At 47.0% G+C, this 72,089-nt stretch overlaps 2 protein-coding genes and 1 long non-coding RNA gene across 3 annotated transcripts in view; all 3 read right to left on the bottom strand.

Annotated features, from left to right (window-relative positions):
• Nucleotides 1–3,427, bottom strand: part of LOC134947498 (alpha/beta hydrolase domain-containing protein 17C-like) — a 5,942-nt gene extending 2,515 nt beyond the window's left edge. The window contains exons 1-2 of the mRNA XM_063935565.1: nt 2,797–3,427; nt 1,112–1,291 (exon numbers count right to left, since the gene is read on the bottom strand). Of these exons, the coding sequence (XP_063791635.1) occupies nt 1,112–1,291; nt 2,797–3,281 (665 nt within the window). The 5' untranslated portion in view covers nt 3,282–3,427. The remainder of the gene's footprint in view (nt 1–1,111; nt 1,292–2,796) is intronic.
• Nucleotides 3,428–30,383: 26,956 nt separating this feature from the next.
• On the bottom strand, nt 30,384–44,221 carry LOC134948572 (alpha/beta hydrolase domain-containing protein 17C-like). Its single transcript, XM_063936633.1, has 2 exons — nt 43,407–44,221; nt 30,384–31,351 (listed from the first exon to the last, which is right to left on the bottom strand). The coding sequence occupies exons 1-2, from the start codon at nt 43,889–43,891 to the stop codon at nt 31,132–31,134; spliced, it is 705 nt and encodes a 234-aa protein (XP_063792703.1). The 5' UTR covers nt 43,892–44,221; the 3' UTR covers nt 30,384–31,131.
• Nucleotides 44,222–45,616: 1,395 nt separating this feature from the next.
• On the bottom strand, nt 45,617–52,497 carry LOC134948573 (uncharacterized). The gene is made up of 2 exons (XR_010182975.1): nt 50,733–52,497; nt 45,617–48,096 (listed from the first exon to the last, which is right to left on the bottom strand). It is a non-coding gene; the product is annotated as an uncharacterized LOC134948573 (long non-coding RNA).
• Nucleotides 52,498–72,089: the final 19,592 nt, after the last annotated feature.

Raw genomic sequence — 72,089 nt, 5'->3', positions numbered from 1 at the left:
TTATCACTCTGGCACCGCAATGTCTGTTCATTCAGCATCCTGGCTGTCGGGATTCCGGCGCTGGGATGGTACACCCATTCTGGATGCAGGTGTCTGCAATCAGAAGAGTGTCGGGATTCCGGTGTCGGGATTCTGACTGCCGGGATCCTGACTGCTTCACCCAGGGATATCAGCCTTCCAGCACTTGCTCCAGTTTCACACGCCTGGTATGCAGTTATATATTTTCGTTGATGGATTGCTATGGCTCCTGAACTCTGACCCCCTAGTTTTTTATCCAATTGAAAGCTAAGAAATCTATTTCCAGGAACTGAAGATATCTGCAGTCAACTAAGCTGGCCCCCCACACCCGAAAATGATGAATATATTAAGCCCACTCCACTATCCACCCATGCCCTGTGTATTAAACACCCCCTACCACCCTGCAAGTAATGTTATGGGCCCCTTCATTCAGCTCAATGCCAATTTCTACAGTTTAGTGTTCTCCCTCCGGCCCCATCACCCACCATCTGAGAAGTAAAGGAGTAATCAGCAGAAATTACTGCTCCAGGTCCTACATACTGAGCGGAAGATAGAACACCCCCTACCACCTGAGGGACATCAAAGCTGCCGCTGATAGCACCCCCCACCCCTACCGATGGGCAGGGGCCCCAGTGCATTGCTTTGCCCAGGGGCCTACACTGCTGTTAAGACGGCCCTGCGCAGATATTGGTGTTTACTTCCTCAGACAGCAGCAGCATTGTGCTCTCAGCCCTCTGACACGGAGTCCTGACAATGTGGCCATAGCTCAGATAAACAGTAATAATTAGTGTAAGCAGAGACCTTCTGTATCTGCAGTCTAGTTGGTGACAAGCGGGAAACACATTATTCCCTGGCCTAGAATGGAAAGCCTGATTTATACTATGTGATGTCACACATGTCCTCAGATAGTGGCCGGAGCCCATTTCAATACATGCAGATTGGACCAATATACTGTAGCTGGTGTTTGCCTGACAAAGTATACTTAGGGGCTGACTGAATTATACATGAGCTGCCCCGGGCCTGCTTACTCCCAGCACATACTAAACTCCACAGGTAACAAACAGCTTAGTATAAAAGCACAGCATTGTCTTACCTGGGAAAGGGGTCACAGCAGCAGGTCCTCCGTATGTTAGGAGAAAAGACCCGTAACCCTGACATGAGTGGTGAGTGCAGGATTACTGCAGCGCATTTGTAGCGGGTGGCAAGGTCCACTGCAGCTGCCGTCCCAATGCTCTGCCCATACAGGATGATCTTCTCAGCCGGTACTCCATATCTGTAGAGATAAAGCAGGAAAATGTAATAAAATCTAATGACATCACTTCTAGTGTAGTTCCTTATGAATGACTTCTATATAAAGGTGTTATACCTGAACTAGATAAACACACTGATTCCTTATATGGGTGATAGACAGTGTACGCGTGGAACAGGACTACATAGGTCATGCACATTTACCTAGTTACAGCCAACTAGGACCACTAAGGTGCTAGGGTAGGGGTGTGTCCAGTCACATCAGGAGGAAACACCCTAAACTTTGGGCGCCAGCAGCACTGTGTTATATACAGGTGGTTTTACCTGGTCCCTGGGATTTGTCCAGCCCAGCTTAGTAACTAACAACATGGAACACAGAAACAAAATGGGGCAGGGTCTATGTGTGATCAGGTGGTAGGAAGCTTTAGTGTTTCCTGTGAGACTGAATGAATAGTAATATAACATGGCAAGTTAGGAGAGGAAAATATGGCAGCAATACAGGTCTCAGCAGAAACAACAACCCACCTACAGCTACTTTTGGACATATTTTTCAGTTATAACCCTTTCAGACCGCCACCTCTGACCACGGGTTATTGGCACATGAACGCACATAACCCGTGTTCTTCATGTGCGGTCTGAAAGGAGCCAGGGTTGAAATACTGGGTCGAGTGATCCGATTTTTCAACCCTGTTCGTGAGAGGGTTGAACACACGTGCAACACAGCTCACTGTGCGGTGTGAACGGGAGCCGGGTCGATGCGACCTGGCACCTGTTCACTGTGAGTGTACAGGCGGTGCTTGGAGATCATGTAATCTCCATGTGCCGCTTCACCCGCCGGGGAGCCTGAGACGGGTCAAATACTGGGAGCTCCCTCGTCAGGCTCCTGGGTACGACACGCCTCAGGCTGTCTGAAAGGGATATTAATGACAAACGTGTGTACACTGAGGAAAACAATATTGTATGTTTGTCTGAGACCCTAAACCGGTGTCAGTTCCTAAGTAACCTACACATCTTATTACAATAGTCTAGCAAAGCACATATTGTGGTATATTTCCAGTGCTTGTACACATTGTCTTACTGCAAATTGTGCTCCTGTTGTGACTGTATTTACCTTATATCAGGGCTGGGCACAACCCACTCACAAACCGGATCCTTGCACCATGGGGATTTCAGCAGTAACCCCTCTATGCTGCTAGATAGAAGCGGGGAGCCCAATGATGCAACAGGATCTTACAGCACAATACACATAGCAGCAATGCATCACATTAGGCAGGAGAGCAGAGGACAATGTCACTCCCTGCTTCTACAGTGGTTACATCCTCTGGCTAATACACTATAGTACCAGCAATAGTATACCCACTGACCTACATAGGCAACCCCCAATACACCAATTACATTTATATACTCAGTACATGTAATGAGTGGAGTATACAGACTATCAGGAGCACAATACACAGCATATACACTTCCCTATGTAGTAAATATACATAAATGTGCCGCAGGACACCCACATACCCCAACCATACATACCGGGTCCTCAGGGCGTGCCAGGCTGCCTCGATGTCAGCGTATAAGTTCTCCTCGCTAGGCTTGCCGCTGCTCGCCCCGTAGCCCGAGTAATCATACGAGAAAATATTGCATCCGATCTTTGAGCCGAGGTCGTAGTAGCTGCTGCACATCTCGCCTAGGTCACAAGCATTGGCATGGGAGTAAAGTATGGTGTACCGGCTCCCAGGGGCGCAGCGGATGTACATGCAGCTCAGTCTGTTGCCATGCTTGGTGGTACAGTAGAAAGTCTCCATCTCATCCAGTATCTGCTGGGAGTATGGCCAGTTAGCACTCTCTGACAGGTGTAGTTTGCATACAGGAGGAAGGTCATGGGCCTGAGAGGCCTCAGTCTCCTGCAGCGTGTACGTTGGCTCTGGAGGGTGAAAGGCCACTTTGGAGGTGATCCAGTTCGCCAACGGTTTGCAGGAAATGGTGGAAAACAGCTTCTTCCATGAAAAACCGGACATCTCCGGTCACAGCACAGGGGCTAGGCCCCTGTCTTAACACTTATATAATACTAATTACTAATATTAAAACTTATTACTAAAATAATGAAAACAACTAAACTATAAACTTTAACAACTAAACGATGAGCTTAACAGCAGTGATGAACCTCCTCCACTGATGTCAGCAAAGCAACTGCTCTGTCTGAGTAACATCCACGTGGATATGAGGTTATGACACAACTGTGACATCATAGACACTAGTCCCTGACCAGGACTGCATTGTGACATCACAGACACTACTTGTCCCTGACCAGGGCTGCATTGTGACATCACAGACACTACTTGTCCCTGACCAGGGCTGCATTGTGACATCACAGACACTACTTGTCCCTGACCAGGGCTGCATTGTGACATCACAGACACTACTTGTCCCTGACCAGGGCTGCAGCCTGCACACAACTATCATTGTCATAGTGGTATTATATTAGATTATATGTGTATTGGGCATCTCTATAACTGTTGTATATAATGTTTATATATAGAATAAATGTAGCATCCATGTAATAAAGGTCGCCCCTGTAATTATGGTCATACATGTAGAGTCTATTGCTCCCTGCGCCTTTCATTTTCCCGGAATAATTATTAAGACTTCGCTTTTTCTTTATTGCTCTATAAAAAATTGTGATTTTTATTTATGTCTTTGTGAAATATTACAGTGCAAAAGACTTAACATACATAAAGTGAAAATGAAAAATAAACATTGTGTAATAAAGTTTAAAAATGGTGTCCTCGTGTTATCATCCAAATGGTGTTTTATTATTCGTTGATTAGTATGCCAATTGAATATGGAATAATTATTAGTCGATCCACTTATGAAATAACTATATGTAGATGTATCATCAGAGCTGGCCCTGACCAATATGATGCCCTAGGCAAGATAACTTATTCACATTATATCATGCAATAGTGTCTTTTATTCACGTTACATCACACAGTAGTACCACGTTATTCCTCACAGTAGTGCCCCTTATTCACATTACACCACACCATATTTCTCTTTATTCACATTAGACCACACAGTAGTGCCCTTTCTATACGTACACCACAAAGCATTACACCTTATACACATAATGCCACACATTAGTAATGCCTTTATACACATAATACACATAATACCACACAGTAATGCCCCTTACACATGACACACATTATTAATGCCCTTCTATGCATAATGTCTCTTACACATATGCCGCACATTAGCAATGCATTTTGTATGCAGATAGAGCCGCAGTCATACACAGAATATAGGCATGCTGCATATCATTTTAATCAGCAGAAGCTGCTTGTGCCCCTATGAATTCCAAATGCCCTAGGCATTTGCCTAGTTTGCCCATGCCTAGGGCTGGCTCTGTGTACCATCAGTAGACTTGTCTTTTAGTTCCTAATTGACATATGTTATAATATATTAGTTGTCTTGTCATGCTCCTATCCAAAAATTGTTGAGATGTACGAAGTCCAAACCCACAATTGCCTCAGGATCCGGTCTGAAGATCGACAGTGCCTTGGTCGACAATGTTTAGGTTGACCACTATAGGTCGACAGGTCAAAAGGTCGACATGAGTTTTTCACTTTTTTTTTCTTTTTTTGAACTTTTTCATACTTAACGATCCACGCTGACTACGATTGGGAATAGTAACCAATTCAAATTATTTATGGTCAATGTAATAGGCAAAACTAGTTCTGGTGGCTGCCAATCATAAACTGTGTGGACAAACAGAAGTGAATCCTGTCCCTCACCACACAATTAAACCTAAGGATGACATATAAGCACAATTAATATTTCTTTCTAAATATCTCAATAAGACACTTTGGCCTAGGGTGGCCGTGATTAAAAATCTGATACTCTAGGGCGCAGTGATTCAAAAAAGTTTGGGAACCAATGGCGTACTCCGACTGGGAATGGCAGATCACAAACATGTATTACTATGAGAGATATTGTTCAGTAAGTGTCAGTTATGATATACTTCATGCTACTTCATTCTAAGATACTAATGTGCGCTCACATATGGCTGCAAGCAGGGCTGGATTAAGGGCTGTGGGGGCCCCTGTGCAACAAACTTGTGGGGGCCCCCTATACATTTTTATGCTACACATGATTGCTGCGCCCCCCTTCCCCCCTTGCTTCCCCCACCTGCTCCATCTCACTTACTGGCTGTTGGAGTACTGAGGTGTTTGTTGGAGAGCTGAGCAGTGCTGGCCGCTTCTCCTGCTATGCGAGATGGAATAAAGCAGCACAACGTGAGGGTGCACACACTGCAGACAACGGAGGAGGTGCGGGCAGTGCGGAGCCTAGCAGCTGCTGAGGGAGGGTGCCGCACATCCGGAGTCCCGCTGGTGGTGCCTGAGTGCGTTTGCGTATAGGTAAGTATACTCCGCTTTGGCAGCCTCACTCTCTGCTCCCGGAAGACATGGTCACTGAGGTTCCGTGTGTTCTGGGGAACTCTGAGAGGAGACGGAGAGGTGGCGCCAGGATCCGGAGGCAGAGAGTGAGACTACAAAGGAGGGGTGTTGTCACGGGCCTGGGACAAGAGAGTTGGGTACTCGGGGAGTCTTCCGATTGTCGGGAAGAGGAACCGTAGCTGGGTCGAAGTAGAGACAGACGGATGTAGGTCTTCCTCATACAACTTTTATGCTTGAGAACAATGCCAAGAACACTGAATGAAAGAATGAATGATGGTTTGAGAGTGATATTGAAGAACTCTGAATGTAGAAAAGTATGATGATTTGTGAACGATGTTGAAGAACTCTGAATGCTGGAAACTGGGAACACACTTGCAATGCTGGAGACTGGGAACACACTTGTAATGCTGGAGACTGGGAACACACTTGCACTGCTGGAGACTCGGGACACACTTGCAATTCTGGAGACTGGGAACACACTTGTAATGCTGGAGACTGGGAGCACACTTGCAATTGGTCTCCGGACGGCTTATCGAACCAACAAAGATCGACAACCAAGAGATCGACAACCTCAAGTCGAATATAACTACTGCGACAACAAGAAAAAATCGACAACCATTAGATCGACACAAACTATAGATAGACAACATCATGACCGACAAGAAAACAACATCGACAAACACAACACAGACACATGATAACATCGACAACATGCTCACAGACAAAGGAAAACATCGACCGCAAACACCATAGACATAAAATTAATCGACAACAAACATATAGATATACCAATACATCGACAATAAACACATCTACATACCAATAGATCGACAATACAGTCATCGACAAACACAAAGGTCGACTACATGAAAACAGACAGCAAACAGATCGACAAAATATACATCGACTCAACAATAATAGACATAAAGTGAATCAGACACACCATAAGATAGACAAACATAAAGGTCGACTACATGAAAACAGACAGCAAACAGATCGACAAACATAAAGGTCGACTACATGCAAACAGACAGCAAACAGATCGACAAACATAAAGGTCGACTACATGCAAACAGACAGCAAACAGATCGACAAACATAAAGGTCGACTACATGCAAACAGACAGCAAACAGATCGACAAAATATACATCGACACATAAATAATCGACATATCGACAAACACAAAGGTCCACAGAATACCAAACAGATTTTATAATCATCACCCCCCTACAACCCTTCCAAATCCCTCCTGAATCAGACGATACTCCCGCTTATAGCTTCAGCCACCCGACTGTCCTCTAATGCGTGGAACTACAAGTCCAAGGCTCACCACCAATCTCCCCCAAGCCTTTACCCACTGCCGTCAATCATTCCCTGCATGGTACACTAGACCCCCCTCCCTGTGCTCCCCTATATTTCTGGACGCACACTTCTAGTCTTCTCATCATCCCCCCCTGCACCCCGTAAAGCGTCTTGGATTAGACGCTACCCCCGCTAATAGCTTCAGCCGCCCGACTCTCCTCTAATGCGTGGAACTACAAGTCCAAGGCTGACCGCCAATCTCCCCCAAGCCTTTACCCACTGCCGTCAATCATTCCCTGCATGGTACACTAGACCCCCCTCCCTGCGCACCCATACTAAACAAACCAAATCATGTTTATGTCTCCCTTACACCCCTATCTCTAGACTCCAAGTCTCGTACATCCAAACACAACACTAATCAGAGTCACATGAAGTTCACCACTTATCTTATTGTCTCCTCCAGACCCTATGTCTCTCCTGTCAAAACGTTTGAATGATCACGCACCCAAGAACATTTCTCTAATTTTTGTTACCAAACTCCAAATAATAAACTCCCCCCCCACACTATTCTAAGCACCCTCATTGAATTCATCACCCCCCCCCCATTTTACATCCCCCCAATCCATCCAGAAACACAAGCTTCCTCCGCTAATTTCCAACTCAAATACCCTCTTCTAAAGCGTGGAACTACAAGTCCAAGGCTGACCGCCAATCTCCCCCAAGCCTTGACCCACTGTCGTCAACCCTTCCCTGCATGGTACACTAGACCCCCCTCCCTGCGCACCCCTATATTTCTGGACGCACACTCCTAGTCTTCTCATCATCCCCCCCTGCACCCCGTAAGGCGTCTTGGATTAGACGATACCCCCGCTAATAGCTTCAGCCGCCCGACTCTCCTCTAATGCGTGGAACTACAAGTCCAAGGCTGACCTCCAATCTCCTCCAAGCCTTTACCCACTGCCGTCAACCATTCCCTGCATGGTACACTAGACTCCCCTCCCTGCGCACCCCTATATTTCTGGACGCACACTCCTAGTCTTCTCATCATCCCCCCCTGCACCCCGTAAGGCGTCTTGGATATATTTTTAACTAAACCCTCCCACTTATTTAAAATTACTGTTTTTTCGTTGGTTATATTTGAATATATTTTAACTCTCCTCCCTCTTAAAAATCCTATAAAGAGGTACTGTTTGCTCAGGTGTACATAATCGACATTCATCCAGCATTCAGATCAAGTACTCATTCGTATTTCTTCAACTATGGCTGATGAACCTTCATGTCGTTTGGTTCCTTCTACAAGAGGAATGCTCTTAAACATTGACGGATATCTTATGGCAAAAAACAAGCAGCGTGGTGATGTCGTCTATTGGCACTGCACAGAGAGGAAGACCGCCACTTGTTCATGTTTTGCTAAGACGACCATCATTGCAGGACAGCACCAACTTAATACTCATGGAGAACATACTCATACTCCGAAGGCTGAAAAAACAGATGTTGCCATTGCCAAGGCATCAATAAAGCAACATGCAAGGGATATCAATGATCCAACAACTGTAATAATTCGCCGTAACAGTGTTTTAAGTGGGATGGTCATAGGTGTGTTCAGCTACGATGGGAAAAGTGTGAGTGGACATCTATGGTCACTAACTGGAATATGGGAGACCATATATGGTTTCAATCATCGATGGCCATCCCAGCTTTCCATGAAAGACCCGCGGACCAATCACAGACCGGGGGTGGGGATTCACGGGTGCTGGGGTCTAAGCTATGCTCGTTATTAAAAAATTTTTGGGAGGTATCAAATACATAAAAATTTGTTTAGGCTGAGCCAGCGATGTAGAGAAACCATTGGTACTCCCCCATCGATGGGAAAAGTATTCTACATCGGTCATAAACCATGAATGAATTTGAATCAGAGATGAACGATGGTCATCCCTACTGTATTTATCTGTGTGGGCTAGCCCAAATCTATGTTGTGACAATAATCCGTCCTCACATCCAAGACACAGTAGCCCAGTAGCCACACCCTGCTGGGCTCTGCAATGTAATAAGTGTTGGGTGACATAGATGTGTATCTGTGCAGTGACGCTAGATGTCTTTAGCATGCTGAACAGGCAGCCAGGCATGGAGTTGAAGGGGCGCCATTTTGTAATTGGGGACGTACTGTCAGGCACTCAGACTGCATAACGGCACTAAAACACAGCTATGTTATCCCAAAACAAGATAAATTTACAAAGCCTATCAGATAAAACTGCACTAGCAACTGTAGTACGATTGGTTGGAATGGATGCAGGGCAGAGGTGTGGTATGGTTAGCCTAGGGTATCTTGAAGATGGATGTAACACATAAATGTAGATTGCTGCATTCTACTGTCAGAAGTAGTTAATCTAAAAAAACAGAGCAGGTCGTGATAGTGAACTAGGTATTATGTAGATCTTGGGGAGGATACATTTTTAAAGAGTGTGTGTGTGTGTGTTTGTGTATGTCTAAAACTAAATATATTTTATTCTAACTTAGAAGGAAAGAATTAGAGGAAAGTTAGGAATTTACCTTAACAGGAAAGACAAATTTCTTATTGTCACAAATCAATAGAATACAGCAAACCAGGTTTAGTGGTCTCTGGCGCAGTGGGTAAAGATAGATTCCTTACGCTGACACTCATGAGCACTGTCAAAATGGCGCCTAAGCAAGGGTGGATCTTGGCTTTTATAATGAATGTAAAACAAACCATCCTACTGCCTATGATTCAAAGTTTTTAATTGGTTAAGCTGTGTGGTAAGATAATGCATCATCTGACATATATCATAGCCAGCCAATGGTAATCGGTATCTGAAGAATGGGTTTGGTTTGAGGGGGTAGAGCGTCGGCCATTTTAATTATTGGCATGATTTATTTTTGGTTGGTTTTTTAAATATAAACTACTGTAACACTGTAGGGGTGCAAGGTGCCTTTTCCTGGGGAATATGGCAGCCCGCAGCAGCTGAGGAACAACACAAGTCCAGTTTCTGGTACAACTGACCCCGGCCAGTTTTATTGAAACAGAAAATAAAACAAACCCCAAAATAAAAATACCTTGCCTGTCCGGCACTAACTAAACATAAGATGTTCCTAACTGTCACTAAACAAAACACAGAGTTCTTCAGTACATACTGTATAGCTTACTTGCATCAGAAAGCGTGTCTCTCACACACAGATCCTGCAGCCTTCCCAGGCAGTCTGCCCATACTAACAGGTTAGAAGCACTATATCACTCTTACACAGCTGAAACCCTGATTAGCCCTCTGTGAGGCCAAAGACCCGAACTGGGCCCAATGTCTAGAACTCGCCTTATCTCTCTCTCAGAGCCTTTACCCAGCTTTTACAGCAAACTGAAAAGGTTCAGACAAAACAAAAAGCATTTTTCCTAGAAGTTAACATTTTCTAAAACATGTAAGACAAGAACCTGGGACAAATATACCTGCCCTCAAACACTATCCCAGTGTTCTTGTCACATATCCCCCTCCCCTGTTTCGACCTAGGGGCCGGAACACTTGTAGCCCCCAAACAGAAGATGCGAGACAATGCATCTGCGTTGGCCAATTGTGTTCCCGGTCTATGTTCGACAGTAAACTTAAAGTCCTGCAACGCTAGAAACCATCTAGTTACACGAGCATTCTTGCCTCTATTTACATACATCCATTTTAAAGGGGCATGGTCTGTCACTAGTCTGAATTGTCTACCCAAGAGGTAATATCTCAAGGTATCTAGTGCCCACTTAATGGCCAAAGCCTCCTTTTCCACAATGGCATACCTTTTTTCATGCTCATTGAGTTTCCTACTCAAATAAATGATAGGGTGTTCGTCCCCATCTCTGGTTTGGGACAGCACAGCACCTATCCCTACCTCTGAGGCATCTGTCTGTACCACAAATTCTTTTGAAAAATCTGGTGTTATCAACACCGGTTGTGAACACAAAGCCACTTTTAATGCTTGGAACGCCTTTTCTGCATCAGGGTTCCATTTCACCACATTTGACTGCTTCCCTTTGGTAAGGTCTGACAACGGCACCGCTGTGGTCGCAAAATTAGGAATAAACCGTCTATAGTACCCAGTAATTCCCAAAAAAGCCCTTACCTGTTTTTTATTCACTGGACGAGGCCAGTTTTGAATAGCATCAATTTTATTCAATTGGGGCCTAATCAGACCTCTGCCTATGGTGAAGCCCAAGTATTTGACCTCCTCCATTGCGAGGCAGCACTTCTTTGGGTTAGCAGTTAACCCTGCCTCTCTGATTGAGTCCAGTACTGCTTGTACTTTAACCAAATGTGACCCCCAGTCTGTACTGTGAATTACCACATCATCCAAATAGGCAGCTGCATATTTTCTATGGGGCCTCAAAATTTTATCCATCGCCCGTTGAAAGGTTGCTGGAGCCCCATGCAACCCAAAGGGTAACATCTTATACTGGTACAGCCCCTCCGGAACCGAAAAGGCTGTTTTTTCTTTGGCGCTATCAGATAAAGGTATTTGCCAGTAACCTTTGGTCAGGTCCAATGTGGTGAGAAACCTGGATGTTCCCAGCCTTTCTACAAGCTCATCCACACGGGGCATGGGGTATGCGTCAAACTTGGACACCTCATTTAACTTACGAAAGTCATTACAGAAGCGTATGCTACCGTCGGGCTTCGGGATGAGCACTATGGGACTGGACCACTCACTGTTAGACTCCTCTATGACTCCAAGTTCTAACATGGTTTTAACTTCCTTAGAAATAGCTTCTCGCTGAGCTTCAGGAATCCTATATGGCTTTAAATGAACCCTGACCCCTGGTTCTGTAACAATGTCATGTTTTATTATGGTCGTTCGGCCAGGCAGCTCTGAAAATACCTCCCTATTTTGGATGAGAAATTCTTTAACCTGATTGTTCTGATCAGCTGATAATGTCTCTGACACCTTCACTGCGGGAAGCAACCGGGGTGAAGACACCGAAGGGCAAGGCTCCGCTGACAGAGACAACCTATCTTTCCAGGGTTTGATTAAGTTAACATGGTAGATCTGTTCGGGTTTTCTCTTTCCCGGCTGGTATACTTTGTAATTAACCTCATTCATTTTTTCCCTAATCTCAAATGGACCCTGCCATTTAGCTAGGAATTTGCTTTCCACAGTGGGTACCAAAACAAGAACTCTATCTCCAGGAGCAAATTCCCGTATCTTGGCACTCCGGTTATAGACCCTCTGTTGAGCACTTTGGGCCTGTTCCATGTGCTCTCTGACAACAGGTACCACGGCTGCAATCCTATCCTGCATTTGTGTTACATGCTCAATAACGCTTCTATAAGGAGTGGGCTGTCCTTCCCATGTCTCTTTGGCAACATCCAACAGCCCTCTGGGGTGTCTACCATACAACAAATCAAATGGAGAAAACCCCGTAGAGGACTGAGGAACTTCTCTGATGGCCATTAACAAGTAGGGCAACAAACAATCCCAGTTTTTCCCATCTCTCTCAACAACCTTTTTTAACATACTTTTTAATGTTTTATTAAACCTTTCCACCAACCCGTCAGTTTGGGGATGGTAGATGGACGTCCTGAGGTGAGTGACCTTAAATAACTTGCACAATTCTTTCATGATCCTTGACATAAATGGAGTACCTTGGTCAGTCAAAATTTCTTTTGGTATTCCCACTCTACTAAATACCTGCACCAGCTCCCTAGCTATCGCCTTGGTTGTGATAGTGCGTAAAGGGACAGCCTCAGGATATCGAGTGGCATAGTCCATAATTACCAGGATATACTGATGGCCCCGAGCAGACTTTAACAAGGGCCCCACGAGATCCATGGCTATTCTGTCAAACGGGACCTCTATAATAGGCATGGGAACTAGTGGGCTCCTGAAATGGGGTCTAGGGGCATGATACTGGCATTCAGGACAGGAAGAACAATATTCAGACACTTCTTTATAAACCCCTGGCCAAAAGAACCTTTGTAAAACTCTTTCAGTGGTTTTTTCTGCCCCTAAATGTCCTGCGGTAACGTGACTATGAGCTAAATCTAGTACCGTTCTCCGATAAGGCTGGGGAACTACCAGCTGTTCCACCACATCCTCACCCCTTTTGACAATGTGGTACAAGAGCTCATTACAGATGGCCATGTGGGGATACGTAACCCTGTCACCTGGTACCACAGGTTCCCCATTAACAATCTTAACATTCTCTCTAGCCTTTATTAAGGTAGGATCCTTTAACTGTTCAGACGCAAACAGATCCTTCTTTACCTCCAGGTCAGGCACGCTTTCAGTTCTAACTACTATGTCTCTGTTCCCGGCAAGAGGGTCCTCACTGGACTCCCCATCTGTCACTTCCCCAGCCAAACTAGCAAAAGGCAAAGGGCCAGAAAGTTCCGAAGACCCACGTACATCCATAAAATCACCGGTATTATCAACTGGCTTTTTACTTCTCACATCTGTTGATAACCGTGATTCCCACAGTTTCCAAAAATGAGGAAAATCCCTCCCTATTATGGCCTCATGCACCAAGGTAGGGACCAGTCCCACTTTAACCATTGCTGACCCACAACAAGTTTCTATATTCACCTCAGCAGTGGCATAATGTTGGGTATCCCCATGTATGCAAGTTACCCCAATAGGTATTTGCTGGACCTTTAAGGGGTTCACTAACCCAGCTTTCACGAGGGTAACTAAACTTCCTGAATCTAGCAAGGCCTCTACCCGGTTACCTTCTAAGAACACATCACACATTTGTTTTTCCAGCTCAGGTGAAGGTACCACAGTACAGGCTAACCTAGCAAAGAAAGACATTCTGCGACATTCAAAGGCAGCATCACATTGCATGGGTTCTTGCGTGACTGGGCAATTGGCAATAACATGACCTGGCATACCACACCTAAAACATTTAACCACACGATTATCAACCCATTTGGGCAGCATAGACCGTTCTAGCCCCATTGGCCTGTTTCCAGGGCCAGTGTTTACAGTCTCTCCAGCCTTGCGTTCTCTTAACCGCCCAGCAACGTTTTCCCACGGAACAGTCTTACCAGTCTTTACTGAAGGGCGCTGTCGAGGATCTATGGGTTGCTGGGTGGTCATCAGTAGTTCCTCTGCTGCCAAATACCTCTCTACCATGTCCACTAATTGGTCAGCAGTACCCGGGTTTCCATGGCTCACCCACTTGCGCAGGACCATGGGCAAAGATCTCAAGTAGCGGTCCATGATGACTCTTTCCACCATCTGGGGACCAGTTAATGTCTCTGGCTGTAGCCATTTTTTTGTTAGCTGAATAAGGTCGTGCATCTGGGAGCGCGGAGGCTTCTCCATGGCGTACAGCCAACGGTGCACCCATTGTGCTCGTACTGACAGCGTGACTCCCAGGCGGGTCAGGATCTCAGTCTTTAGTTTATCATAGTCCCGAGCCTCAGCAGGGCTTAAATCAAAGTAAGCTTTTTGGGGCTCACCTGACAGGAAAGGTGCCAGCAGACTGGCCCACTGTGCTTTCGGCCAGTTCTCACGCTCGGCAGTCCTTTCAAACGTGGTCAGATAGGCCTCCACATCATCAGCCTCTGTCATTTTCTGCAGGAAGTGACTGGCTCGTATAGAACTAGAGCTGGTTGGAGCACTGACGGCCACATCTCCAACCCGAGCTGCAAGTCTCTGCACCACTTCTGCTAAGGCCTCTCTATCCTGACGCTGTTGCCTGTAAAGTTCATCAACAACTGCCTGCTGTTGTCTCTTATTTTCCTCCATTGCCACCTGCTGTAGTCTCCAATTTTCCTCCATTGCCACCTGCTGCTGTCGGTTGGCCTCCTGCTGAGCCGCTGTAGCTTGCAGCAAGGCTTTAAGCAGATCCTCCATGTCAACAGATTTTTCAGGCGGCTTTGCAGCTGCTTTCACCCAGGACATATATCAAACCCTCAGGGGTGAGTCTCAGTAACTTCACACTGGGCTGTATCTGCATAAACCACCGTTTTCTGCAGGCCTCACAAAGCTGCTGCTTTCACTTATGCGCAGAACGGCCTGCTCGCATTCTCCACCAAGTTGTAACACTGTAGGGGTGCAAGGTGCCTTTTCCTGGGGAATATGGCAGCCCGCAGCAGCTGAGGAACAACACAAGTCCAGTTTCTGGTACAACTGACCCCGGCCAGTTTTATTGAAACAGAAAATAAAACAAACCCCAAAATAAAAATACCTTGCCTGTCCGGCACTAACTAAACATAAGATGTTCCTAACTGTCACTAAACAAAACACAGAGTTCTTCAGTACATACTGTATAGCTTACTTGCATCAGAAAGCGTGTCTCTCACACACAGATCCTGCAGCCTTCCCAGGCAGTCTGCCCATACTAATCAGGTTAGAAGCACTATATCACTCTTACTGTCAGGAATCCACATTTTCCATTGCATCTCTGCTGTGGAACTACAGGTCCCAGCAGTTCCAGTTCTGGTCTTCAGTCTCCTGCAGCCCACAGCTCACCGTGCTCCATCTAACCAGTTCAGTTCTGTTCCAGTTCTGGTTTTCAGTCCTCTGCAGCCTGGAATGCTTCAGCCAACTCACAGCTGATCTGGACACCTAATCCAGCTAGTATCTCTGCCTGCAGTTTGTGTCCAATCACTGCTGGGCAGGAGGTATAACTTCCAGTTTGTGGCTCTCTCACATCGCCTTGGACAACACGTCACATCCCGTGAACAGACGGTTCCTGTTTGCAATCCTCTGAGTACAGAGATTTCCTTGTGTGTTAGACCTGTGGAACAACAGGTCCCAGCAGTTCCAGTTCCCAGTGGTTCCCTGTGTTCCAGTCTCCAGATCCCCTGTGTTCCTGGTTATCCTTCTGCATCTGTGGAACTACAAGTTCCAGCAATCACTCCAGCTCTCCTGCTGCATCCAGTGGTTCCCTGTGTTCCAGTCTCCAGATCCCCTGTGTTCCTGGTTATCCTTCTGCATCTGTGGAACTACAAGTTCCAGCAATCACTCCAGCTCTCCTGCTGCATCCAGTGGTTCCCTGTGTTCCAGTCTCCAGATCCCCTGTGTTCCTGGTTATCCTTCTGCATCTGTGGAACTACAAGTTCCAGCAATCACTCCAGCTCTCCTGCTGCATCCAGTGGTTCCCTGTGTTCCAGTCTCCAGATCCCCTGTGTTCCTGGGTCTCCTCCGTGTACCTGGCTATTCTCAAGAGACTTAGTACTCCTGGTTACTTCACTCTGCTCCGTGGAACTTCAAGTCCCAGCAATACCTGCATTCATCAAAAGGCTTCACACCCATCATTACCTGGTGTGCTTCAGCCTTGCAGTAGAGACTGACTCCAGGTGTGTTCCATCTCTCACCTGTGATACAGCTTGCTCGCTGTCAGTGCTTCTCCACCTGCACTGTGGACACAGTCAGACTCCTGCCTCTGCTATCAGGTTTGCCATACTACAAACATCACTGTTAAGTTCCATGATTCAACCTGCACTGGTTCCTATACCAGAATATTACTACAAGTTACCTTCCCATCTGTTTATTATCATTACTGGACATTATTTCTTCAAGTCATTATCCAACCTGTTTCAATAGACTTTCAGCTATCACGCTGTATAACTGACATTTGCATTTATTATCATTTCTGCTGCCGTATTGTTTACCTCCTGTATAATAAATACCATTGTGCACATGCGCAGAGACCCAGTACTGCCTCCTCACTTCATTCTTCCATCCTACCTCCACTGACCCACTAGCGCCCCCTCCGGGGACACAAACCAGACCGAACCTGACAGTTTGTCCAAGGCCAATGGACTCGGATGGTGGTCAGAATGTGGGGTCAGGGGCCTTACAAAATCTGGTCTCCCGTTTGGATGGTCAAGAGGCTGCGCAGCAGCAGATGTTCCAGTTCCTACAGGGAATGTCTATCCGTTTGGATACCTTGCAGCAATCCCTTTCAAGTTCAGTTGTTTCTCCAGTTCCTGTTCAAGTCACTCCTGCTCCCGTCATTTCAACTTTCCCTGCACAATCCGTTCCTGTGGATGGCTGTTGCTCAAGTCAGTCCTATGGCAGTCCCTTTGCAGCAAATTCTCCTGAGAGAGCGACTTCCTCCTTTGAAAGCTTCAAGACTCCCTTGTTGTCTGCTGTGAACTCTGAACCACTAAGCACTCTTTATCATCTATTGGAACAACTTCAAAATCTCCTAACAAAAATCATTCCGATAATGCCAGAAATCCTGAGTGGTGCTTTAAACGCAGTGAAGAGTACTGCTCAAAGTATTAAGACTAGTGCGACCTCCGTGTCAACTTTTTTTCAAACTAAAGTCTCTCCTCTTGTGCAAAGAGAGGGCAGATTCCAGAGCTACCCGCGCTCCAAACTCACGGAAGCTGAACGCCGCCATCGCAGGCAGCTTCACCTCTGCTTTTACTGTGGGAGTCCTAGTCATCTTATTAAGGACTGTTCCTTCCGCGACTCAAAAGTTGGTGACAGGTCCCAGCATCACAGTGTTTTCACCTGCAAACCTTCCAACGTATCCTCTACAGTTTCAAGTTCCTTTACCCCAGACAGAAGTGTCCAAAAAGTATACGATTGGGGTCCTGTGACAAATAGACTCAATCCCAAGTTCAGAAATCAACAGAGACTATCTATGTTGCCCATAACTAAAGTAGCGTCCGTGCCTACAGCCCGAGAAGGGGCATCCGTGTCTACAGCCCGAGAAGGGGCATCCGTGTCTACAGCCCGAGAAGGGGCATCCGTGTCTACAGCCCGAGAAGGGGCATCCGTGTCTACAGCCCGAGAAGGGGCATCCGTGCCTTCAGCCCGAGAAGGGGCGTCTGTCTCTACAGCCCCAGGTGGGGCATCTGATGTTGTGACCCCAGTAGGGGTATCTGATGTTCAGGTTCCAGAAGTGGCATCCGGGCATGCAACTCAAAGAAGTGTGTCTGATCTATTAACCCCAGGAGGGGTCTTTGGAGTTTCATCCTCAAGTGAGGAATCCAGGGCCAAGATCCCAGGAGGAATTCTTAAAGCCACAGATACAGACGTGAACTTTTGTTTGCCAACTTCAGAGAGTGCTACCAGCTCAGTACCACTCCAAAAGGGATCATCAGAACATCCGGATTCTGTCTATACAGAATCAAGTGTCAATGGACCTAGCCCGGTTCCAGCCGTCGGTCCAAAGTCTCCACTGGTTCCAGCCAGCCTGAGTGGCTCCAATGATGGGCTACCTCCTTCGGTTCCAGCCGATTCCAGCATCCTCGGATCAAATCCGGTCCTATCCGTCAGTCCGAGGACTCCACCGGTTCCTGTCGCTTCAAGCTCTTCCGGACCCAATCCGGTCCCATCCGTCTGTCCGGATCAGCCTCCTCTGGTTCCAGCCAGCCCGAGTAGCTCTGTTTCCAATGCTGAGCTACCTCCTTCGGTTCCAGCCGATTCCAGCATCCTCGGATCAAATCCGGTTCTATCCGTCAGTCCGAGGACTCCACCGGTTCCTACCGCTTCAAGCTTATCTGGACCCAATCCGGTCCCATCCGTCTGTCCAGATCAGCCTCCTCTGGTTCCAGCCAGCCCGAGTAGCTCTGTTTCCAATGCTGAGCTACCTCCTTCGGTTCCAGCCGATTCCAGTCTCTTCGGATCAAATCTGGTCCTATCCGTCTGTCCGAAGACTCCTCCGGTTCCAGCCGGTTCAAGCTTTTCTGGACCCAATCTGGTCCCATCCGTCTGTCCAGATCAGCCTCCCTCAGTTCAAGTCAAGTCAAGTAGTCCTGTACAAATCCCGGATCCATCCATTTGTCTAAAGTTGCCATCGGTCCCTACCGATTCCAGTTCCTCTGAACCCGGTGTGGTTCTCTCCGGTGCTTCAAGTAAACAACTCCTGTCGCTATGTCCAGAGTCTACAGTTCTTGCAGATGTTGCAGTTGCCTCAACCCAGATGGAGGCTCTACGCATCTCACCCCAAGATGAAGCTTCTAGCATTCTGTCAACCTCAGCAGAAAATTCCCGTCAGTCAATCCAGGAGATGACGTCCTCTCTCCACCCTCGAGCATTTCAAGTTGATTCTACTCCTGCTTTTGAATGCTTATTCCAGTCCTCAACTCTCAAGTGTCCTACATTGTCTTCCGAGACTTCAACTGACATTCAGCCTTCCAAGTGTCCACCAGATACAAAAGCTCCAGTCTACTTTGATGGTGACTATGCTCAGTTTCCTGCAGTGGCGAGCCAATACCTCGCTTTTACTGAGTCTGAACCTTCAGTGACTATTTCTCCAGCCAATGCAATCAGATACTTCCTCCTGTTCTTCAAAGGTAAAGCATTGGACTGGGCGAATCCTCTCATTGAATCTAAAGATCCGCTACTGAGTGATCTTCCCGCTTTCTGCGAAGCCGTAAAACAGGAGTTTGCTCCAAAGTTTATGCAGTCAAAGTCATCTGGGCATTCCGGCCAATTTGTCAACAGTTTGTCTACTGCTAAATCCTCTCCAACATCTCTGTCTGTGCAAGATCAGGATACATTAGACCAAGCTATTAAAGATTTCCAAGCTGTAAAGTCAAGACAAGGTTCTCAGTTTTTCGACTCAATTCCTTCCAAACATGAACAGGTTCTGTTGAATCAATGTATCAGAGATTTCAAGAATAACAGGCTTTGGAGAGCTCCAGAATCAGTTCAAAGTCTACCATCTGACGTAAGTGTTGGCTATGCTGCCGTAAACCCTAGTCCTGGTGTCTCGCATAGCTTCAAATTCACTGGTCCACAGATTGTCTCAGATTCTGTTGTTCCTAAACAAAAGGCTCCCATGACCACACTAGACCTGGACTCTGACTCTGAAAGTGAGTTTGTTGATGACGACTCAAGTTACATTATGGGGGGTTCTATCCTTCCGAGTTATGCCTTCTCCCAGGAAGTAAAATCTGTCTCAAATGACCATGAATGGTCTACTTATTCTGAAGATGAAAGTTGGGAAGACTTTTGAGGACCTCTGCTTTTGTGTATTCCTAAGCTCTTTTTCAAGGATCCTCCAAGTTCCAGCGTGGGTGTTCGGTGCCCACCCATAAAAGGGGGGGTACTGTCAGGAATCCACATTTTCCATTGCATCTCTGCTGTGGAACTACAGGTCCCAGCAGTTCCAGTTCTGGTCTTCAGTCTCCTGCAGCCCACAGCTCACCGTGCTCCATCTAACCAGTTCAGTTCTGTTCCAGTTCTGGTTTTCAGTCCTCTGCAGCCTGGAATGCTTCAGCCAACTCACAGCTGATCTGGACACCTAATCCAGCTAGTATCTCTGCCTGCAGTTTGTGTCCAATCACTGCTGGGCAGGAGGTATAACTTCCAGTTTGTGGCTCTCTCACATCGCCTTGGACAACACGTCACATCCCGTGAACAGACGGTTCCTGTTTGCAATCCTCTGAGTACAGAGATTTCCTTGTGTGTTAGACCTGTGGAACAACAGGTCCCAGCAGTTCCAGTTCCCAGTGGTTCCCTGTGTTCCAGTCTCCAGATCCCCTGTGTTCCTGGTTATCCTTCTGCATCTGTGGAACTACAAGTTCCAGCAATCACTCCAGCTCTCCTGCTGCATCCAGTGGTTCCCTGTGTTCCAGTCTCCAGATCCCCTGTGTTCCTGGTTATCCTTCTGCATCTGTGGAACTACAAGTTCCAGCAATCACTCCAGCTCTCCTGCTGCATCCAGTGGTTCCCTGTGTTCCAGTCTCCAGATCCCCTGTGTTCCTGGTTATCCTTCTGCATCTGTGGAACTACAAGTTCCAGCAATCACTCCAGCTCTCCTGCTGCATCCAGTGGTTCCCTGTGTTCCAGTCTCCAGATCCCCTGTGTTCCTGGGTCTCCTCCGTGTACCTGGCTATTCTCAAGAGACTTAGTACTCCTGGTTACTTCACTCTGCTCCGTGGAACTTCAAGTCCCAGCAATACCTGCATTCATCAAAAGGCTTCACACCCATCATTACCTGGTGTGCTTCAGCCTTGCAGTAGAGACCGACTCCAGGTGTGTTCCATCTCTCACCTGTGATACAGCTTGCTCGCTGTCAGTGCTTCTCCACCTGCACTGTGGACACAGTCAGACTCCTGCCTCTGCTATCAGGTTTGCCATACTACAAACATCACTGTTAAGTTCCATGATTCAACCTGCACTGGTTCCTATACCAGAATATTACTACAAGTTACCTTCCCATCTGTTTATTATCATTACTGGACATTATTTCTTCAAGTCATTATCCAACCTGTTTCAATAGACTTTCAGCTATCACGCTGTATAACTGACATTTGCATTTATTATCATTTCTGCTGCCGTATTGTTTACCTCCTGTATAATAAATACCATTGTGCACATGCGCAGAGACCCAGTACTGCCTCCTCACTTCATTCTTCCATCCTACCTCCACTGACCCACTAGCGCCCCCTCCGGGGACACAAACCAGACCGAACCTGACACTTACACAGCTGAAACCCTGATTAGCCCTCTGTGAGGCCAAAGACCCGAACTGGGCCCAATGTCTAGAACTCGCCTTATCTCTCTCTCAGAGCCTTTACCCAGCTTTTACAGCAAACTGAAAAGGTTCAGACAAAACAAAAAGCATTTTTCCTAGAAGTTAACATTTTCTAAAACATGTAAGACAAGAACCTGGGACAAATATACCTGCCCTCAAACACTATCCCAGTGTTCTTGTCACACTACTTATAGGTTTAAGGTCGAGTGTTAGCTTAACATAAAGCATCCAGAGAGGTCTCATGAATGCCGGGGTGACGATGCTTCTTGATGAGGGCGCCCTGACATCGCGGGGTGCAGGACTCACACACAAACACACACACACACACACACACACACACACACACACACACACACACTACTTGTCCCATGCAGCCAGGCAGGGATCTCGTCCAGACCTTGGGGCTGTCAGGGATGTGAGAAGGCAGCCTGGGACATGTAGTGCCATGCCTTGGGGGAGACGGCTATGAGCGTCCCGTTTAGCGGCTTGCAATGGGCGTCTCATCAATGAAGGCTTGACGCTGTGCCTTGATGAGGGCGCCCTGACATCGCGGGGTGCAGGAGACACACACACACACACTACTTGTCCCATGCAGCCAGGCAGGGATCTCGTCCAGACCTTGGGGCTGTCAGGGATGTGAGAAGGCAGCCTGGAACATGTAGTGCCATGCCTTGGGGGAGATGGCTATGAGCGTCCCTGTTTAGCGGCTTGAAATGGGCGTCTCATCAATGAAGGCTTGACGCTGTGCCTTGATGAGGGCGCCCTGACATCGCGGGGTGCAGGAGACACACACACACACACACACACACAAACACACTACTTGTCCCATGCGGCCAGGCAGGGATCGCGTCCAGACCTTGGGGCTGTCAGGGATGTGAGAGGGCAGCCTGGGACATGTAGTGCCATACCTTGGGGGAGACGGCTGTGAGCGTCCCGTTTAAATATAAAGGTTATATATATATATATATATATATTTATATATATTTATACATGCATACATACCTGTCGACCTTTTAGTTGTCGATCTATCCTCTGTCTAGCTTTGTTTTTTTCGATATATTAAATTTCTATCATTTACCGGTCGACCTATTAACTGTCTAGCTTGGTTTAATTCGATGCTATACCTGTCGATCTTTTTGTTGTCATACTATTTATATTGTCGGACTTCTCATTGTCGATATATATTCTGTCTAGGATGCTTATGCCGAACACTATGGTATGTCTAACTTAATGAATCGATTATTTCCACGTCGTACTAATGTATTTGTTGACTAAAATGACATTGATTTAAATCCCACGTCTATCTTACACATGTCGAGATAAACATTCTGTCTAACTAGCGCTGTCAATCAAAGTGCTGTCTGCCAAAGCTGCATTGATACCGCGTCCCATACCCCTTGCAATGCTGGAGACTGGGAACACAGAGGGCTTGAGAATTCTCCTTCCTGAAGCAGCAGCATGAGCCTGGGGATAGCTGTGTAGCGACTGTACTTAGATGCTGGAGCTTTGCCCAGCGCCTCCTTTTGAACTGCTCGCACTGCTACTGATTGGTGGGGGGAGTCTGGATCGCCATTGGCCCGTCCCGCTCATGTGGACGCCAGGCACAATGGGGTGCCCATGTCCCGGAGAGATGCCGGCCGCCGAAGCCTGCTGAGGGGACAGCGCTGAAGAGACAGTATGCGGCAGAGGTACCCTCGGCAGCCGCAGCTTATAGCCGGTGACAGGTGATGGCAATCATACATTACCAGGAAAGTCCAGGAACAGAGCATTTTCTCCCTCATGGAGAGGGTCAGGTAGGCAAGTATGACATAAAGCCCTCATGGAGTTAAGTTCCTCTTCTATGGACTAATTCTGCGACATTGTGACATTTATCATACATTTGTATCACTTTTAGCAAAAAAAACTGCCTTGCAGAGGCACTGAGCTGTAGTTACATGTTATGTAAATACAAGAAGAGAGAAACAACTCCCCCTTCTATACCCCTACTCAATAAGCCACCTCCCCCAATTTATCCCTTCTCCTCAATAGGCCAACCCCCCCCCCCACCCCCCGCCCCCACTTAGCTCTTCTCCTCAACAGGCCAGCTCACCCGTATGCCACAAAAAAAACATAAAGCTTGGTGCTTACAGATAATTTTTACACTCTATTAGCAGCTGTCGTCCAACAAGGGGAATACTCTACCCTATTTTTTCAGAAACAAGACAGACAGACAATCAGAATATCTCTGTTTAAAAAGTATTTTCTTTAATAATATTAGATAAAATAACAGTATTCAATTCATAAACATACAGGCCAACATAAACATATATAGATATACATTATTATTAAATGGATCATCCCTTTTACACCTCAGCAGGCTATCCCCTTCTATGCCCTCTCCTCAATATACCCCCCCCCCCCCCCCCAGCCCCATATGCCTCCTCTGATCTTCCTTTGTGGCATATTGGGGGACTGCATATTGAAGTTCTATGATCTGCTTATTGTCACCCACCTGCTAAATGTCTCCCCCACTGTGCTCCTGTCACTGACGACCATAGCATAGCAGGCAGGTTAGTTCCTCACCTGTAGGAATGACCATAGCAGGCAGTAGCAGCAGCCACTGTAATTGGCAGTGGGTCAGGCACCGTGCTACAATCAAGAAACTACATAAACTACACTTCCCAGCAGCCCTTGCTGCAGTGAGCTCCCGGCAGCAAGGGCTGCTGGGAGGTGTAGCTTATGTAGTTTCTGGATTGTAGAGCGGTGCCGGACCCTGGCGCCAATTACAGTGGCTGCCGCTGCTGCCTGCAATGGTCATTCCAGTGCGTCAGTGTGGGTGATGAACTACCGGTGGGTGTGGAGGGGAGGGGGTGTTCGGGGGTGGACAGCTGTTTGCCATTAAAATTGAATCTACCTACTGGCCACGGGTGGCACCGCCGGGCAGCGCCCCTCCTTGGCTGGTGCCCCTGGCGAGTGCCGTCCTGACCAATAGGTAGATACGCCCCTGTTATTCAGACCCGGGCGCAGCCGTGTGTCTGTACACAGCAGCTGTATCCAGAGGTTCTGCACACATGCGCTGGCCGCAGTGCACATGTGCGACCCTTCACCATGTGACCACAGTCCAGAAGCATGCAGTCGCAAGGTGATTGACACCGTTGGCTGTCAGGGGAATTGACGTGGCATTTAATGGGGGCAGTATGGACAATGCAGGTGTGTCCATACCATTTTTGGGGTGTCTACATGACATCCCACGCGGCCGCTCTGAAAAAATAAGAATTTACTTACCGATAATTCTATTTCTCATAGTCCGTAGTGGATGCTGGGGACTCCGTCAGGACCATGGGGAATAGCGGCTCCGCAGGAGACAGGGCACAAAAAGTAAGCTTTTAGGATCACATGGTGTGTACTGGCTCCTCCCCCTATGACCCTCCTCCAAGCCTCAGTTAGGTACTGTGCCCGGACGAGCGTACACAATAAGGAAGGATCTTGAATCCCGGGTAAGACTCATACCAGCCACACCAATCACACCGTACAACTTGTGATTTGAACCCAGTTAACAGTATGATAACAACGAAGAAGCCTCTGAAAAGATGGCTCACAACAATAATAACCCGATTTTTGTAACAATAACTATGTACAAGTATTGCAGACAATCCGCACTTGGGATGGGCGCCCAGCATCCACTACGGACTATGAGAAATAGAATTATCGGTAAGTAAATTCTTATTTTCTCTAACGTCCTAGTGGATGCTGGGGACTCCGTCAGGACCATGGGGATTATACCAAAGCTCCCAAACGGGCGGGAGAGTGCGGATGACAATGCAGCACCGAATGAGAGAACTCCAGGTCCTCCTTAGCCAGAGTATCAAATTTGTAAAATTTTACAAACGTGTTCTCCCCTGACCACGTAGCTGCTCGGCAAAGTTGTAATGCAGAGACCCCTCGGGCAGCCGCCCAAGATGAGCCCACCTTCCTTGTGGAGTGGGCATTTACAGATTTAGGCTGTGGCAGGCCTGCCACAGAATGTGCAAGTTGGATTGTGCTACAGATCCAACGAGCAATCGTCTGCTTAGACGCAGGAGCACCCATCTTGTTGGGTGCATACAGGATAAACAGCGAGTCAGATTTTCTGACTCCAGCCGTCCTTGAAATATATATTTTCAATGCTCTGACAACGTCCAGCAACTTGGAGTCCTCCAAGTCGCTAGTAGCCGCAGGCACCACAATAGGCTGGTTCAAGTGAAAAACCGAAACCACCTTAGGCAGAAACTGAGGACGCCTCCGCAGTTCTGCCCTGTCCGAATGGAAAATCAGATATGGGCTTTTGTACGATAAAGCCGCCAACTCTGATACTCTCCTGGCTGAAGCCAGGGCCAGTAGCATGGTTACTTTCCATGTAAGATACTTCAAATCTACCGATTTGAGCGGCTCAAACCAATGGGATTTGAGAAAATCCAAAACTACGTTGAGATCCCACGGTGCCACTGGAGGCACAATCGGGGGCTGTATATGTAGTACACCTTTGACAAAGGTTTGTACTTCAGGCACTGAAGCCAATTCTTTCTGGAAGAAAATCGATAAGGCCGAAATTTGAACCTTAATAGACCCCAATTTGAGGCCCATAGACAATCCTGCCTGCAGGAAATGTAGGAATCGACCCAATTGAAATTCCTCCGTTGGGGCCTTCTTGGCCTCACACCACGCAACATATTTTCTCCAAATGCGGTGATAATGTTGTGCGGTCACTTCCTTCCTGGCTTTAATCAAGGTAGGAATAACTACCTCTGGAATGCCCTTTTCTTTTAGAATCCGGCGTTCAACCGCCATGCCGTCAAACGCAGTCGCGGTAAGTCTTGGAACATACAAGGTCCCTGCTGAAGCAGATCCCTTCTTAACGGTAGAGGCCACGGCTCTTCCGTGAGCATCTCTTGAAGTTCCGGGTACCAAGTCCTTCTCGGCCAATCCGGAGCCACGAGTATTGTTCTTACTCCCCGTAGCCGTATAATTCTCAGTACCTTTGGTATGAGAGGCAGAGGAGGAAACACATACACGGACTGGTACACCCACGGTGTTACCAGAGCGTCCACAGCTATTGCCTGAGGGTCTCTTGACCTGGCGCAATATCTGTCCAGTTTCTTGTTGAGGCGGGACGCCATCATGTCCACCTTTGGTTTTTCCCAACGGTTCACAATCATGTGGAAGACTTCTGGATGAAGTCCCCACTCTCCCGGGTGGAGGTCGTGTCTGCTGAGGAAGTCTGCTTCCCAGTTGTCCACTCCCGGAATGAACACTGCTGACAGTGCTATGACATGATTTTCCGCCCAGCGAAGAATCCTTGCAGCTTCTGTCATTGCTCTTCTGCTTCTCGTGCCGCCCTGTCTGTTTACGTGGGCGACTGCCGTGATGTTGTCCGACTGGATCAACACCGGCTGACCCTGAAGCAGCGGTTTTGCCAGGCTTAGAGCATTGTAAATCGCTCTTAGCTCCAGTATATTTATGTGAAGAGACGTCTCCAGGTTTGACAACACGCCCTGGAAGTTTCTTCCCTGTGTGACTGCTCCCCAGCCTCGTAGGCTGGCATCCGTAGTCACCAGGACCCAGTCCTGTATGCCGAATCTGCGGCCCTCTAACAGATGGGCACTCTGCAACCACCACAGAAGAGACACCTTTGTTCTTGGTGACAGTGTTATCCGCTGATGCATGTGCAGATGCGATCCGGACCATTTGTCCAGCAGATCCCACTGAAATATTCGTGCGTGGAATCTGCCGAATGGAATTGCTTCGTAAGAAGCCACCATCTTTCCCAGGACTCTTGTGCATTGATGTACTGACACATTTCCTGGTTTTAGGAGGTTCCTGACAAGTTCGGATAACTCCCTTGCTTTCTCCTCCGGGAGAAACACCTTTTTCTGAACAGTGTCCAGAATCATTCCCAGGAACAGCAGACGTGTCGTCGGGGTCAATTGAGATTTTGGAAGATTCAGAATCCACCCGTGTTGTTGAAGCACTACTTGGGTTAGTGCTACTCCGACTTCCAGCTGTTCTCTGGACCTTGCCCTTATCAGGAGATCGTCCAAGTAAGGGATAATTAATACGCCTTTTCTTCGTAGAAGAACCATCATTTCGGCCATTACCTTGGTAAAGACCCGAGGTGCCGTGGACAAACCAAACGGCAGCGTTTGAAACTGATAATGACAGTTTTGTATCACGAACCTGAGATACCCTTGGTGTGAAGGGTAAATTGGGACATGCAGATAAGCATCTTTTATGTCCAGGGACACCATGAAGTCCCCTTCTTCCAGATTCGCTATCACTGCTCTGAGTGACTCCATCTTGAACTTGAATTTCTGTATGTACAGGTTCAAGGATTTCAGATTTAGAATAGGTCTTACCGAACCGTCCGGCTTCGGTACCACAAATAGTGTGGAATAATACCCCTTTCCCTGTTGTAGGAGGGGTACCTTGACTATCACCTGCTGAGAATACAGCTTGTGAATGGCTTCCAATACCGTCGCCCTTTCTGAGGGAGATGTTGGTAAAGCAGACTTTAGGAACCGGCGAGGGGGAGACTTTTCGAATTCCAACTTGTAACCCTGAGATACTACCTGCAGGATCCAAGGGTCCACCTGTGAGCGCGCCCACTGTGTGCTGAAAATCTTTAGTCGACCCCCCACCGCCCCTGAGTCCGCTTGCACAGCCCCAGCGTCATGCTGAGGGCTTTGTAGAAGCCGGGGAGGGCTTCTGTTCGTGGGAAGTAGTTGCTTGCTGCACCCTCTTACCCCTTCCTTTGCCTCTGGGCAAATATGACTGTCCTTTTGCCCGCTTGTTCTTATAGGAACGAAAGGACTGCGGCTGAAAAGACGGTGTCTTTTTCTGTTGGGAGGTGACCTGAGGTAAAAAAGTGGATTTTCCGGCTGTTGCCGTGACCACCAGATCCGATAGACCGACCCCAAATAATTCCTCTCCTTTATACGGCAATACTTCCATATGCCGTTTGGAATCCGCATCACCTGACCACTGTCGCGTCCATAAACTTCTTCTGGCAGATATGGACATTGCACTTACTCTCGATGCCAGAGTGCAAATATCCCTCTGAGCATCTCGCATATAAAGAAAAGCATCCTTTAATTGCTCTATAGTCAATAAAATACTGTCCCTATCCAGGGTATCAATATTTTCAGTCAGGGAATCCGACCACACCACCCCAGCACTGCACATCCAGGCTGAGGCTATTGCTGGTCGCAGTATAACACCAGTATGTGTGTATATACTCTTCAGGGTAGTTTCCAGCCTCCTATCAGCTGGATCCTTGAGGGCGGCCGTATCAGGAGACGGTAACGCCACTTGTTTTGATAAGCGTGTGAGCGCCTTATCCACCCTAGGGGGTGTTTCTCAGCGCGCCCTAACCTCTGGTGGGAAAGGGTATAATGCCAATAACTTCTTTGAAATTAGCAGTTTTCTATCGGGGTTAACCCACGCTTCATCACACACGTCATTCAATTCCTCTGATTCTGGAAAAGCTACAGGTAGTTTTTTCACACCCCACATAATACCCCCCTTTGAGGTACCTGCAGTATCAGAGATATGCAAAGCCTCCTTCATTGCCGTGATCATATAACGTGTGGCCCTATTGGAAAATACGTTTCTTTCTTCACCGTCGACACTAGATTCATCTGTGTCGGTACCTGTGTCGACTGACTGAGGTAAGGGACGTTTTACAGCCCCTGACGGTGCCTGAGACGCCTGGACAGGTACTAACTGGTTTTCCGGCCGTCTCATGTCGTCAACTGACTTTTGCAGCGTGCTAACATTATCACGTAATTCCATAATTAAAGCCATCCATTCCGGTGTCGACTCCCTAGGGGGTGACATCACCATTACCGGCAATTGCTCCGCCTCCACACCAACATCGTCCTCATACATGTCGACACACACGTACCGACACACAGCAGACACACAGGGAATGCTCTTATCGAAGACAGGACCCCACTAGCCCTTTGGGGAGACAGAGGGAGAGTTTGCCAGCACACACCAAAGCGCTATAAAAATGTATATAAACAACCCTAAAAGGTGTTGTTTCTGTTATATGCGCTTAATATATAAAAATATCGCCAAAATATGCCCCCCTTCTCTGTTTTACCCTGTTTCTGTAGTGCAGTGCAGGGGAGAGTCCTGGGAGCCTTCCTCACAGCGGAGCTGAGCAGGAAAATGGCGCTGTGTGCTGAGGAGAATAGGCCCCGCCCCCTAAAACGGCGGGCTCTTCTCCCGGAGTTTGCGATATATGGCAGGGGTTAAATACATCCATATAGCCTCAAGGGCTATATGTGATGTATTTTAGCCATAGAAAAAGGTATTATACATTGCTGCCCAGGGCGCCCCCCCCCAGCGCCCTGCACCCTCAGTGACCGCTGGTGTGAAGTGTGCCGACAACAATGGCGCACAGCTGCAGTGCTGTGCGCTACCTTATGAAGACTGAAAGTCTTCTGCCGCCTGTTTCCGGACCTCTGGACCTCTTCAACTTCGGCATCTGCAAGGGGGGTCGGCGGCACGGCTCCGGGACCGGACTCCATGGCTGGGCCTGTGTTCGATCCCTCTGGAGCTAATGGTGTCCAGTAGCCTAAGAAGCAAATCCATCCTGCACGCAGGTGAGTTCACTTCTCTCCCCTAAGTCCCTCGTAGCAGTGAGCCTGTTGCCAGCAGGACTCACTGAAAATAAGAAACCTAAAAAACTTTTTCTAAGCAGCTCTTTATGAGAGCCACCTAGATTGCACCCTGCTCGGACGGGCACAAAAACCTAACTGAGGCTTGGAGGAGGGTCATAGGGGGAGGAGCCAGTACACACCATGTGATCCTAAAAGCTTACTTTTTGTGCCCTGTCTCCTGCGGAGCCGCTATTCCCCATGGTCCTGACGGAGTCCCCAGCATCCACTAGGACGTTAGAGAAAAAAAATTATGCCGGACCACCTGCCTGCGCAGCCAGGCTGCGCAGGCATGGGTGAACCTCAAATCGATGCATTCACAATTTAATTAAGAATGCATAGCTGGGTGGCACCACACACATGCTGGGCAGCCTTGCCCTGTGCATGGTGGCCCCCAGCATGTGAGTAGATGGATGCAGATCTTGCTGCGGAAGGTAGATCTGCGTCCATCTCTGAATAACCCCCAATGCTCATTGTTTATCACTTTCACCCATATAAAGAAGACGTGTGACACTGACTGATCCTCGGACCCTAATTGTCTTTGTATTTATGTTTATGTTGCTTACAAAATGCTGCTGATATTGATGACAAATACTTACGGATCTCTTGCTATTTATGTTTTTTCTTGAAAATCCCAATAAATACATAAAAAACAACAACACTTGGCCCATCTAGGCTGCCCTAAACAAAAGTAAATGAACACACACATTAGGGTTAATTGTTGTTTAATTTTTAGTTGGGATCAATAACCCAACGGTATATTTTTGAATTGCGGGAGGAAACCGGAGTACCCGGAGGAAACCCACGCCAGCACGCAGAGAATATACAAACTCCATGATGAGAACTGGGAGCTTGCACTCTGGCACAGGAGTGCTCCCAGGGACGTCCTTTTATAGGTGTTTAACTCATGGTGTCAATGTCAATGTGACGTCACATTTTTGACGCGCTGGCCCTTTATATCCTGCAGAGAGTGGTGTTCTCGATGGTGGGAGCTTCAGAATGTGGGCAGCTCCTTGTAGAAGAAATACTGGAGTCTCTTTATATATTCCTTGAAAGTGTCTAAATCATTGTGCCCACCTCCTTTCACCCAGAGTGGATTCACTGTGTTTGGGCAACGCTCATACAATCCCAGCCCATGGCTAAAGTCCACAATCTCATCTTCTGTGCCATGAATGATGAGCACCGGACAGGTCACCTTAGAGATTTTGTTGATGCTGCAAAGGACAAAGTACAATGGAATTATACAACAGAAACAGCATGGAGCAATCACACATGTAAAAGGATGATGCAGTTAATATACCAGCTGTCAGGATCCTAGCGTTCAGAGGATCCCGACAGCGGCATCCCGCCAGTCAGAATCCCTACCACAGCCCGCTATTTCCACTCGGGTGGTGTGTCCACGCCACCACCTGAGTGGGAATAGATCTTGTAACGAGTGCCGGGATTCTGCCTGGCGGGATGTCGCTGTTGGGATCCTATGCGCTACAGTGTATCTCGAGTGCGCCGCCTGACAGCTCAGACGCACACAGCCAATCAGGAGAGTGCCACGTCGTGGCGCTCCCTGATTGGCTGAAGGGACCCTCTTTGACAGCAGTCACGGGGGGTCCCAGCAGTTGGGGAAAGGGGTCCCATGTGTAAACATGGGACCCCTTTCATTGCGTGGATCGTGTTTTGCGGTTTTTTATTTTGCCAAGTACGTGGATTACAAACTAAGAAGAGGACCGATCTACCCCAGATTGTTGTGAGTATAATTTTATTTACAGGTACCACGTGGATTCTACGTGGAGAAGGGGACTGAGCCTTCATGTCAACATAGGTAAGTATGTGTGTATGTTGGTGTGCATGTATGTAATAAAGTTATACTGTCACGGTGTGTGTGTACTGTTTTTATTTGGGTATTTTTTTTGTAGTAGAACTACAGGTACCAGCGGGCCCATTTCCCCCCCGCATGCTGGTACTTATGGTTCTCCAAGTATCAGCTTGTGGGGGAGGCTTGCTGGGACTTGTAATTCTGCTACAAAAACAATATTCTTTTTTTTTTACACTTGGCTATCAGCCTCCCATCTGCCGCCCTTGGATGGGGGGGGGGGGACAACCTCGGGCTTCACCCCTGGCCCTTGGGTGGCTGGAGGGGGGACCCCTTGATTTAAGGGGTCCCCACTCCTCCAGGGTACCACGGCCAGGGGTGACTAGTTAGTGATTTAATGCCAGGGCTGCAGGGACCGATATAAAAGTGTCCCCCGGCGGTGGCATTATCTCTCTGACTAGTGGAGCCCGGTGCTGGTGTTAAAAATACTGGGGACCCCTACATGTTTTGTCCCCCGTATTTTTGGCACCAGGACCGGACGCAGAGCCCGGTGCTGGTTGTTAAAATACGGGGGATCCCATGACATTTTTTCCCGTATTTTTACAACCAGGACCGGCTTAAAGAGCCCGAGGCTGGTTATGCTTAGGAGGAGGGACCCCACGCAATTTTATTCAGGGTTTCTTTTAACACTTTTGTGCCATCCATGAAGTCGAATCCAGGACGCACACTATCGTCAATTGGTCCGTTTTTCGACAGCGGGACTGTCGAATCTGTTTTTTATTGAATATGTCAAAGTCGGGTCCCGGCGGCAAGGATTCGACTGTCGAATTGTGTCGAATCCAAAAACGGTTGAATTCCAGCCGGAATTTGACCGCAATTGCATATACCCCTAAGCAGGAAATGTAATAAAATCTAATGACATCACTTCTAGTGTAGTTCCTTATGAATAACTTCTATATAAAGGTGTTATACCTGAACTAGATAAACACATGGATCACTTATATGAGTGATAGACAGTATACGCGTGGAACAGGACTACATTGGTTATGCACATTTACCTAGTTACAGCCAGCTAAGACCACTAAGGAGATAGGGTAGGGGTGCATCTAGTCACATCAGTAGGAAACCTCCTAAACTTTGGGCGCCAGCAGCAATGTGTTTCATACAGGTGGTTACCTGGCCCCTGGGATTTGTCCAGCCCAGCTTAGTAAACAACAACATGGAGCACAGAAACAAAATGGGGCAGGGTCTACTTGTGATGAGGTGGTAGGAAGCTATTATGTTTCCTGTGAGACTGAATGACTAGTAATCAGAGGCAGAACTCTGGGAGGCAACGGAGTCATCTGCTGCCGGGCTCCTGCTCTGAAGGGGGCACCTCTCCTCCCATTCTGTGACACCATTAAATTAAGTTGATAGCTGCTACTCTCTTATCAGTAGCCAATTGCCTCACTGGTCCCTGTACCTTACAAATCATGCCCTTTTTATTATACTTTAGATACACATTTTACAAGTGTCATACCCGGGATTAGAAACCATGACCTATTACACTGGAAGTAGACACCTTACTGATGAAGCTATTTGCTCCTGTATAGGAAATATGAGAATTCTAACTACATGAAGTTACTTCTCTCACAATTGCACGTAACTTCGTATAGTAAGAATTCTCCTGCTTCCTATACAGGAGCAAATAGCTCCATTAGTAAAGTGCCTGCTGTCAGTGTAACAGGTCATGGGTTCTAATCCTGGGTATGACTGCTAAGAAATGTGTGATTTAAAATAAAAGACAAGGAAATGTATATATACAGTATATATTTTTTTTTTCAGAACACTACACACACACACTTATCTAAATATAGGGGGGGGGGGGGGCACCAATATTTATCTCGCCTCCAGGCTACTGGGACGAACTTACGCCACTGACACACACACTTATCTAAATATGGGGGGGGGGGGAGGGGCACCAATATTTATCTTGCCTCCGGGCTACTGGGACGAACTTGCGCCACTGCAGTATTTACCTTCCAAATGCCTCCTGAGACGGTCCCAGCGTTCCAAGCCTGGATTCCATCTGCACTGTCTGCATGCAGCACGCTGCATCTCATTGTCTCAAATCTCTTCACTGTGATTCTGGCAGCTTCACGGGTAAAACTCACATGCACGTTACAAACAGTCTTTCCCTCCAAGTTCAAACATGGGCGCAGCCATGTTTGTTTTCATCACGTTACTTTTCAGCCTATCAGCTGTACTCTGGTTTCTACCTAATTATCCAGCAGCTGCACTCTAGACTCCGCTTAATCAGCCATCCAATCCCTGTTTCCCAGCTGGTATAAATATCTTGTTCCTGGGCTGGAAAGTTGTCAGTGCTTCAATTGTCATCCTACTGCTAGCAGTCTCTTCTGATTGTGGTGATCACCGTCTGCAAGCTCCACTAGAGACTCACACCAGTTCCACTCTCCATGGTTAAGCCTGACTCTGCAGTGTCTCATCATTGCATCCTGTGACTGGCAGTTACCTGACACCGGCTTCCAGCTTCCAACGGTGCTCTGCCCTGCCGGTCACCATCGGTGTTCCGCCATCGATCTCCAGTCACCATCGGTGTTCTGCCATCGATCTCCAGTCACCATCGATCTCCCATTGCACCCTGCATCTGGCAGATTACTATAACACCGGCTTCCAGCATTCCAGCTTCCAGCGGTGCCCTCTTCCTGTATTCTGGTAATCTGCGCTCACAAGCATCTCCTGTATCTGCGCTCACAAGCATCTCCTGTATCTGCGCTCACAAGCATCTCCTGTATCTGCGCTCACAAGCATCTCCTGTATCTGCGCTCACAAGCATCTCCCGTATATTCCTCGCACTCGAGCTACATTAGTGCGTTCCTGCACTATCAACTCAGCTCTACCATTGGACCAGTCCCATCTGGCACAACTCGGCAGTTAAGTCATCAGCTTCTGTTTCCCATCAGCTACCCAGTGCATCAGTGTTGGTAAGGACATATCATCTCCAAGTCCTTCAAGACTGTGCTTAATTATACCCCACCTAGAGACTGCCTATATGCACTCCTGGGAACTGTGACTTATATGCTGTTCTTAATATTGCTAACTGCGACATATGCTTGCGAGCTGAGTTTCAATAAAACCTTTGATCCTTTGTTGTCGTGGTCACGCCTTCGGGCATCTGTGGTAAAGGTTCCCTGTATGTCTAAGAACCCTGTACTGCCTCCCAGGTTCACATATGCCTCAGCCCCTACAATTGAGGCTTCCCCTGGTCAGCACCAACCCTCAGTTGTGACAGTGGCAAGTGAGGGGAGGAAAATATGGCAGCAATACAGGTCTCAGCAGAAACAACAACCCACCTACAGTTACTTTCTCATACGTCCTAGAGGATGCTGGGGTCCACTTCATGACCATGGGGGTATAGACGGTTCCGCAGGAGCCATGGGCACTCTTAAGACTCTTCAATGGGTGTGAACTGGCTCCTCCCTCTATGCCCCTCCTCCAGACCTCCGTTTTAGAAATGTGCCCAGGCAGACTGGATGCACTCTAGGGGAGCTCTACTGAGCTTCTCTGAAAAGACATATGTTAGGTTTTTTGTTTTCAGGGAGAACTGCTGGCAACAGTCTCCCTGCTTCGTGGGACTGAGGGGGCAGAAGTAGGAACCAACTTCCTGAAGAGTTTCATGGCTCTGCTTCTGGCTGACAGGACACCATTAGCTCCTGAAGGGTACTGAACGCTAGCCGTGTCTAGATGCTCACTCCCACAGCATGCCGTCACCCCCCTAACAGAGCCAGAAGTCAGAAGACAGGTGAGTAGAAGAAGACAGATCTTCTATCAAGAAAACTGATGGCTGAGGTACAGCGCGGCTGGCGGGAGCACAGCGCGCCATTGCTGCCTACACACACAGGCAGTGCAGGGTGCAGGGCGCAGGGGGGGGGCAGCAAAAACACCTCTTGAAACTGGAAAAAAGGGGGCATAAAATGCCCAGACACAGCCCTACCCCCGCCAGTATAAATATTATGAAAAGTTTCTGAGGTAAAAAGGGCGGAGCTTCTTCCTCAGGCAGCCAGCACACTGCTCAGTGCCATTTTCTCTCTCCTCAGGCTGCAGAGACATCGCTGGTCCTCCTTCACTTCTGACTACAAGTATCAGGGTGCAAAACAGGAGGGGGCACAAGTGAATTTGGTGTTTTACTGTGTAAAAAGCGCTGCATGTCAGTGGGCATTCTGTGTTTACAGCATACTTACCTACATTGTATGTCTCCTCTCCGGGAGAAGCCCAGAGAGGAGACGCAGCAGGTGTCTTCGGGGGGTGGGGCAGGACTGTGACATCACTAAGCCCCGCCCATGCATCGGGAAATGCCACGATTCACGGGTCCGTGGGAAGGGGCGGGGCAAAAATTACGCGATTTGCATCATTTTAACCCCTTCTCCACCCGACGGACCCGCGAATGCGGGAGGTTATCTCCGTCCTGCTCGCATCACTAAGATGCGAGCAGGATGCGGGAGACCTGCCCACTCTTCCGGGGGTGCGGGGGGCTACCCCAAAAAACAGGAGCCTCCCGCAGCTTCCGGGAGAGTAGGTAAGTATGGTTTACAGGCATTAGATACTGGTGCTGGGGTTGTGTGAACTGGCTGCTCCTAAACTGTGTCCCTCTGACAGATTTTACCGTGGGTCTGTCCCCTATAAATCCCAGTGTGTCTGTGTTGTTGTACATGTGTGTAAGACATGTCAGAGGCAGGGAGTCCCTCCCCGGAGGAAACCATTTTAGGGACACAGAAGTGTAATGTGGTGGCGCTGCCGGCACACCAACAACCTGCATGGGTGAAAGAAATACGTGATAGTATGCATCATATCAATAGGAGATTAGATAAGTCTGAATCTCATGCTGAGTGCTGGAGAAAATCTGTGGAGGATGTGATTTTTCAGGGGTCTGTTCTTCCATCCGCAGGCGACCCCTCTGGGTCACATAAGAGACCATTTGTGAATACTGATACCGACACGGACACCGATTCTTGTGTCTACGACAGTGACTCCAGAGAAATAGATCATAAATTGGCAAAAAATATACAATATATGATTGTGGCTATAAGGGAAGTTCTGGAAGTCACGGAAGCCACTCCTGTACCTCAGGAGAAGGCTTATTTCTATAAAGAAAAGAAATCTAAGGTCACTTTCCCTCCTTCCCACGAGCTTAATACACTCTTTGAAGGGATGTGGGTGAATCCCGAAAATAAATTTCATATTCCCAAGAGAATTCAGATAGCTTATCCTTTCCCGGTGGAGGACAGGAACAAATGGGAGTCACCCCCTGTGTTAGACAGTGCACTGTCCAGGTTGACAAAGAAGGTAATTCTCCCTGCACCTGGCACGGCTTCACTAAAAGAGCCGGCAGACCGAAAGATGGAAACTACATTGAAATCCATTTATGTTGCCAATGGTATGCTGCTCAGGCCCACAATTGCTTGCGCGTGGGTGAGTCGTGCTATTGAAAAATGGTCAGAAAGCATGTCATCAGAAATTGACACGATTGATAAAGATGAGATACTCCTTAAGTTAGGGAATATCAAAGATGCTGCCGCATACATGCTAGAAGCGATGAAAGATATTGGACTCTTGAGTTCACAAGCCGCTACCATGGCAGTATCGGCTCGGCGGGCGTTGTGGATTCGCCAGTGGAATGCGGATGCAGTTTCCAAAAGAAATATGGAGGCTCTCCCATATAAAGGTGAGGCCTTATTTGGTGATGGACTGGATGCGTTAGTCTCGGCGGCTACCGCAGGTAAGGCGACATTTTTGCCCTCTGCACTCGCACCGGCAAAAAAGACATATCACCCGCACATGTAGTCCTTTCAGCCCAATAAATACAAAAAAGCGAGAGGTTCCCCCTTCTTTGCGGGTAGGGGAAGGGGAAAGGGAAAGAAGTCCACAGTGGCTTCAGGTTCCCAGGAGCAGAAGTCTACCCCTACTTCTGCCAAATCTTCAGCATGACGCTTGGGCACCTTTGCGGGAGGCCGCTCGGGTGGGGGCACGTCTCAAACTGTTCAGCCAAGGTTGGATTTTGTCTGGCCTGGATCCCTGGGTGTTGCAAATAGTGTCCCAGGGATACAAGCTGGAGTTTCAAGACGTTCCCCCATGCCGATTTTTCAAATCGACCGTGCCAGCTTCTCTTCCAGAAAGGGAAGCAGTAACAGCGGCAATCCAAAAATGATGTCAGGATCAGGTCATAGTCCTGGTACCTTTGTCACAACAAGGGGAGGGGTTTTATTCAAGCCTTTTTGTAGTTCCGAAGCCGGACGGCTCGGTCAGACCGATCCTAAACCTGAAAAATCTGAATCTCTACTTGAAACGATTCAAGTTCAAAATGGAATCACTGAGGGCAGTGATTTCCAGTCTGGAGGAGGGGGACTACATGGTGTCTGTAGACATAAAAGATGCTTACCTGCATGTTCCCATTTATCCTCCTCACCAGGCTTATCTGAGATTCGCGGTTCAGGATTGCCATTACCAATTCCAGACGTTACCTTTTGGTCTCTTCACGGTGCCAAGAGTATTCACCAAGGTGATGGCGGAGATGATGGTTCTCCTGCGTCAAAAAGGAGTCAATATAATTCCTTATCTAGACGATCTCCTGATAAAGGCGAGATCCAGGGAGCAGTTGTTACAAAACATTACACTCTCCCTGTCAATACTCCAACAACACAGTTGGATCATAAATTATCCAAAGTCACAGTTGGAACCGACGACAAGATTGTCTTTTCTTGGGATGATTCTGGACACAGAAGTTCAGAGTATTTCTTCCGGTGGAAAATGCTCTGGAAATCCAGAAAATGGTAAAACAGATATTGAAATCATCGAGTGTGTCGATCCATCAGTGCATTCGGTTGTTGGGGAAAATAGTGGCGACCTACGAGGCCATACAGTTTGGCAGGTTCCATGCCAGGGTATTCCAGTGGGACCTGTTGGACAAGTGGTCGGGATCCCACCTACACATGCACCGGAAGATAATCCTGTCGTCAAAAGCCAGGATTTCGCTCCTGTGGTGGCTACACAGTTCTCACCTACTAGAGGGACGCAGGTTCGGGATTCAGGACTGGGTCCTGGTACCCACGGATGCAAGTCTCCGAGGCTGGGGAGCTGTCACTCAGGGGGAAAGCTTCCAAGGAAAATGGTCACGTCAGGAAGCCTGCCTTCACATAAACGTGCTGGAATTGAGAGCCATTTACAACGGCCTTCAACAAGCGGTACATCTTCTTCAAGATCATTCCGTGTAGATCCAGTCGGACAATGTAACAGCAGTCGCGTACATAAACAGGCAGGGCGGAACGAAAAGCAGAGCGGCAATGGCAGAGGTGACAAAGATCCTCCTCTGGGCAGAAAGACATGTAAAGGCTCTGTCGGCAATTTTCATTCCGGGAGTAGACAACTGGGAAGCAGACTTCCTCAGCAGACACGATCTCCATCCAGGAGAGTGGGGCCTCCACCAAGAAGTCTTCGCAGAGGTGACAAGTCTTTGGGGAGTTCCTCAAGTAGACATGATGGCATCTCGTCTCAACAAGAAGCTTCAGAAATATTGTTCCAGGTCGAGAGGCCCTCAAGCAATAGCAGTGGATGCGCTAGTGGCCCAGTGGGTGTTTCCGGTCGGTGTATGTCTTCCCTCCACTTCCGCTGATCCCAAAGTTGCTCAGGATCATAAGGAGATCAAGAGTTCGACCAATCTTCATTGCCCCACACTGGCCAAGGAGGGCTTGGTACCCAGATCTTCAGGAGTTGCTCATAGAAGATCCTCTGCCTCTTCCTCTTCATGAGGACCTGCTGCAGCAGGGGCCGTGCGTGTATCAAGACTTACCGCGGCGTTTGACGGCATGGCTGTTGAGCGTCGGATCCTAGCCCATAAGGGTATTCCCAAGAAAGTCATCCCCGCCCTTATTCAGGCCAGGAAAGGAGTAACGTCGAAACATTACCACCGTATTTGGAGAAAATATGTGTCTTGGTGTGAATCCAAGAAGGCTCCTACGGAAGAGTTTCAGTTGGGCCGTTTTATCCATTTTCTGCAGGCTGGTGTGGAGGCGGGCCTCCGATTGGGGTCAATCAAGGTCCAGATTTCGGCCTAGTCAGTGGCCTTCCAAAAACAATTAGCCTCTCTTCCAGAAGTTCAGACCTTCGTGAAAGGGGTTCTGCACATCCAGCCTCCATTTGTGCCTCCAGTGGCACCATGGGACCTTAATGTGGTGTTGCAGTTTCTTCAATCGGATTGGTTTGAGCCTCTACAAGAGATAGAGTTGAAGTTTCTCACTTGGAAAGTGGTGATGCTTTTGGCATTGGCATCCGCACAGCGGGTGTCTGAGTTGGGGGCCTTGTCTCACAAGAGCCCTTACCTGATCTTCCATGAAGATAGGGCAGAGTTGAGAACTCGTCAACATTTTCTTCCAAAGGTGGTTTCATCTTTCCACATAAACCAACCTATTGTGGTGCCAGTAGTTACTGACACGTTCACTGAGTCATAGTCTCTAGATGTGGTTAGAGCTTTGAAGATTTATGTCGCTAGAACAGCTCGAATACGGAAAACAGAGTCTTTGTTTGTCCTGTATGCTCCCAACAAGATTGGGTGTCCTGCTTCGAAGCAGACTATTGCGCGTTGGATCAGAAGTACGATTCAGCACGCTCATACTATGGCTGGATTGCCGTTACCGACGTCAGTGAAGGCCCATTCCACTAGGAAGGTTGGCTCATCCTGGGCGGCTGCCCGGGGGGTCTCAGCATTGCAACTTTGCCGAGCAGCTACTTGGTCGGGGTCAAACACATTTGCAAAATTCTACAAGTTTGACACCTTGGCCAATGAAGACCTCAAGTTCGGTCAATCGGTGCTGCAGGGTCATCCGCACTCTCCCACCCATACTGGAGCTTTGGTATAAACCCCATGGTCATGAAGTGGACCCCAGCATCCGCTAGGACGTATGAGAAAACAGGATTTTGATATATACCGGTAAATCCTTTTCTCCTAGTCCGTAGAGGATGCTGGGCGCCCGTCCCAGTGCGTACTTTACTGCAGTTTTGTTTATTAGAGTTACACATGTTGTGTTTTATTAGTTTCAGCATGTTTGCTGTAATTGGTTCATGCCTGTTGGCGTGTGTTATGTTGAATGCCAGGTTATGCGGCATGGTTGAGGTGCGAGCTGGTATGTATCTCACCATTAGTATTAAAGTAAATCCTTTCCTCGAAATGTCCGTCTCCCTGGGCACAGTTCCTATAACTGAGGTCTGGAGGAGGAGCATAGAGGGAGGAGCCAGTTCACACCCATTGAAAAGTCTTAAGAGTGCCCATGGCTCCTGCGGAACCGTCTATACCCCCATGGTCATGAAGTGGACCCCAGCATCCTCTACGGACTAGGAGAAAAGGATTTACGATTAGGTATCAAAATCCTGTTTTTGGACATATTTTTCAGTTATACCGCTTTGAGACTGCCACCTCTGAACACGGGTTATTGGGGGTCATTCCAACCCATACGCACGCAGCGGTTTATCTCTGCGGTGCGAACGGGTATGGAATGCGCATGCACGGCGGCCGCAGTGCGCGTGCACGGCATTGCCCGGCGACAGGGGTCACCGGGCTACGTCACGTCTACCGAAGGAAGCGGTCGCAGAGCCGACTGCAAAGAAGATTGACAGGAAGAAGACGTTCCGGACCATTGGCTGCTGTTTTCGGGGAGTGGTAAGGAAAACGCAGGCGTGTCCAGAAGAACGGAGGGCGGATGTCTGACGTCAAAGGCGGCTTCAGCATCGCAGGGATCGTCACACAGAGTAAGTAGATATAGGGCTGGTGAAGCATTGAAAATGCTTGAAATTTTTTTAGCTTAGCAGGGCTGCACAAGCGATCGCAGCCCTGCTAAGCTAAAATACATTCCCCCATAGGCGTGTACTAGTTGGCTGGCTGCGATCAACTCGATTGGCACATGAATGCACATAACCCGTGTTCATGTGCGGTCTGAAAGGTGCCAGGGTTGAAATACCGGGTTGAGTGACCCAGTAATTCAACCCTGTTCGTGAGCAGGGTTGAACACGTGTTCACCCCAGCTCACAGGGGGTCATTCCGAGTTGATCGCTAGCTGAAAATGTTCGCTGTGCAGTGATGATGCAAAAAAGGCACTTCTGCGCATGCATATGTGGCGCAAAGCGCATGCGCAACGTACTTTCATAACAGCCGATGTGGTTTCACACAAGGTCTAGCGAAGCTTTTCAGTCGCACTGCTGGCCGCAGAGTGATTGACAGGAAGTGGGCGTTTCTGGGTGTCAACTGACCATTTTCAGGGAGTGTTCGAAAAACGCAGGCGTGCCAAGAAAAACGCATGCGTGGCTGGGCGAACGCAGGGCGTGTTTGTGACGTCAAAACAGGAACTGAACAGTCGGAAGTGATTGCAAGCGCTGAGTAGGTATGGAGCTACTCTGAAACTGCACAATTTTTTTTCGGAGTCACTCTGCGATCCTTTCGTTTGCACTTCTGCTAAGCTAAAATACACTCCCAGAGGGCGGCGGCTTAGCATTTGCACGGCTGCTAAAAACAGCTAGCGAGCGATCAACTCGGAATGAGGGCCACTGTGCGGTGTGAATGGGAGCCAAGTCGATGCAACCCGGGACCCGTTCACTGTGGGCATACAGATGGCGCTTGGAGGTCATGTAATATCCAAGTGCCGTCCCCCGCCGGGGAGCCTGAGGCGGGTCCCATACTGGGAGCTCCCACGTCAGGCTCCCGGGTATTAAAGGGGTATTAATGACCTGCCATATTAGGCATTACGTGTGCAATATGTACATTTGATTGCACAGGCAGATAATCCCCAGCAGCCTCATCAGCAGCTCTGAAGGTCAGGAGCAGGTCACATGACCAGTGACAGTTGAGAGTGAGGAGCAGTTGAGCAGCAGCCATTTTAGGAGATCCTAAGTAACCTACACATCTTATTACAATAGTCTAGCAAAGCACATATTGTGGTATATTTCCAGTGCTTGTACACATTGTGTTACTGCAAATTGTGCTCCTGCTGTGACTGTATTTACCTTATATCAGGGCTGGGCACAACCCACTCACAACCCGGATCCTTGCACCATGGGGATTTCAGCAGTAACCCCTCTATGCTGCTAGATAGAAGCGGGGAGCCCAATGATGCAACAGGATCTTACAGCACAATACACATAGCAGCAATGCATCACATTAGGCAGGAGAGCAGAGGACAATGTCACTCCCTGCTTCTACAGTGGTTACATCCTCTGGCTAATACACTATAGTACCAGCAATAGTATACCCACTGACCTACATAGGCAACCCCCAATACACCAATTACATTTATATACTCAGTACATGTGATGCGTGGAGTATACAGACTAACAGGAGCACAATACACAGCATATACACTTCCCTATGTAGTAAATATACATAAATGTGCCGCAGGACACCCATATACCCCAAACATACATACCGGGTCCTCAGGGCGTGCCAGGCTGCCTCGATGTCAGCGTATAAGTTCTCCTCGCTCGGCTTGTCGCTGCTCGCCCCGTAGCCTGAGTAATCATACGAGAAAATATTGCATCCGATCTTTGAGCCGAGGTCATAGTAGCTGCTGCACATCTCGCCTAGGTCACAAGCATTGGCATGGGAGTAAAGTATGGTGTACCGGCTCCCAGGGACGCAGCGGATGTACATGCAGCTCAGGCTGTTACCATGCTTGGTGGTACAGTAGAATGTCTCCATCTCATCCAGTATCTGCTGGGAGTATGGCCAGTTAGCACTCTCTGACAGGTGTAGTTTGCATACAGGAGGAAGGTCATGGGCCTGAGAGGCCTCAGTCTCCTGCAGCGTGTACGTTGGCTCTGGAGGGTGAAAGGCCACTTTGGAGGTGATCCAGTTCACCAACGGTTTGCAGGAAATGGTGGAAAACAGCTTCTTCCATGAAAATCCGGACATCTCCGATCACAGCACAGGGGCTAGGCCCCTGTCTTAACACTTATATAATACTAATTACTAATATTAATTAGCCATACTGGGAGCTCCCACGTCAGGCTCCCGGGTATTAAAGGGGTATTAATGACAAATGTGTGTGTAATACCCTGCCATATTAGGCATTACGTGTGCAATATGTACATTTGATTACACAGGCAGATAATCCCCACCAGCCTCATCAGCAGCTCTGAAGGTCAGGAGCCGGTCACATGACCAGTGACAGTTGAGAGTGAGGAGCAGTTGAGTAGCAGCCATTTTAGGAGGATAGGAGTGCTATGAAGCTGCAAAATGACACCAGCACCAGTGTCTGGACATTAGTGATTCCCACCGGAGGCAGAGTAGTAGACTGTCTCTTTGCCAACATGCAGCCAGAGGGGCAGTGACGCAGCACCCGCACACCCCATAGAGGCAGATTAAGAGGGGTCTTCTCATGGACAGACTGTCGGTAGATACAGAGAGGAGGTACCCAATTCACAGAGGCTGCTGAATAAAAGTGCATCATCTGCCCAGTTTCAAGTAACCAGCTCAGAACCGGACATAAGCGCCTGGAGAGAGGTCTGTATCTCTGCACATCTGACCACACACCTCACAAGGCTATTACAGAGAAAGAGGCTGCAACTGTGACATTGGGGAAAGCTGAGCAATGAACTGCCCAAAGTAATAAAAACAGGCTTATTTACACAGTCCTAGTTACTAACTATACCTTAACAAATCCTACGACTTAAAGGGCTGTCCTTTATGTGGAAACTGCAGCACAATATTTATAAAGAGAAAGCCAAGTGGACTTTGATATCCATAAGACATCTAGGCTTTAAGTTGTCTCAGGAACCAGACAGATATTAAGATTCATTAACAGTTACTGAACCCTTAGCAAACCCAGGATTTAGGAAGTAGACAGCTGTCTGTGAGGGAGAGATACCTGCCAGCCAGTGTTAAGGCCCGTACACACTGGTCGATATATCGGCCGTTCTCTTGAATGGCCAATATATCGCTGGACCGTCGGCCAGTGTGTACGGCCGATACGTCTGTGTACTCTGTCGTTCACAGATGTATCGCGTCGGCCGCGCAGCACAGCCGACGGCCAATATATCTACCGATATATTGGCGCGTCGCTGTGTGTGTACGGGGCGGTCGGCCGACCGCCCGTACACATGCTGCGGTGGCCGGCGGTAATTGACAGCTGAACTGGGCGGGGGTGTGTACACGCCCGCCCAGTTCATGACGTCAGTCCCCGACGGATCGGGCAGTGTGTATGCACAGCACACTGCCCAATCCGTCCATAGATATATCTGCAGATCAATTGATCTGCAGATATATCTATTAGTGTGTACCCACCTTTAGAGCTGGCAACTAACAGTAAGAGAAGCTTGAGCCTGCTAGCCAGCATTTCACCAGACCATTCCCTAGGGAGCAGTCAACCACAGCCCAGTGATTCAGTCAGCCAGGCTGTTCAATAAAAGGGACTGACTACCTGAGGACAATACCTGCTACTATGTTTACTGCTTGGCTGGCTACTGTGCACTGCTAGGAGGACTTTCTGCTTCTGCCAACATTAACTTAACAGGAAACTATCCCTTCTGCTAGTGTGTGAAAGGATTTGACCTTATTTTCTTTAACCCTCGATGTGATGGCCTTACAGACGTCTGGAGTGTAAACTTTTAACCACTAGGTACATGCACACACAAGCAGTTAAAATTCACACTGTTTATTATAAAGTTAACAAGAGTATATAAGACAATGCATATGGGTGGAACTGACAAGTGTAAAAGGGCTCATTGGCTTAGGGGTAGGTGCCTGGGTGGGGTACGTAGGGGTGGTTAATACTTGACATAACATAATTGGATATAGCAGTTGCCAGGCAGATGTTATATATGTTGCATCAGGCGAAACTTAACAAAGGATCTTTTAGTAACACACAGAAGTAGAAAAAGCAGGTTTCATCTAGTAGAGAGCTGACCTTGGATGCCAGACCCACACAAGCCTGGTATCTGTATGAGAGACAAAGGCATCTAACACAGGGCAGCAGCATCCATTGCAAACACATAAGAGTTCATAAAGCATGTTTTAACCCTTCACTAGGGAAATAGAAATATTCACTTTTACACTGTAATTATTATAAGGAAACTGATCATATTAAAAGTAATATGTACAAAGACAGAAGAGGTAACCCTTCAATCCCCTCTTAGAATCATGATTATTATATGACATGATTCTTGAGTGAGGCTCCTTTCTTGTTCCTCCAGTTCTTGAGATATTGGACATAATCGTCGGGTCCCTTACTATCAGAGGAGGTGACAGGACTGGTGGTTATGTCATAATACATCAGGGCCTTATCAATGCCTTTGGAGGTAAGTTTCTTTCCACAGGGAATTACACAATAAACTATAATGCCTAAAAGAATTAAAGTTATGAGTTTAAATATGCTTATTTGCACAAGAGCCTGTTTCCAATTTTCAAACCACCCAAAATATTGGCTCCATGGGTTATCAATACCTGAATTTTTCTTAAGTTCTATGGATAAGGTTTCTAACTTGTTTATGGCTAAAGTAACCTTACCATTGGGACCAGTGTTGTCAGGAATATATGTACAACAGCCTTCCACCTTACTAATGTAAACACATGTACCGCCTTTTTCTGCTAGGATCATGTCAAGGGCCATTCTATTTTGGGATGTCATTTGGGAAGTGGCTTCTAGCTGTTCAGCTATACCTTTAAGAGCATCTTTGGTATCATTAACAAATCTTTGTTGATTATAATATATATAATTAATCCAGGCTACGTTTTTATTTACAGTTTCCCACATATGTAATAAATGTCGCCTAATGATCTAGTTTGGTTGACTAAAACAGTTGTTCTTTTATTTGCACAATACCCTGGTGGGAAGGTTTTTAAATTTCTCCCTGGGGTGATGTTAGATGTATAACAGGTATAGTTTCCAGGATATATGGTTATGGTGCTTCCTGGGTTGGGATTTTTTGACAATATGGGATATTCCCTTTTCCACATTTCGCACTGACTGTCATTTGTTTTGGTGTCATTAAAAAGGCTGAAAAAAACAATTTTCTTGTTCTAGGGGTATATTAAGGGGCACTGTACCTAGGTGGGGCCTAGATTTGCCACAGACATAACAGTTGCTTTTATTGTGTTTGTTAGCACTATACTTCATCCATTCCAACCAAAAATTAATGTCAGAGAAACCAGTTTCAATAGCTAGGGTGTCTTCAAAGGTAGGGTTAGTAATAGCCACCATATCTTTAAAAGTGGCAATATGGGGCTTTAAAGGTTTGTTTTGGGGAGCAATTTTAGGCTGGTATTTTGGGTTTTTATACATATCCCATAAATAAAACATTTGCCTTGCACTATAATACCCTGCTTGCCACCATATACCAAGTACATAAGTCTCATTGTCGCTTCTGCTAGGATTCACTATGTTTAGTCTAAACCTGTATGAATTTGGGCCTTCATCCATCTTATGAATGGATAGTCTAGAAAGTAGGGGTACTCCATATTTGCTCCATCTATTCTTTGCAAACGATGGGCCATATTTCCAATCTACTCCTGTATTCCACCCCACAGCTTCCCAGGAATTACAATTAGATCCATAATATCTATTGTCATAGTACCATTCGTCAGTAACACAAATATATACTGTCTCAGACATTCCTGATTTCCTCCTTTGTTGTATATAATATTTGTCATCAGCAATTTTGGGGAACATAAAATAGTCAAGGATATATGTGGCTACGTGTGTATTGGAGGAATTGTACCACAAGGTGGGGATCCCATTAGTCTGTGTAATATCAACCTCACATATTGTGTGGTGAGTGAGGGCCAGTAGGGCTATCAAGGTAGTCCCCAGGATAAAGATAGGGGACAGGTTCCTCATCTTCTTCTGTTCTTCTTTCTTCGCTAGGTGGGAGGTCAGGGCTGTCTGCCCCGGTTCGTACCTCACTGGAATCACTTGCTTCCCTCTCTAGGTCTGGTCTAGGAACCTTTTTTTTTACTCGGGATGCATGGATCCAGGTAGGACTTTCCTCTGTCAGGACTGCTGTTCGGGTAACTGCTACGACCTCTGTCTCTGGACCATAGGTGAAGTCTCCTGGGCTCTTGTTCCTGGGGAGCACCTTCACCACGACTCTGTCTCCGACTTTAAAGGAGTGTGTAGGTTCCTGTGGATTCAAAAGGGTTTTTACAAACAACCTCATGTTCAATTTCATTCAGTTTTGTTATCAGGGACCTGACATACTCTTCTCTGATAAGTTCTAGATCTCCCTCCTGTATTACTAATGGTTTCTTAGCCCAAGGTGTGGGAAAAGGCCTGCCCATTAGTATTTTAAATGGGGAGTAACCTAGAGTTTTCTGTGGGGTATTCAAGATGCTGGTGTTTAGCTTTATTAGGGTTGTTCCTGAGGCAAGTGATGCATCTGCTAACATACTGGTCCACAAGTGATTTGGCATTAGTAACATAAAAATCACTGGTTAGTAGGAGGAGTGTTGTGGCTTCACCACGGTGACCAACACCACGGCACTGGGCAACGAGCAAAGGGGCACTGGACTGGGGTATACAGGGTTTCCCCTCTTTGCAGATTAATCCTGATTTAGGATTTTTTCTGCAGAATTGGGTAAGTCCAGTCGGAGAGATCAGTATTAGTCGCAGCAGCTTGAAGTTGAGTGAGCAGATGGACGTTGTCAAGGGAGGGACATGCTCTAGTGAGTGCAATGAGTTCTGCAGCTTGCGCGGACTGATAAGGTATTGGTAGGGTTTCCAACACAGTATCAGGGAGGGTGACAATGGCATAGCTAGCCTGGTATGTATTGTCATTGGGCCTACTACAGGAGTCGTCAACAAAAACAATGTCTGCGCCTGGTATGGGAACGGGAGACATGTCAAGTCTGGGAGAAGTTTCAGCTTCAATGGAAGCAGCACAGTCATGTAGGTCGGGTGGTTCATCCTCGGGACCTTTCAAGCCTAAAAGGGCATTGAGAATGGGTGCAGGGCCAGAAGAACTAGCAGTGTACTTGATGGTAAGGGTAGGGTTACTCAAAAGGAGTACTTCATATCCACTAAGGCGTTGTGCTGACATGTGCTGTGTGTAAGCCTTTAAGTATTGCCAGGACATCATGTGTGGTGTGGAGTACTGTGATGTGGCCTAAAGTGAGGGTAGTGGCCATTTCTGCAACCATTGCACAGGCTGCCAAAGCCCTGAGGCAGGCAGGCATACCTTGCACAGACACTGGCATGACTTTGGAAAAAAAATGCCACGGGGCGCAACTTCCCTCCATGAAACTGTGTGAGCACCCCCGCCATGGTTTTACAATTGTCCCTTGCATATAGATGGAAAGGTAGTACATAACTGGGGAGGCCAAGTGCCGGACTTTTCATCAACATACATTTTAAACTTTCATATGCAGTTAACATTTCTTGTGACCATTGTACAGTTTTAGGTTTGTCCTTCAGTGTGGCTTGTCTCAAAATGTTATCACAATAAGAGCAATCAGATATCCACTGTCTGCAGTAATTTACCATACCCAGGAAGGACAGTAGTTCCTTCTGGGTAGTTGGGGTGACCAGGCCCAATACAGACTGTATGCATTGTGGACTGACTTTTCTCTCTCCCTGAGTGAGCACAAAACCTAAGTAATCAACATGCTTTTTACACCATTGCATTTTTATTTTGGACACCTTGTGTCCACATTCACAAAGCCAGTTTAGTAATGAAACACCATCCTCTCGGCAGGCCTCCTCAGTTTTACTACAGAGCAGCAGATCATCTGCATACTGTAGCAGGACTGAACCATGGTGAGGTTGCCAGGGCCTCAATGTGGCCTGGAGACAACAGGTGCGTCAATAATCTGCACCAGGTAAGTTGTTTACCCTCAAAAGAAAAGGCAAAAAGTAATTGTGTCTGTGAATCTACAGGTATGCTGAAAAAAAAAGGCATTCTTCAACACTCAGAAAATCTGTAAGAGAAGAACGCAGCATCTGCAGGGATTGCAGAAATGAGTGAGTTTACATCTGGAACAATTGGTGCAATTGGGACAATTAACTGATTGATCGCTCTGAGATCCTGTACAAATCCCATACTACCATCAGCTTTGGCAACAGGGTTCACAGGAGTACAGTATGGTGATACAATATGTCTGAGATACCCTGTTGTAAGAATTGCTGTATCATGGGGCGGAGACCTTCTATCTTTTCTGGTGAGAGGGGGTATTGCATAAGTCAGAACACAAAACACTGGCTGCTGCACCGCTGTCCACTAAAAAGGGAATTTTACTTCCATTTATAATAAGTGGCAGCAGAGGTGAATCTCACTATGACGGGAGAGTTGAATAAAGGCTGGGATACCCTCCTCCGGGCCCCGTCAGTGCGCGGGGTCTTTGGAATGTTCCCTGACTGCGGGGTTGGTTCTGTCTGTCAAAGCGTCTGGAGCTCTGATAGTTATGAGTGGGCGCAGGTTTCTTTTTACAAGCTACAGCGACAGGCAAAAAAAAACACAGGCAAAAAAAACTTCCTTCATATGTGTATAGCTGCGTCCTTTGCAAGTTTTGCGTAAATAAGATATACAGCCATCGAGGGTAATGGTGGGCTTGGGACAGTGTTTTACTATTATCTAAACTCTGGGTTATTGGTGCGTTAGGGATAGAGCTAGTGGACGCACCCTCCAGCAGTGAAGTTGGAAGCGATCCCATCTAGTGTGAAAGGGTTACTGCTGCCAAGAGATTTGTGTCTCTGAGCGCAGGATACATTGGAATGCAAAAAAGGGGGGGGGGGGGGGGGGCGAGAGGGATTTCAAAGACTTACAATTCCTCTGCAGCTTCGCTTCTGTGCTATTGGAAACTGACATTTTTTCTTAAATCTCCATATAGAAAAGGTAATTACTGCCTTCCCGTAGGAATGGGTCCCGTCCTGCTTTCTCTGTCCATCCCGCTAAATTATCCACCCATGGGTTAACTAAATAATACTCTGAGGTAGAGTTACGGGCAACATACATCCTGCATGTCTCACCAGGGAGGGGCGGGGGATATGCAGTTTTTTTTACTCTGACTAGAGCCCATTGTCAGACAGTAATATAAATCAACAGTACAACTTTTTAAAAGAAAATTATCTAAAATATACGACACTCTACTTATACATAGGTCCCTCCCATAGTAAAAATGCAATCTACACCAGCTTTCTACGCAATTTCCACAACAACCCACAACAACTGTCTATGCAATATCACAACAAAAATGCAGTTTACAAAAAAAAAACCTTCTATGCAATTTCACAACAAAAAGACTTTCTATGAAATTTCACAACAAAAAAAATGCAATTTACAAAAACTTTCTATGCATGCATTAGCTAACACCAGTTAATTAGTCATTGACAATATCACAATATTATCTGTATAATGAGAACATGAAATCTTTTGACGGGTACGCTTACCTTCGTACAAGATGTCAGAAAAAATACAGCGTTTTAGACAGGAAGCAAGAAAAGTGTTTGAGTAAAGATATCTGGCAGACGAAAACTTACCAGCCGTCTGGACCAAATATAAGAACTTATCTCACTACAAACATACAGAAATATATAGGCGATCAAATCGGGGTATTCTCTACGTTACGTATAGACTCCCAGGTCTATTTTAAGTATCCCAGATACTAACGTCTTTGGAGAAGTGCGCTCGGACCCCTGGTCCCTTCTCAGACGTATCTTTAAGTCCCAGACATTAAAGATTCTATGGTATCCCTGATACCTGTTTTAAAAACTTCGTAATATTAAGTCCCGGACTTAAATATTACCTTGTCACGTGTTCCCGGAACACTGACACGGATTCAGCTTCAGTGTATGACCGCAATCCCGCATAGCAAAGACAGACAATAAATCTTCTATCTTTATTATTCGGGGACGATCACTGAATCCCGGACATAACCCCCAGCTGAAAGGATTTGACCTTATTTTCTTTAACCCTCGATGTGATGGCCTTACAGACGTCTGGAGTGTAAACTTTTAACCACTAGGTACATGCACACACAAGCAGTTAAAATTCACACTGTTTATTATAAAGTTAACAAGAGTATATAAGACAATGCATATGGGTGGAACTGACAAGTGTAAAAGGGCTCATTGGCTTAGGGGTAGGTGCCTGGGTGGGGTACGTAGGGGTGGTTAATACTTGACATAACATAATTGGATATAGCAGTTGCCAGGCAGATGTTATATATGTTGCATCAGGCGAAACTTAACAAAGGATCTTTTAGTAACACACAGAAGTAGAAAAAGCAGGTTTCATCTAGTAGAGAGCTGACCTTGGATGCCAGACCCACACAAGCCTGGTATCTGTATGAGAGACAAAGGCATCTAACACAGGGCAGCAGCATCCATTGCAAACACATAAGAGTTCATAAAGCATGTTTTAACCCTTCACTAGGGAAATAGAAATATTCACTTTTACACTGTAATTATTATAAGGAAACTGATCATATTAAAAGTAATATGTACAAAGACAGAAGAGGTAACCCTTCAGTGTGCTACTCCAAAGGAACAGTCACGGTGCCTAGTTAGCTAGAGACCGAATTTGTAAAGAATCGCCCTGAGACTAGGAGTTATATTTTAGTATCCTCTTGCCACCTTGTGGGAGTAACATATAAAAAAAGGGAGCATTTGATGTTTTAGCGTTCTATGCTACGTTCTCATACAAGTTGCTCTCTTACAGGGAATTGTACTTTATGTTGTATGTTTGACATCTTGAGACTTTTGCCAATTGCGACGCATATGATGCATTTGTAATGAACTGTAATTCATGCTCTGTGCCTAATGTGTGGAGTGCTATGTTTGTTGTTACTGCATGTAAATGTGCAACTTTTCATGAAGTTAACCGTTTGAATCCCCTCACAGTGACCACAACCTCCTGTAAATAAATAGTTAGTCACTGTTCACAAGTGTAGACACTGGTATTGTTCGGAGGAGGGGGGGGGGGGGGGGGTTCCGGGGGCCCCTAATCCCTCTGCCGTGCTTCGAGAGGAACGAAGTCCGGACATCCTAAAATACTGAGATATACAGTGCCGTAAGGGAGAATAAGTACTATTCACACATCCTCCACCGTTACCCGACTATTATTAGTGACCTGTTACATGTGTACACTGAGGAAAACAATATTGTATATTTGTCTGAGACTCTAAACCGGTGTCAGATCCTAAGAAACCTACACATCTTATTACAATAGTCTAGCAAAGCACATATTGTGGTATATTTCCAGTGCTTGTACACATTGTGTTACTGCAAATTGTGCTCCTGGTGTGACTGTATTTACCTTATATCAGGGCTGGGCACAACCCACTCACACCCCGGATCCTTGCACCATGGGGATTTCAGCAGTAACCCCTCTATGCTGCTAGATAGAAGGGGGAGCCCAATGATGCAACAGGATCTTACAGCACAATACACATAGTAATGCATCACATTAGGCAGGAGAGCAGAGGACAATGTCACTCCCTGCTTCTACAGTGGTTACATCCTCTGGCTAATACACTATAATACCAGCAATAGTATACCCACTGACCTACATAGGCAACCCCCAATACACCAATTACATTTCTCTATCGTCCTAGTGGATGCTGGGGTTCCTGAAAGGACCATGGGGAATAGCGGCTCCGCAGGAGACAGGGCACAAAAAGTAAAGCCTTAGGATCAGGTGGTGTGCACTGGCTCCTCCCCCTATGACCCTCCTCCAAGCCTCAGTTAGATTTTTGTGCCCGGCCGAGAAGGGTGCAATCTAGGTAGCTCTCCTAAAGAGCTGCTTAGAAAAGTTTAGCTTAGGTTTTTTATTTTACAGTGAGTCCTGCTGGCAACAGGATCACTGCAACGAGGGACTTAGGGGAGAAGAAGTGAACTCACCTGCGTGCAGGATGGATTGGCTTCTTTGGCTACTGGACATTAGCTCCAGAGGGACGATCACAGGTACAGCCTGGATGGTCACCGGAGCCTCGCCGCCGGCCCCCTTGCAGATGCTGAAACAAGAAGAAGGTCCGAAATCGGCGGCATGAAGACTCCTCAGTCTTCTTAAGGTAGCGCACAGCACTGCAGCTGTGCGCCATTTCCTCTCAGCACACTTCACACGGCAGTCACTGAGGGTGCAGGGCGCTGGGAGGGGGGCGCCCTGGGAGGCAATGAAAACCTATTTTTGGCTAAAAATACCTCACATATAGCCTCCGGGGGCTATATGGAGATATTTAACCCCTGCCAGAATCCGTTAAGAGCGGGAGACGAGGCCGCCGATAAAGGGGCGGGGCCTATCTCCTCAGCACACAGCGCCATTTTCCCTCACAGAAAGGCTGGAGGGAAGGCTCCCAGGCTCTCCCCTGCACTGCACTACAGAAACAGGGTTAAAACAGAGAGGGGGGGCACTAATTTGGCGTTAGAAATATATAAAAAAGATGCTATAAGGGAAAACACTTATATAAGGTTGTCCCTATATAATTATAGCGTTTTTGGTGTGTGCTGGCAAACTCTCCCTCTGTCTCTCCAAAGGGCTAGTAGGTCCTGTCCTCTATCAGAGCATTCCCTGTGTGTGTGCTGTGTCGGTACGTGTGTGTCGACATGTATGAGGACGATGTTGGTGAGGAGGCGGAGCAATTGCCTGTAATGGTGATGTCACTCTCTAGGGAGTCGACACCGGAATGGATGGCTTATTTAGGGAATTACGTGATAATGTCAACACGCGCCAAGGTCGGTTGACGACATGAGACGGCCGACATATAGTACCGGTCCAGACGTCTCAAAAACACCGTCAGGGGTTTTAAAACGCCCGTTTACTTTAGTCGGTCGACACAGACACAGACAGGGACACTGAATCCAGTGTCGACGGTGAATAAACAAACGTATTCCTTATTAGGGCCACACGTTAAGGGCAATGAAGGAGGTGTTACATATTTCTGATACTACAAGTACCACAAAAGAGGGTATTATGTGGGATGTGAAAAAAACTACCGTAGTTTTTCCTGAATCAGATAAATTAAATGAAGTGTGTGATGATGCGTGGGTTCCCCCCGATAGAAAATATGGGCGGTATACCCTTTCCCGCCAGAAGTTAGGGCGCGTTGGGAAACACCCCTTAGGGTGGATAAGGCGCTCACATGCTTATCAGAACAAGTGGCGGTACCGTCTATAGATAGGGCCGTCCTCAAGGAGCCAGCTGACAGGAGGCTGGAAAAATATCATAAAAAGTATATACACACATACTGGTGTTATACTGCGACCAGCGATCGCCTCAGCCTGGATGTGCAGAGCTGGGGTGGCTTGGTCGGATTCCCTGACTAAAAATATTGATACCCTTGACAGGGACAGTATTTTATTGACTATAGAGCATTTAAAGGATGCATTTCTATATATGCGAGATGCACAGAGGGATATTTGCACTCTGGCATCAAGAGTAAATGCGATGTCCATATCTGCCAGAAGATGTTTATGGACACGACAGTGGTCAGGTGATGCAGATTCCAAACGGCACAAAGGTGTATTGCCGTATAAAGGAAGAGGAGTTATTTGGGGTCGGTCCATCGGACCTGGTGGCCACGGCAACTGCTGGAAAATCCACCGTTTTTACCCTAAGTCACATCTCTGCAGAAAAAGACACCGTCTTTTCAGTTTCAGTCCTTTCGTCCCTATAAGAGTCATATCTGCCCAGGGATAGAGGAAAGGGAAGAAGACTGCAGCAGGCAGCCCATTCCCAGGAACAGAAGCGTTCCACCGCTTCTGCCAAGCTCTCAGCATGACGCTGAGACCGTACAGGACCCCTGGATCCTACAAGTAGTATCCCAGGGGTACAGATTGGAATGTCGAGACGTTTCCCCTGCGCAGGCTCCTGAAGTCTGCTTTACCAAGGTCTCCCTCCGACAAGGAGGCAGTATGGGAAACAATTCACGAGCTGTATTCCCAGCAGGTGATAATTAAATTACCCCTCCTACAACAAGAAAAGGGGTATTATTCCACACTATATTGTGGTACTGAAGCCAGAAGGCTAGGTGAGACCTATTCTAAATCTAAAAAAATTTGAACACTTCCAAAGGTTCAAATCAAGATGGAGTCACTCAGAGCAGTGATAACGAACCGGGAAGAAGGGGACTATATGGTGTCCCGAGACATCAGGGATGCTTACCTCCATGTCCCAAATTTGCCCTTATCACTAAGGGTACCTCAGGTTCGTGGTACAGAACTGTCACTATCAGTTTCAGACGCTGCCGTTTGGATTGTCCACGGCACCCCGGGTCTTTACCAAGGTAATGGCCGAAATGATGGTTCTTCTTCGAAGAAAAGGCGTCTTAATTATCCCTTACTTGGACGATCTCCTGATAAGGGCAAAGTCCAGGGAACAGTTGGAGGTCGGAGTAGCACTATCTCGGATACTGTTACAACAGCAGGGGTGGATTCTAAATATTCCAAAATCGCAGCTGATCCCGACAACAAGTCTCCTGTGCTTAGGGATGATTCTGGACACAGTCCAGAAAAAGGTGTTTCTCCCGGAAGAGAAAGCCAGGGAGTTATCCGAGCTAGTCAGGAACCTCCTAAAATCAGTGCATCATTGCACAAGGGCCATGGTAAAAAAATGGTGACTTCCTTCGAAGCAATTCCAGTCGGCAGATTTCATGCAAGAACTTTTCAGTGGGATCTGCTGGACAAATGGTCCGGATCGCATCTTCAGATGCATCAGCGGATAACCCTATATCCAAGGACAAGGGTGTCTCTCCTGTGGTGGTTACAGAGTGCTCATCTTCTAGAGGGCCGCAGATTCGGCATTCAGTTTTGGATGTTGGTGACCACGGAGGCCAGCCCGAGAGGCTGGGGAGCAGTCACACAAGGAAAAAATTTCCAGGGAGTGTGATCAAGTCTGGAGACTTTTCTCCACATAAATATAGCTAAGGGTAAATTTATAATGCTCTAAGCTTAGCAAGACCTCTGCTTCAAGGTCAGCCGGTATTGATCCAGTGGGATAAAACATCACGGCAGTCGCCCACGTAAATAGACAGGGCGGCACAAGAAGCAGGAGGGCAGTGGCAAAAACTGCAAGGACTTTTCGCTGGGCGGAAAATCATGTGATAGCACTGTCAGCAGTGTTTCATTCCGGGAATGGAAACTGGGAAGCAGACTTCCTCAGTAGGCACGACCTCCACCCGGCAGAGTGGGAACTTCATGGGGAAGTTTTCCACATGATTGTAAACCGTTGGGAATTACCAAAGGTGGACATGATGGCGTCCCGTCTGAACAAAAAACGGGACAGGTATTGCGCCAGGTTAAGAGACCCTCAGGCAATAGCTGTGGACGTTCTGGTAACACCGTGGGTGTACCAGTCGGTGTATGTGTTCCATCCTCTGCTTTTCATACCTAAGGTACTGAGAATTATAAGACGTAGAGGAGTAAGAACTATACTCATGGCTCCGGATTGGCCAAGAAGGACTTGGTACCCGGAACTTCAAGAGATGCTCACAGAGGACTTATGGCCTCTGCCGCTAAGAAGGGACTTGTTTCAGCAAGTACCATGTCTGTTCCAAGACTTACCGCAGCTGCGTTTGACGGCATGGCGGTGGAACGCCGGATCCTAAGGGAAAAGGCATTCAGGAAGAGGTCATTCCTACCCTGGTCAAAGCCAGAAAGGAGGTGACCGCACAACATTATCACCACATGTGGCGAAAATATGTTGCGTGGTGTGAAGCCAGGAAGGCCCCACGAAGAAATTTCAATTCGGTTGATTCCTGCATTTCCTGCAAACAGGAGTGTCTATGGGCCTCAAATTGGGGTCCATTAAGGTTCAAATTTCGGCCCTGTCGATTTTTCTTCCAGAAAGAATTGGCTTCAGTTCCTGAAGTCCAGAAGTTTGTCAAGGGAGTATTGCATATACAACCCCCTTTTGTGCCTCCAGTGGCACTGTGGGATCTCAACGTAGTTCTGGGATTCCTCAAAACACATTGGTTTAAAACCAGTCAAATCTGTGGATTTGAAGCATCTCACATGAAAAGTGAACATGCTCTTGGACCTGGCCTGGACCAGGCGAGTGTCAAATTGGTGGTTTTTTTCTCAAAAAAGCCCATATCTGTTTGTCCATTCGGACAGGGCAGAGCTGCGGACTCGTTCCCAGTTCTCTCCCTAAGGTGGTGTCAGTGTTTCACCTGAACCAGCTTATTGTGGTGTCTTGCGCCTACTAGGGACTTGGAGGACTCCAAGTTGCTAGATGTGGTCAGGGCCCTGAAAATATAGGTTCCAGGACGACTGGAGTCAGGAAAACTGACTTGCTGTTATCCTGTATGCACCCAACAAACTGGGTGCTCTTGCTTCTAAGCAGACTTTTGCTAGTTGGATGTGTAATACAATTCAGCTTGCACATTCTGTGGCAGGCCTGCCACAGCCAAAATATGTAAATGCCCATTCCACAAGGAAGGTGGGCTCATCTTGGGCGGCTGCCCGAGGGGTCTCGGCTTTACAACTTTGCCGAGCGGCTATTTAGTCAGGGGCAAACACGTTTGTAAAATCCTACAAATTTGATACCCTGGCTAAGGAGGACCTGGAGTTCTCTCATTCGGTGCTGCAGAGTCATCCGCACTCTCCCGCCCGTTTTGGAGCTTTGGTATAATCCCCATGGTCCTTTCAGGAACCCCAGCATCCACTAGGACGATAGAGAAAATAAGAATTTACTTACCGATAATTCTATTTCTCGGAGTCCGTAGTGGATGCTGGGCGCCCATCCCAAGTGCGGATTATCTGCATTACTTGTACATAGTTACAAAAATCGGGTTATTATTTGTTGTGAGCCATCTTTTCAGAGGCTCCGCTGTTATCATACTGTTAACTGGGTTCAGATCACAGGTTGTACAGTGTGATTGGTGTGGCTGGTATGAGTCTTACCCGGGATTCATAAATCCTTCCTTATTGTGTACGCTCGTCCGGGCACAGTATCCTAACTGAGGCTTGGAGGAGGGTCATAGGGGGAGGAGCCAGTGCACACCACCTGATCCTAAGGCTTTACTTTTTGTGCCCTGTCTCCTGCGGAGCCGCTATTCCCCATGGTCCTTTCAGGAACCCCAGCATCCACTACGGACTCCGAGAAATAGAATTATCGGTAAGTAAATTCTTATTTTATATACTCAGTTCATGTGATGAGTGGAGTATACAGACTATCAGGAGCACAATACACAACATATACACTTCCCTATGTAGTAAATATACATTAATGGGCCGCAGGACACCCATATACCCCAACCATACATACCGGGTCCTCAGGGCGTGCCAGGCTGCCTCGATGTCAGCGTATAAGTTCTCCTCGCTCGGCTTGCCGCTGCTCGCCCCGTAGCCTGAGTAATCATACGAGAAAATATTGCATCCGATCTTTGAGCCGAGGTCATAGTAGCTGCTGCACATCTCGCCTAGGTCACAAGCATTGGCATGGGAGTAAAGTATGGTGTACCGGCTCCCAGGGGCGCAGCGGATGTACATGCAGCTCAGTCTGTTACCATGCTTGGTGGTACAGTAGAATGTCTCCATCTCATCCAGTATCTGCTGGGAGTATGGCCAGTTAGCACTCTCTGACAGGTGTAGTTTGCATACAGGAGGAAGGTCATGGGCCTGAGAGGCCTCAGTCTCCTGCAGCGTGTACGTTGGCTCTGGAGGGTGAAAGGCCACTTTGGAGGTGATCCAGTTCGCCAACGGTTTGCAGGAAATGGTGGAAAACAGCTTCTTCCATGAAAAACCGGACATCTCCGGTCACAGCACAGGGGCTAGGCCCCTGTCTTAACACTTATATAATACTAATTACTAATATTAAAACTTATTACTAAAATAATGAAAACAACTAAACTATAAACTTAACAACTAAACGATGAGCTTAACAGCAGTGATGAACCTCCTCCACTGATGTCAGCAAAGCAACTGCTCTGTCTGAGTAACATCCACGTGGATATGAGGTTATGACACAATTGTGACATCATAGACACTAGTCCCTGACCAGGGCTGCATTGTGACATCACAGACACTACTTGTCCCTGACCAGGGCTGCATTGTGACATCACAGACACTACTTGTCCCTGACCAGGGCTGCATTGTGACATCACAGACACTACTTGTCCCTGACCAGGGCTGCATTGTGACATCACAGACACTACTTGTCCCTGACCAGGGCTGCATTGTGACATCACAGACACTACTAGTCCCTGACCAGGGCTGCATTGTGACATCACACACACTACTTGTCCCTGACCAGGACTGCAGCCTGCACACAACTATCATTCTCATAGTGGTATTATTAGATTATATGTGTATTGGGCATCTCTATAACTTTTGTATATAATGTTTATTTATAGAATAAATGTAGCATCCATGTAATAAAGGTCGCCCCTGTAATTATGGTCATACATGTAGAGTCTTTTGCTCCCTGCGCCTTTCATTTTCCCGGAATAATTATTAAGAATTCGCTTTTACTTTATTGCTCAATAAAAAATTTAGATTTTTATTTATGTCTTTGTGAAATATTACAGTGCAAAAGACTTAACATACATGAAAGTGAAAATTAAAAATAAAGATTGTGTAATAAAGTTTAAAATTGGTGTCCACATGTTATCATCCAAATGGTGTCTTATTATTCGTTGCTTAGTATGCTAATTGAATATGGAATAATTATTAATCGATCCACTTGTGAAATAACTATATATAGACGTACCATCAGAGCCGGCCCTAACCAATATGATGCCCTAGGCAAGATAACTTTATTCACATTATATCATGCAATAGTGTCTTTTATGCACGTTACATCACACAGTAGTACCACGTTACTCCTCCCAGTAGTGCCCCTTATTCACATTACACCACACCATATTGCTCTTTATTCACATTAGACCACACAGTAGTGCCCTTTCTATATGTTACACCACAAAGCATTACACCTTAAACACATAATGCTACACATTAGTAATGCCTTTATACACACACTACACATAATACCACACAGTAATGCCCCTTACACATGACACACATTATTAATGTCTTTCTACGCATAATGTCTCTTACACATTTGCCGCACATTAGTAATGCATTTTGTATGCAGATAGAGCTGCAGTCATACACAGAATATAGGCATGCTGCATATCATTTTAATCAGCATAAGCTGCTTGTGCCCCTATGCATTCCAAATACCCTAGGCATTTGCCTAGTTTGCCCATGCCTAGGGCTGGCTCTGTGTATCATCAGTAGACGACTTTTAGTTCCTAATTGACATATGTTATAGATTATTAGTTGTCTTGTCATGCTCCTATCCAAAAATTGTTGAGATGTACGAAGTCCAAACCCACAATTGCCTCGGGATCCGGTCTGAAGATCGACAGTGCCTAGGTCAACAATGTTTAGGTTGACCACTATAGGTCGACAGTCACTAGGTCGACATGTTTTCAAGGTCGAAAGGGTTTCTAGGTTGACATGTTCTAGGTCGACGGGTCAAAAGGTTGACATGAGTTTTTCAAATTTTTTCTTTTTTTGAACTTTTTCATACTTAATGATCCACGCGGACTACGATTGGGAATAGTAACCTGTGCCGAGCGCAGCGAGGCACCTTGCCCGAAGGATGGGGAGCGAAGCGAGCCATGTGAAGGAATATGGTGCACTAATTGGGCTTCCCGGTCACTGTACGGAGAAAACGACACCAAAAAAACCCATGAAAAACTCATGTCGATCTTTTGACCTGTCAACCTAGAACATGTCGACCTAGAAACCCTGTCGACCTTTAAACCCTGTCGACCTAGTGACTGTTGACCTATAGTGGTTGACCTAAACAATGTCGACCCAGACACTGACGATCTAATGATCCACACCCATTGCCTCATGGAGGAGATAATATTCCTAATTGATTGTATATCCAATAAAGTTGAGCCAAATATAGCTGTATTGGTGTCACCTCATACTCACTAATTATTACCCACAAAGAATATTTTTGTATTTATGGGCTGTGGGTACAGGTTATAGGGACTTTCATTTATTTCATTCACCAAGGCTCAGTTAGTACTGAGTAGCCATAAATATAAGGTAATCTCCCCAATAACCATATACAGGTTAAGGGTTTTAGACTAAATAGATGTATGTACTATTAGGAGTAATTTCTATATAGATAAGACAGGGTAGGTCTTAACATGAAACTTTGTAAATGTATTGATAATGTAATGATAACCTCCTTAGATTATTACCATAGGCAGATTGTGAGTTACATTACCACAATATATTTAATTGACTTGCCCTCTCCAGTGGTTCTTTAACTGTGTGCCGTGGCTCCCTGGGGTGTCTCAGGACACTTGCACGGGAGCCTTGGATTGTTGGTCCAGGACCAATTCAAATTATTTATGGTCAATGCAATAGGCAAAACTAGTTCTGGTGGCTGCCAATCATAAACTGTGGACAAACAGAAGTGATTCCTGTCTCTCACCACACAATTAAACCTAAGGATGACATATAAGCACAATTAATATTTCTTTCTAAATATCTCAATAAGACACTTTTGTCCTTGGGGGGCCATGATAAAACATCTGATACTCTAGGGCGCAGTGATTCAAAAAAGTTTGGGAACCAATGGCCTACTCCGATTGGGAATGGCAGATCACAAAAATGTATTTCTATGAGAGATATTGATCAATTAGTGTCAGTTATGATATACTTCATGCTACTTCATTCTAAGATACTAATGTGCACTCACATATGGCTGCAAGCAGGGCCGGATTAAGGGCTGTGGGAGCCCCTGTGCAACAAACTTGTGGGGGCCCCCTATACATTTTTATGCTACACATGACTGCTCCGCCCCCCTTACCCCCCCTTGCTTCCCCCACCTGCTCCATCTCACTTACTGTAGTTACATTGAATAGTTATATGGTATATGGTGTAGCAGTGTTCATGTCACAATTTGTTTTGGTTTTCCTTGCAGCTACTGTACACTGAACTATAATGATATGAAAAGGTTATATAATGTAACAATATCTGTATCACAATTAAGTTTAATCTTCCTTAGGCTGTGTACACACTTGACGATATGCAGCCGACATATCTTCCGATCCGATAGATCGGATGATCTATCGGTCACATCATCCAGTGTGTATGCACTATATAGTTAATGATGTGCACTCCTGCGGTTTCGGACCCTGGCACCATGTTAACGATGTCCAATATCTTTAGTTTTTACCTTGAAATCTAAAGATATTGGGAAAGCCTGCATACTCCTGGATGTGGCCGTCCAAATGAATTTATATGTCTGCCTGGTCTGGCTGTGCAGCGTATGGATCAGGCAGAGATATATCTTCACTCTATAAGAAATTAACTACTATTAATTATCACTAATTGCGCTCAGTGTATTCAAATGAATTGAAGTTACACATCAGATTTGTTAATACTCTATATCAAAGGCGCTGTGCAGTTCTCTAGTTCTGTAGTGGGGTGTGTGTGTGTGTGTTATTGCAGACAGAGCTGGGCATAGTGTAATGGGCTGTGATGTGCTATATGCAGAGCACACTCCGCACACACCAGGTTACGACCGTGCAACTCCCCGTCCCACTTCCACCATCACTCACTTGTCCTAGTCTTCTCCCACTGTTGTGACATCTGTTTTTCCTCTCTGTGATCACCATCTTATCTACTTTGGCCTTTGTCTTCCATCTTCACCCTCACTCCCAATGTTATGTAAATACAAGGAGAGAGAAACAGTGTCTGACAACTCCCCCTTCATATACCCCTTCTCAATAAGCCACCTCCCCCAATTTATCCCTTTTCCTCAATAGGCCAACACCCCCACTTAGCTCTTCTCCTGAACAGGCCAGCTCACCCATATGCCACAAAAAAAACATAAAGCTTGGTGCTTACAGATCATTTTTACACTCTATTAGCAGCTGTCGTCCAACAAGGGGAATACTCTACACTATTTTTTCAGAAACAAGACAGACAGACAATTAAAATAGCTGTTAAAAAAGTATTTTCTTTAATAATGTTAGATAAAATAACAGTATTCAATTCATAAACATATAGGCCAACATAAACATATAGATATACATTATTATTAAATGGATCATCCCTTTTACACCTCAGCAGACTATTCCCTTCTATGCCCTCTCCTCAATATACCCCCCCCCCCCACCCCCATATGCCTCCTCTGATCTTCCTTTATGGCATATTGGGGGACTGCATATTGAAGTTCTATGATCTGCTTATTGTCACCCACCTGCTAAATGTCTCCCCCACTGTGCTCCTGTCACTGACGACCATAGCATAGCAGGCAGGTTAGTTCCTCACCTGTTGGAATGACCATAGCAGGTAGTAGCAGCAGCCACTGTAATTGGCAGCGGGGTCAGGCACAGCGCTACAATCAAGAAACTACATGAACTACACTTCCCAGCAGCCCTTGCTGCAGTGAGCTCCCGGCAGCAAGGGCTGCTGGGAGGTGTAGCTTATGTAGTTTCTGGATTGTAGAGCGGTGCCGGACCCTGGCGCCAATTACAGTGGCTGCCGCTGCTGCCTGCAATGGTCATTCCAGTGCGTTAGTGTGGGTGATGAACTACCGGTGGGTGTGGAGGGGAGGGGGTGTTCGGGTGTAGACAGCTGTTTGCCATTAAAATTGAATCTACCTACTGCCCGCGGGTGGCACCGCCGGGCAGCGCCCCTCCTTGGCTGGCGCCCCTGGCGAGTGCTGTCCTGGCCAATAGGTAGATGCGCCCCTGTTATTCAGACCCAGGTGCAGCCGTGTGTCTGTACACAGCAGCTGTATCCAGAGGTTCTGCACACATGCGCTGGCCGCAGTGCACATGTGCGACCCTTCACCATGTGGCCACAGTCCAGACGCATGCAGTCGCAAGGTGATTGACACCATTGGCTGTCAGGGGAATTGATGTGGCATTTAATGGGGGCAGTATGGACAATGCAGTTGTGTCCATACCATTTTGGGGGTGTCAGCATGACATCCCACACAGCCGCTCTGAGAAAAAAAATGGTGCCGGACCACCTGCCAGAGCAGCCAGGCTGCGCAGGCATGGGTGAACCTCAAATCGATGCATTCACAATTTAATTAAGAATGCATAGCGGGGTGGCACCACACACATGCTGGCCGGCCTTACCCTGTGCTTGGTGGCCCCCAGCATGTGAGTAGATGGATGTAGATCTTGCTGCGGAAGGAAGATCTGCGTCCATCTCTGAATAACCCCCAATGCTAATTGTTTATCACTTCCACCCATATAAAGAAGACGTGTGACACTGACTGATCCTCGGACTCTAATTGTCTTTGTATTTATGTTTCTGTTGCTTACGAAATGCTGCTGATATTGATGGCAAATACTTATGGATCTCTTGCTATTTATGTTTTTTTTTGAAAATCCCAATAAATACATACAAAAAAAAAAGAACCACTTGGCCCATCTAGGCTGCCCTAAACAAATGTAAATGAACACACACATTAGGGTTAATTGTTGTTTAATTTTTAGTTGGGAACAATAACCCAACGGTATATTTTGGAATTGTGGGAGGAAACCGGAGTACCCGGAGGAAACCCACGCCAGCACGCGGACTGGAGAATATACAAACTCCATGATGACAATTGGGAGCTCTCTGGCACAGGAGTGCTCCCAGGGACGTCCTTTTATAGGTGTTTAACTTATGGTGTCAATGTGACGTCACATTTTTGGCGTGCTGGCCCTTTAAATCCTGCAGAGAGTGGTGTGCTCGATGGTGGGAGCTTCAGAATGTGGGCAGCTCCTTGTAGAAGAAATACTGGAGTCTCTTTATATATTGCTTGAATGTGTCTAAATCATTGTGCCCTCCTCCTTTCACCCAGAGTGGCTTCACTGTGTTTGGGCAACGCTCATACAATCCCAGCCCATGGCTAAAGTAGAGATGAGCGGGTTCGGTTTCTCTGAATCCGAACCCGCACGAACTTCATGTTTTTTTTTCACGGGTCCGAGCGACTCGGATCTTCCCGCCTTGCTCGGTTAACCCGAGCGCGCCCGAACGTCATCATGACGCTGTCGGATTCTCGCGAGACTCGGATTCTATATAAGGAGCCGCGCGTCGCCGCCATTTTCACACGTGCATTGAGATTGATAGGGAGAGGACGTGGCTGGCGTCCTCTCCATTTAGATTAGGAGAGAGAGAGAGAGATTGACCTGAGGCTGATACTGTAGAAGAGAGTGCAGAGTTTAGTGACTGACCACAGTGACCACCAGCAGTGCAGTTGTTTTATTTAATATATCCGTTCTCTGCCTGAAAAAAACGGTACACACAGTGACTCAGTCACATACCATATCTGTGTGCACTGCTCAGCCCAGTGTGCTGCATGCCTGCATCATCTATGTATATATTATATATCTGACTGTGCTCAGCTCACACAGCTTATAATTGTGGGGGAGACTGGGGAGCACTGCAGTGCCAGTTATAGGTTATAGCAGGAGCCAGGAGTACAAGACAGTCACATACCATATCTGTGTGCACTGCTCAGCCCAGTGTGCTGCATCATCTATGTATATATTATATATCTGACTGTGCTCAGCTCACACAGCTTATAATTGTGGGGGAGACTGGGGAGCACTGCAGTGCCAGTTATAGGTTATAGCAGGAGCCAGGAGTACATATTATATTAAAATTAAACAGTGCACTGCACACTTTTGCTGCAGGAGTGCCACTGCCAGTGTGACTGACCAGTGACCTGACCACACTGACCACCAGTATAGTTAGTAGTATACTATATTGTGATTGCCTGAAAAAGTTAAACACTCGTCGTGTGACTTCACTTGTGTGGTGTTTTTTTTTTTTATTCTATAAAAAACTCATTCTGCTGACAGACAGTGTCCAGCAGGTCCGTCATTATATAATATATATACCTGTCCGGCTGCAGTAGTGATATATATATATTTTTTATATGATTATTTATCATCCAGTCGCAGCAGACACAGTACGGTAGTTCACGCTGTAGCTACCTCTGTGTCGGCACTCGGCAGTCCATCCATAATTGTATACCACCTACCCGTGTTTTTTTTTTCTTTCTTCTTTATACATACATACATACTACTACATCTCTTTATCAACCAGTCTATATTAGCAGCAGACACAGTACAGTATGGTAGTTCACGGCTGTGGCTACCTCTGTGTCGGCACTCGGCAGTCCGTCCATAATTGTATACCACCTAACCGTGGTTTTTTTTTCTTTCTTCTTTATACATACATACTACGACATCTCTTTATCAACCAGTCTATATTAGCAGCAGACACAGTACAGTACGGTAGTTCACGGCTGTGGCTACCTCTGTGTCGGCACTCGGCAGTCCGTCCATAATTGTATACCACCTAACCGTGGTTTTTTTTTTCTTTCTTCTTCATACATACATACTACGACATCTCTTTATCAACCAGTCTATATTAGCAGCAGACACAGTACAGTACGGTAGTTCACGGCTGTGGCTACCTCTGTGTCGGCACTCGGCAGTCCGTCCATAATTGTATACCACCTACCCGTGGTTTTTTTTTCTTTCTTCTTTATACATACATACTACGACATCTCTTTATCAACCAGTCTATATTAGCAGCAGACACAGTACAGTACGGTAGTTCACGGCTGTGGCTACCTCTGTGTCGGCACTCGGCAGTCCGTCCATAATTGTATACCACCTAACCGTGGTTTTTTTTTCTTTCTTCTTCATACATACATACTACGACATCTCTTTATCAACCAGTCTATATTAGCAGCAGACACAGTACAGTACGGTAGTTCACGGCTGTGGCTACCTCTGTGTCGGCACTCGGCAGTCCGTCCATAATTGTATACCACCTACCCGTGGTTTTTTTTTCTTTCTTCTTTATACATACATACTACTACATCTCTTTATCAACCAGTCTATATTAGCAGCAGACACAGTACAGTACGGTAGTTCACGGCTGTGGCTACCTCTGTGTCGGCACTCGGCAGTCCGTCCATAATTGTATACCACCTAACCGTGGTTTTTTTTTCTTTCTTCTTCATACATACATACTACGACATCTCTTTATCAACCAGTCTATATTAGCAGCAGACACAGTACAGTACGGTAGTTCACGGCTGTGGCTACCTCTGTGTCGGCACTCGGCAGTCCGTCCACAATTGTATACCACCTAACCGTGGTTTTTTTTTCTTTCTTCTTCATACATACATACTACGACATCTCTTTATCAACCAGTCTATATTAGCAGCAGACACAGTACGGTAGTTCACGGCTGTAGCTACCTCTGTGTCGGCACTCGGCAGTCCGTCCATAATTGTATACTAGTATCCATCCATCTCCATTGTTTACCTGAGGTGCCTTTTAGTTGTGCCTATTAAAATATGGAGAACAAAAATGTTGAGGTTCCAAAATTAGGGAAAGATCAAGATCCACTTCCACCTCGTGCTGAAGCTGCTGCCACTAGTCATGGCCGAGACGATGAAATGCCAGCAACGTCGTCTGCCAAGGCCGATGTCCAATGTCATAGTACAGAGCATGTCAAATCCAAAACACCAAATATCAGTAAAAAAAGGACTCCAAAACCTAAAATAAAATTGTCGGAGGAGAAGCGTAAACTTGCCAATATGCCATTTACCACACGGAGTGGCAAGGAACGGCTGAGGCCCTGGCCTATGTTCATGGCTAGTGGTTCAGCTTCACATGAGGATGGAGGCACTCAGCCTCTCGCTAGAAAAATGAAAAGACTCAAGCTGGCAAAAGCAGTAGCACCGCAAAGAACTGTGCGTTCTTCGAAATCCCAAATCCACAAGGAGAGTCCAATTGTGTCGGTTGCGATGCCTGACCTTCCCAACACTGGACGTGAAGAGCATGCGCCTTCCACCATTTGCACGCCCCCTGCAAGTGCTGGAAGGAGCACCCGCAGTCCAGTTCCTGATAGTCAGATTGAAGATGTCAGTGTTGAAGTACACCAGGATGAGGAGGATATGGGTGTTGCTGGCGCTGGGGAGGAAATTGACCAGGAGGATTCTGATGGTGAGGTGGTTTGTTTAAGTCAGGCACCCGGGGAGACACCTGTTGTCCGTGGGAGGAATATGGCCGTTGACATGCCTGGTGAAAATACCAAAAAAATCAGCTCTTCGGTATGGAACTATTTCAACAGAAATGCGGACAACAGGTGTCAAGCCGTGTGTTCCCTTTGTCAAGCTGTAATAAGTAGGGGTAAGGACGTTAACCACCTCGGAACATCCTCCCTTATACGTCACCTGCAGCGCATTCATAATAAGTCAGTGACAAGTTCAAAAACTTTGGGTGACAGCGGAAGCAGTCCACTGACCAGTAAATCCCTTCCTCTTGTAACCAAGCTCACGCAAACCACCCCACCAACTCCCTCAGTGTCAATTTCCTCCTTCCCCAGGAATGCCAATAGTCCTGCAGGCAATGTCACTGGCAATTCTGACGAGTCCTCTCCTGCCTGGCATTCCTCCGATGCATCCTTGCGTGTAACGCCTACTGCTGCTGGCGCTGCTGTTGTTGCTGCTGGGAGTCGATGGTCATCCCAGAGGGGAAGTCGTAAGCCCACTTGTACTACTTCCAGTAAGCAATTGACTGTTCAACAGTCCTTTGCGAGGAAGATGAAATATCACAGCAGTCATCCTGCTGCAAAGCGGATAACTGAGGCCTTGACAACTATGTTGGTGTTAGACGTGCGTCCGGTATCCGCCGTTAGTTCACAGGGAACTAGACAATTTATTGAGGCAGTGTGCCCCCGTTACCAAATACCATCTAGGTTCCACTTCTCTAGGCAGGCGATACCGAGAATGTACACGGACGTCAGAAAAAGACTCACCAGTCTCCTAAAAAATGCAGTTGTACCCAATGTCCACTTAACCACGGACATGTGGACAAGTGGAGCAGGGCAGGGTCAGGACTATATGACTGTGACAGCCCACTGGGTAGATGTATGGACTCCCGCCGCAAGAACAGCAGCGGCGGCACCAGTAGCAGCATCTCGCAAACGCCAACTCTTTCCTAGGCAGGCTACGCTTTGTATCACCGCTTTCCAGAATACGCACACAGCTGAAAACCTCTTACGGCAACTGAGGAAGATCATCGCGGAATGGCTTACCCCAATTGGACTCTCCTGTGGATTTGTGGCATCGGACAACGCCAGCAATATTGTGTGTGCATTAAATATGGGCAAATTCCAGCACGTCCCATGTTTTGCACATACCTTGAATTTGGTGGTGCAGAATTATTTAAAAAACGACAGGGGCGTGCAAGAGATGCTGTCGGTGGCCAGAAAAATTGCGGGACACTTTCGGCGTACAGGCACCACGTACAGAAGACTGGAGCACCACCAAAAACTACTGAACCTGCCCTGCCATCATCTGAAGCAAGAAGTGGTAACGAGGTGGAATTCAACCCTCTATATGCTTCAGAGGTTGGAGGAGCAGCAAAAGGCCATTCAAGCCTATACAATTGAGCACGATATAGGAGGTGGAATGCACCTGTCTCAAGCGCAGTGGAGAATGATTTCAACGTTGTGCAAGGTTCTGATGCCCTTTGAACTTGCCACACGTGAAGTCAGTTCAGACACTGCCAGCCTGAGTCAGGTCATTCCCCTCATCAGGCTTTTGCAGAAGAAGCTGGAGACATTGAAGGAGGAGCTAACACGGAGCGATTCCGCTAGGCATGTGGGACTTGTGGATGGAGCCCTTAATTCGCTTAACAAGGATTCACGGGTGGTCAATCTGTTGAAATCAGAGCACTACATTTTGGCCACCGTGCTCGATCCTAGATTTAAAGCCTACCTTGGATCTCTCTTTCCGGCAGACACAAGTCTGCTGGGGTTGAAAGACCTGCTGGTGAGAAAATTGTCAAGTCAAGCGGAACGCGACCTGTCAACATCTCCTCCTTCACATTCTCCCGCAACTGGGGGTGCGAGGAAAAGGCTCAGAATTCCGAGCCCACCCGCTGGCGGTGATGCAGGGCAGTCTGGAGCGACTGCTGATGCTGACATCTGGTCCGGACTGAAGGACCTGACAACGATTACGGACATGTCGTCTACTGTCACTGCATATGATTCTCTCACCATTGAAAGAATGGTGGAGGATTATATGAGTGACCGCATCCAAGTAGGCACGTCACACAGTCCATACTTATACTGGCAGGAAAAAGAGGCAATTTGGAGGCCATTGCACAAACTGGCTTTATTCTACCTAAGTTGCCCTCCCACAAGTGTGTACTCCGAAAGAGTGTTTAGTGCCGCCGCTCACCTTGTCAGCAATCGGCGTACGAGGTTACTTCCAGAAAATGTGGAGAAGATGATGTTCATTAAAATGAATTATAATCAATTCCTCCGCGGAGACATTGACCAGCAGCAATTGCCTCCACAAAGTACACAGGGAGCTGAGATGGTGGATTCCAGTGGGGACGAATTGATAATCTGTGAGGAGGGGGATGTACACGGTGATATATCGGAGGGTGATGATGAGGTGGACATCTTGCCTCTGTAGAGCCAGTTTGTGCAAGGAGAGATTAATTGCTTCTTTTTTGGGGGGGGTCCAAACCAACCCGTCATATCAGTCACAGTCGTGTGGCAGACCCTGTCACTGAAATGATGGGTTGGTTAAAGTGTGCATGTCCTGTTTTGTTTATACAACATAAGGGTGGGTGGGAGGGCCCAAGGACAATTCCATCTTGCACCTCTTTTTTCTTTTATTTTTCTTTGCGTCATGTGCTGTTTGGGGAGGTTTTTTTGGAAGGGACATCCTGCGTGACACTGCAGTGCCACTCCTAAATGGGCCCGGTGTTTGTGTCGGCCACTAGGGTCGCTAATCTTACTCACACAGTCAGCTACCTCATTGCGCCTCTTTTTTTCTTTGCGTCATGTGCTGATTGGGGAGGGTTTTTTGGAAGGGACATCCTGCGTGACACTGCAGTGCCACTCCTAAATGGGCCCGGTGTTTGTGTCGGCCACTAGGGTCGCTAATCTTACTCACACAGTCAGCTACCTCATTGCGCCTCTTTTTTTCTTTGCGTCATGTGCTGATTGGGGAGGGTTTTTTGGAAGGGACATCCTGCGTGACACTGCAGTGCCACTCCTAAATGGGCCCGGTGTTTGTGTCGGCCACTAGGGTCGCTAATCTTACTCACACAGTCAGCTACCTCATTGCGCCTCTTTTTTTCTTTGCGTCATGTGCTGATTGGGGAG

This window comes from Pseudophryne corroboree, chromosome 8, assembly GCF_028390025.1.
Source record: "Pseudophryne corroboree isolate aPseCor3 chromosome 8, aPseCor3.hap2, whole genome shotgun sequence".
Lineage (NCBI taxonomy): Eukaryota > Metazoa > Chordata > Amphibia > Anura > Myobatrachidae > Pseudophryne > Pseudophryne corroboree.
Note: the sequence above shows the minus strand (reverse complement) of the source record. Positions and strands in the feature narration are given on the sequence as shown.

What these genes read in the sequence shown, in the direction of transcription:
- LOC134948572 (XM_063936633.1), bottom strand. Translation starts at nt 43,891, where the DNA reads ATGTCCGGATTTTCATGGAAGAAGCTGTTTTCCACCATTTCCTGCAAA. An exon ending in TGGCACGCCCTGAGGACCCG is followed by an intron (nt 31,352 to 43,406) that starts GTATGTATGTTT and finishes TGTCCTTTGCAG; the next exon opens with CATCAACAAAATCTCTAAGG.